This window comes from Silene latifolia, chromosome 11 (assembly GCF_048544455.1).
Source record: "Silene latifolia isolate original U9 population chromosome 11, ASM4854445v1, whole genome shotgun sequence".
In the NCBI taxonomy this organism is placed as follows: domain Eukaryota; kingdom Viridiplantae; phylum Streptophyta; class Magnoliopsida; order Caryophyllales; family Caryophyllaceae; genus Silene; species Silene latifolia.
Genome location: NC_133536.1, coordinates 51,950,327 through 52,022,415, shown reverse-complemented (window position 1 = coordinate 52,022,415; position 72,089 = coordinate 51,950,327). Strand labels below are relative to the sequence as shown.

Here is a 72,089-nt window from a genome sequence, read left to right as displayed (position 1 = left end):
AGCTCTTAGGAATATCCTGACTGCTTGTGGGGCTAGTAGCCTTATGCCTTGCTTTACCGGCATACCTGCCCCCACCTCAAGCAACATGTTGATTAATGATGTTCAATATGTCACCTTGAAGATCTTTCTCCATGTTTTAACTTGTTTGCTTTGTGAGAGGAAGGATGTGAGTAAGTTAAAATCATATGAGGTGATGTTGCTTATGGCGTACCTTAACCCCACCTGATCCCAGAGAGTCACCTTCAGTGCCTCGGACATAGTGTGTGCCAGGTTGGCCTTGATGGCCTCTTCTGACGCTCGTTTTCTGAGCTGTGGAGCGATTGCCACTCGGTTGGCAGAGAGGCTTACCACCTTTGAGGCCTCCTCGACCTATACACCCTTGACTCCAGCGGTCCCTATCTTGGACCGTGAGTACTTTCTCGACCTCAAATGGTTGAGGACTTTGGAGGATGGTGGGTTGGCATGGAGGGTTTGGGGGATGAGTTGGATGAGGATACCTGCTCCCGAGCACCTTTCCGAGACCGAGCCTTTATCGGCGGCAGTAGTGGCGGCCGATTCTGATGATGAGGATGAGGAGGTTCCTGAGAGGCAGATGTATCTCATTGACCCGGATATCTTGGAGGTGATGCCTGAGCCGACGAAAGGGGATCGTGTTAGACCAGAGGATGCCCAGCCTAGAGTGGGGAGAGGACCACGACGAGTGAGGGAGAGGGCGGCTGAGACCCAGCCGGAGCAGCCTGTGCCTCCACAGTACCAGTACCCCGGTTATCCTCCCTTCTATTGCTCTGAGATGAGAGTGAGCGAACTCATGGAGAGGGTGTATACTACCTTGACACTCCGGAACCTCTATGAGATGGCATATGTGCAGGGCATCGAGACCGAGGCAGCGCAAGCCGTGTGGTGGAGGGGCGTTGGAGACGACAGTGGAGTTTTCCAATCTTTTGGCATGGAGAGGTCTACTTGGGGAGCGCCTCAGTCATACCCCCACGGTTGCTTAGTCCCATGGCGTGTGGGAGCAGATGCTGGCATTGGTGGAGTCGCAGGTCAGGACGCAGCTGGAGCAGGCACATTTGGTGGTGATGGTGGTGATGAGGTGATGGATGAGCAGGATGTGGAGTGATGATACTCCTTTTCTTTTCATTTCGTTTCATGGACTTGTCATCGGTAGTACTTATTTGGTTGGTACTTTTTAGACTTTGGTATGTATGTTGGCCATAAGGCCGTATTTTGAGTACTTTTTAGACTGTTTATGCAGGATTTTGGGGTCGGGAGAGCGTCCCGACTCGTGTTCATATGATTGTTTGGTCTTAACATGGCGTTTTAGGGGGAATCTGGACCTGTGGCTACTTGATCGAGGGCCCCTTACTCGATCGAGTAACTGCAGGGGTGATATTGGGGTAGTGTTCTAATCGTAGCCTACTCGATCGAGTAGCTGATAAACTCGATCGAGTAAGCCCAGCTCGATCGAGTAGCACTGTTAGAGCTACTTTTCGTTTTAAAATTATGTTGAATCATCATATCTTTAAATGTGGTTATATTATTTTTCGTTGTGGGTGTCTTATATCATTGTTTAGCTTCAACGGTGGTTATATTATTGCGTGTGGTGGTACGATTTATACAATTTTCAACGCAATGTATATAAATTAAGATGATAAAGCATATTGTTTCGAGTTACGTGAGGTTCAATGGAGGGAGATGGAGGGATGAGATGAACCCACCAAAAGTCATTATACAAGCAAATTAACACACTTTACTAATCCACCATAATTAACCACTAATTTACTATATATTTGTTTTCTACCCACCTATTTCTCTCTCATCTCACACATTTCACTCTTCTCTTCTCTCAAAAAAAAAACCCAAAAAATCCAAATAAATAAAAAACCCAAAAAATCCAAATAAATAAAAAAAACCCAAAAAATCCAAATAAATCAAAAAATCCAAATAAATCAAAAAACCAAATAAATCATTCATTTCTCTCTTCCTCATTCACCACCACCCACCACTATCCCAACCGACACCACCCACATCCACCGCCACCTCCACCACCGTCGTAATTATATAAACTCGTTTTTTTTTTTTTTTTTCGATTTCGTGTTTTAAATCTCGTTTTTTTTTTTTTGTGAGATACTTTTTTTCATCTAAGACAATAATGGACTAAAGTTATACAAAAATGAACCAAAGTTATACAAAAATAGACCAAAGTTATACAAAAAAAGACTAAAGTTATACAAAAATTGGACTAAAGTTATACAAAAAATTGGACTAAAGTTATACAAAAAATGAACCAAAGTTATACAAAAATGAACCAAAGTTATACAAAAATGGATCAGAGTTATACAAAAAAGCACCAGAGTTATACAAAAATGCACCAAAGTTATACAAAAATGGACTAAAGTTATACAAAAATGAACCAAAGTTATACAAAAATGAACCAAAGTTATACAAAAATAGACCAAAGTTATACAAAAAAAGACTAAAGTTATAAAAAAAAATGCACCAAAGTTATACAAAAAATGGACTAAAGTTATACAAAAATGAACCAAAGTTATACAAAAATGAACCAGAGTTATACAAAAATGAACCAAAGTTATACAAAAATGAACCAAAGTTATACAAAAATGGACTAAAGTTATACAAAAATGGACTAACTTTTGTATAACTCTGGTGCATTTTTGTATAACTCTGGTGCATTTTTGTATAACTCTGGTCCATTTTTGTATAACTTTGGTTCATTTTTGTATAACTTTGGTTCATTTTTTGTATAACTTTAGTCCAATTTTTTGTATAACTCTGGTGCATTTTTGTATAACTCTGGTCCATTTTTGTATAACTTTGGTTCATTTTTGTATAACTTTGGTTCATTTTTTGTATAACTTTAGTCCAATTTTTTGTATAACTCTGGTGCATTTTTGTATAACTCTGGTCCATTTTTGTATAACTTTGGTTCATTTTTGTATAACTTTGGTTCATTTTTGTATAACTCTGGTTCATTTTTGTATAACTCTGGTGCATTTTTGTATAACTCTGGTCCATTTTTGTATAACTTTGGTTCATTTTTGTATAACTTTAGTCCAATTTTTTGTATAACTTTAGTCCATTGTTGTATGACTTTAGTCCAATTTTTGTATAACTTTGGTGCATTTTTGTATAACTCTGGTCGTTTTTTGAATAACTTTGGTTCATTTTTGTATAATTTTGGTTCATTTTTGTATAACTTTAGTCCAATTTTTGTATAACTTTGGTTCATTTTTGTATAACTCTGGTACATTGTTGTATAACTCTGGTTCATTTTTGTATAACTTTAGTCCAATTTTTTGTATAACTTTAGTCCAATTTTTTGTATAACTTTAGTCCAATTTTTGTATAACTTTAGTCTTTTTTTGTATAACTTTGGTAAAAAAATGTATAACTTTAGTCATAAAATGTATAACTTTAGTCGTAAATAGTAAAAAAATCAAACAATAAATATGAAAAATATGAAAAAAAAAAAATTAATAACAAAAACCAAAAAAACTCATAATAACAAAAACAAAAAACCAAATAACAATAATAAAACCAAAAAACCAACAACCCAACCAAACCCGAAATGTAAAATAAACCAAATAACAATAAAAAAAAACCAAATTTAAATATCGTGTGTATAACTCTAATGTTTTAAGTGTATAACTTTAGCCATAAATAGTATAACTTTAATGTTTTAAGTGTATAACCAACAAAGAAATTAATAACCAACAAAAATTAAAAACCAAATAACAATTACAAAATAAAGTAAATATGACAAAAACACAAAAAAACCAATAGATCTAAAAAAAACACCACCACACAAAATTAATACCAAATCTCAAATAATAATAAAAATAACTAAACTAAAAAAAATAAAAACCAAATAACAATAATAACAATAATAAAAATAACTAAACATAATAACAAGACGAATTTACAAGACGAAGTTTGAAAAAATAAGTACTAAGACGAGATTAAAACAAACATATAATAAGACAATGATTTCCATAAACAAATTTTTTTAAAAAAAAAAAAAAAAAAAAAAAAAAAAAAAAAAAAAAAAAGACGAAACAACAGGGAAGGGAGAAAGGTGATGCACTGCATCTTTTAAAAAAAAAAATTGACACCAACAACAACACTAACAACCGCCACAACGGAGCTACAACAATAACAACCACAACAACATTGACACCAACCGCCACAAACACCACCACCAGCCGCAACAACCAACAACAATTGAAATAAGGAAAAAAAAATTGAAAAAAAAAAAAAAAGTAGATCCGAACGGTTGGTGACGGAGGGACGGTTCGAGAGGAGGAGTGGCGGTAGTGCGGCCGGGGAGGGTGCGGTGGCGGTTGTCTTGGTGGAGGGAAGAAGATGAATGAAGTTGTTCTTTTTTTTTTTTTTTTTTTTTGGTTTGTTTAGATTTTGATTTATTTAGGTTTTTGGTTTTTTTTTTTTGAGAGAATGAGAGAGAAAGAGTGAATGTGAGAAATGAGAGAGGATGAGTGAATGAGGAAGTGAGTTGGGAGATTAGAATGGTGGTAGAGTTATACACAATTAGGTAGAGTTATACACAATTAGGGAGGGAGATTAGGGAGGTTCATTTGTGACCCTTGAATGAGATGTAATCTCATCCCTCCATCCCTTCCATCCAAAGGCCCTTATAAGGACTTAGGGACTCAATGGATGTAAGGACCTTATAAGAACCACTCTCTCTCTCTCTCTCTCTCTCTCTCTCTCTCTCTATATATATATATATATATATATATATATATATATATATATATATATATATATATATATATATATCATGTGAGTCATGTTTACGTAATGTCAAGAAAGTGTCGTGGCTGTCGTAAGTCGAACATGCATGTTGGTTAATTTGTACAACTCTCAGTGATATTTATATAATTTTGTATTCTATATAAAGCCGTCTTAGAAAAGTAGTTTACAATGAGGGTAATTTTGTTGCATAATTGGAGTGATCATATAATAAAGTAATAGATGACTGGGCTGTTAGTTGGTAATGGTATATCTTGTGGGGTGATACACGCTTTCAGTGGTTTTACGTTTGTTTGAGTCAAGTTGTGTAATGTCAAAAGTATATTGTGTCATCATGAGTCAAGGTTTGCTTGTGGGTCGTAAGTAATGTCAATGTGGTATTACATGTATCGGTCTATGGGACAGGAAAGTTATTTGATGGTGAACATCGGGGACGAAGTTCCTTTTAAGAGGGGAAGAGTAATGTCGCAAAGGTAAAATGACGCAATTATAACAATGTTATAGTATTTTCATGACATTTTAAAGTATGTTGAATGATTTTTTGGATACTTTTATAGTAGTTATTGTGTAATTGAGTAGTAGTTTATAATTGTTAAATAAGATAGCATGTCGTAATACTTCATTTTCAGTTAATTATTCGTTATGTTGTCATGAGAGTTGGATGTTATTAGCAGTAGTGGAGTTGCTATTAGTAGAATTGTGTTGTGTGGATAAAGTAATAGAGTGGAATGAATAATGTATGTTATGAATCAATGGAAGGACCGTTGCTTTGTATGTTTTGTAGTTGGTAATCGGTAACAAATAATGGATGAAAGTATAGTATGATAGTTGTGTTGGTGTGCGTTTGAATAACATTATGTAGTAAGTGCAGGTGATAGTCGAGTTAGTCATTCCCGTGGTTAGTATGTGTTCAGTGATTCAATAGGAAGTTGGTCCTTCGCTGAGAGTCGTGTTGTGTGTTGCGTGCTAAGGTGGATGATGATGATGTCTGATGAGCATACATAGTGGGATGATGTTTCTAAACGAGTATGTTGATCTGTGTCGGGTAAGCAGTGGTGTTGACCTTGGATCCTTTGTCCTGTGTCGGGGAGGAGGATGAGTCGAACTTCGGGGACAAAGTTTTTTTTAAGGGGGAAAGACTGTAATACCCGTCCTTTTAGGGACTCGTTGACCGACGTCGACTGACCTTAGACACTGATCTTGACCTTGGGAAACCTTACGGGTTATATCTTGTAACGAAGTGAGCTGTGTTTTGCGTGGGACTCGATCTAGCTGAGGCTACTCGATAGAGTAGCTTAGGAGCTAGATCGAGTAGGTTTCACTCGATCGAGTAAGTTAGTTACTCGATCAAGTAACGGGTTTGAAGCGGGGAATTATAAATCATGTTTCGTGAAAGCCCAAATCATTTCCGCACTTCATTTCCTAAACCTAGATGCTGTCACTCTCCTTCTCCTTCACCATAGCCCTTGCCTTGAGAATGCTTACACCATGGGAAGGGGATGCATGAGTCGGGTAGCGGTCTTAACGCTGGGTTGCTATTCTTAGGTATGTTATCGTCATCATCATCATCGTCGTTGTTTTCAGTTAGGATTGTAGCGATAGTGATAGATGGTTGTATTGTTTGTATAGGTGTGTCTCTTGGTTGATTGGTGTATTGTGATCGGAAGTGGAATCGCTGCGGTGCGCTAAAGGTAGGTTTGCCTACTCAGTACTGTTGGTTGTCTAGATTGTCTTTTGATGTGGTTTGGTTGTTGTAGTGTCGGTGTGGTTGATTGATTGTGGTAATTGGTTGGTGTTGTGTTGTTTCGTTTATCATTCTTGTGGTGCAGCTGATTGTGATTGTTTGTCTATGGTTCTCGAGGTGCGTCCTCGGCTGTGTGGAGTCACTTGTGGGAGTGGCTTCACACCCGTAGTTCGCCCTCCGTGGAACCCGCCACGGGAGGGGATGTGCACATTAATGGACATGGGTTTATCGCTCGGTATGATGAGCGGGGCTTAGGTGGGAATGGCTGCGGTCCCCCACTAGCAGGGCTGGTCCAGTCGACAGCCGGTGACGGAGATTGATTGGAGGAGATGTGGTGTGTGTGTGTGTGTGTGTGTGTGTGTGCGCTGTTGTACCTGTTTTGGTGTTTGTGTTTGTGTGTCTGTTTCCTCAGCTGCTGACCTTGTATGGTTTTGTTTTGTTGTTTGTTTTTGTTGTGTCTGCCGTGATCCACTATGGTGAGCAGTCAGTCTTAGAAGGTGTTGTTTGGATGATAGCTGGGTGCTTGGAGAGACGAGTCTATCACGAGTCATGACATAAGTAGTTCACATAGTAGATAGTGGTTTTGAGTTGTTCCTTTTGTACCATCTGTTATTTGTAATCACTTGTAATATAACTTAATTGTTCTTTGATCGACATTTGATTATTACTGTCCTCGGGCAACCGGGATGGTAACGCCCTTATATGCTGTGGAAGGTCTTGTTAAGGCTCCTTGGTATATGGGGGTGTTACAATATATATTACTGAAACTTTGGTTATGAAACAATTAAATTAAGAATGATCCGTTAATTATAATTATAATCTGTTGTAGATTATATTAAAATGAACCATTTTATTTACTTTTTTATTTGGGAAAATGTAAGTAGTATATTAATCATAAACCAAACAATTAATTAACTAGGGAGATAGCCCTTAGTTAATTACACCACTATATAATTGTTCTAACCACATTTTGACTCTACTATTACTTCCTATCACATTGCGAATCCTCAAATTCATTACAATCCCATTCTGTACCTGTTTTACCAGTACAGTGGGTAACAACATAATACTCTCAACTCGACACCTATTCCTTGCATGCCATATTTCACACATCAGTTGTACCAGACTTGCAGCACTCACTTGTCTGACCAGCAGAGACCGATTCCTATAACTGAGCCACCACTCTATCACTCCTTGCACTGGAATAGGGATCTGTATCCAATTCTCAAAGAGGGATAGGCACTGTCTGCTGTAGTCACATAAGAAGAACAAATGATCACGACACTCCTCTGCTTGCCCACACAACCAGCAGCAGTTGTGCTGCAGGAACCCCATCTTCATCATCCTATCCTGAGTAAGCAAATGGTGTTGAACAACTAGCCACATGACGAAACCATGCTTAGGAGCCATGATCCTATTATTAGTCCAAGGATACCATGACACATCCACTGTGTCCTTCTCCAACCATTGATAACCCATTCTAACAGTATAATTTCCATCTGTACTCCTCCACTGCTCATCATACAGTAAAGGTTTGAGACTATTCTTAACTCCACAGATTCTTCGCCAAGCCCAGCTTGCTCCACTAGAAGGCTCATAGTGCTGTCATACTTGATTTTTCATACAAATGGCATGAATCCACTTCACCCAAAGGTGATCAGTCTTCTGTTCAATCCACCAGACATACTTCCCAAGGGAAGCTATGTTCCACTACTGTAAGTTTTTTAAACCCAGTCTTCCCTTCTTCTTGGGCTTGCACACTTGACTCCAAGCCACCAGTGCAGGGCTCCCCTTGTAATCTGTACCATACCACAGAAACTTCCTACATATAGCATCAATTTTATCCAACACAGTTTTGGGCAATATAAAAATGCGAACCCAGTAATTATGTAAAGTGCTTAGCAAAGCTTTAACAAGGACAACTCTCCCTGCATAGGACAGTTTCCTGGCCCCCGGCTTAGCAATTCTTTCAGTAATTTTGTCAACCAAACATTGGCAGTCCAACACTCCCAGACTTTTAGGAATAATATTCACCCCAAGATACCTGAAAGGTAAGACTCCTCTCCGCATACCAGTGGCATGAGCAATTGCATGAACTATGGAATCAGGTATCCCATTGCAATAAAAATTTGATTTTCCAGTACTCATCTTTAAACCATAGGCATCAGAGAACATTTAAAAAGCCCTAATCATTATATTAACTGACTGAATGTCACCTCTTCTAAACATCAGAAGATCGTCAGCAAACAAGAGGTGGGTGAGATTAAGCTTGGAACAAAGAGAGTGATGCTTGAACCCCTCAAATTGATGCAAGAGTCGCATCAGTCTACTCAGATACTCCAGACAGATAGTAAATAACAGAGGGGCGAGAGGATCCCCCTATCTAAGTCCTCTCCTGCCCTTAAAGAATCCAAAAACTTCTCCATTCAATGCAAGGGGATAAGAAGGAGAACCATTTTATTTACTTGTGATTGTGAATTACTAGTCAATTGTTATATATAATTGTATTAATATATGTAATGATATTTAATTGTTAAATATGCATTAATATTAATGATAACATGTTACATGTTACATGTCACACATTATATGACAAATTGACAAATGACAAAAATAAAATGGATTCCATTTTATATCAATGGACCGAAATATTGGGTGATTAAGGTGATGGTTAAATGTTTTTTAAATTGTTTAAAAAAACATGATGATAACCTACTCTTACAAGTCTAATACCTAAAGATTATGGGTAAGACAAAAAGAGAAAAGTTGAAGGACATGCATTGGCCTTCCCTCTCTCCTCTACCCGGTTTTCCTCTTCTTCTTTTGAGGATTTTTGTTCTTAATTTTTGTCATTCCACTCACTATAAAATATATGATATTCCTCCTTCTCTCTAAAACAAGTTTTTAGAAAATAATTGTTCAAAATCAAATTACTTAGATTACTATAGTAGTAATAGAAATAATAATAAGATTATTTTAAGGTCTCTAATTATATATATCTAGTTAATATATTAATTATATTTAAGGGGTTGTCTTAGTGCAATTGAGAGGAGGTTCTCACATGATTGAGACAACGGGATCATCCATTTATTTTAAGCTCAAGAACAAGTAAGAAAGTTGTTCTTACTTGTGCCCTTATATCTGATTTCCATATTGTAAGGAATTTTATTCTTACTTCTAATTTTCTTTATGTTATGCATGCATAAGATCAACATCTAATTTTAAAGAGTAAATTAGATTAATAACTAAAAGAGTTTAATTAGAGGGTATAGTATCCTTTCAGTTTTATTCGGCCTTCCTAGGCTCAACCCAACCCATTCGACCAATACTCCCGTCTGGACGGTCCAAATTCTTATCTGGGCCTAAGGATAGATAGCGATTGACGTCAACCATACCATGGTACATACTCTTGTTTGTATCAAGGGCTTTCACTACTCGAGGAAATGGACTAGGAACCGACCTTATTCTTGTTTCGCACAGATCTCTCCACAGACTAGGGTTTGATTGCTTTGTATGGCAAGCCACCTTTTAAGCCAAAACCCTTTAAATGCACTCAGCATACCGTTATAATGCCTATATGAATATTTGTATCATATACGTGATCACCATTTTGTAAACAAAACCATGACGATATTTTGTAAAATAAAATCCTTTTCAAAATGTAAATATTTTCAAAAGTGGCCTAAAATAGCGCACACTACAAAAAAACGCGGAAAACTGACGGTATATGTGACGGAATTTGAAGTCCGTCAGATATTTAACAAAACTGACGGACTTGTGACGGAAAATCAGTCAAAAGCTCATTAGTGACGGAATATCCGTCACACGACGTCAGATAATACTAGCGCGTAAAAAATCCAAAGGCGCCATTTATATCTGACGGAAAAGCCGTCAATAATTATGCCACTACTGACGGATGATCCGTCACAAGGAACCAATACTTACGGTAATTCCGTCAATACATTTCCCTCAATTATTGCCCAACTAACAATAATTGAGATAAAACTCCTGACGGAAATACCGTCAGGACTTCGTTTTTTTGGACACATTTGACGGAATTTCCGTCACATAAGTCAAACAGAAATTTGACCTATTTGACGGAAATTCCGCCAGATGTCTCCAAAAAAGTGGAGTCCTGACGGTATTTCCGTCAGGAGTCTTTTAAATACCGCGACAGCCATCCTCATTCTCATCATCATTATTTTCCCCCAAATCAATTTTTAGTACTCTATTCTCCCCAAATCCGCCGACCACCACCACACCACCACTCTCTCGTGCCGCCGACCACCACCACCCCAGGTTTGTCATTTATATCTTGTTTTTCCTTTTCCTTTTCCTTTTCCTTTTCCTTTTTCCTTTTCTTGTCTTTATTTATATTATTTGTATAGGTTAACGCCACGCCGCCGCCTCCATCCACCACTGCCGGTCACCCTTCCTTTTTACTTATTAGTAAAATTAATTAGTTATTTTTAATCTCTTTTTAATTAATTTTTTTGTTTAATTAGTTTAATTATCTTAATTAGTATTAGTTAGTGTTGATGCATGTTGAATTAGGATAGAGGCCATTTTGTTGTAGTTTTTTGTGAATTGTTAAATTTTGTGTAGTAGTTAGTAGTAGCTTAATTAGCTTAATTAGTAATAGTTAGTAGTAGTTTTGTGAATTGTTAAATTTTGTGTAATGTTAATGTTTTTAAAATGATAATTTGAATTAATGTTAATTAGATTAGATATTTAAAATAAAAAATTAGTCATGTTACTTAGTTTTTGTTAATTGACATTATTAAGAAAGTAGTCATTGTTGTATGTTTTGTTTTTAATATTATTGAAATTAATGTCCATATTGACTTAGTACCCGTTCAAAAATTACTCATTAAGAGTAATTTTTGAATAGTCCCCGCTTTTGGGATCGTCTTTGTATGCTTCAAGTCACTTAGGTAGTAAACATGTATTTGTGATTTGTTAATGAGGAAAGAGCTCGTTGACAATTCCTTTAATGTTCTCTGAATGCATATGTGGAGTAATTATTTATTCTACATTGTGTATTTGGAGAACTAAGGGAAATTGTCTTTAATTTTTCCCCATTAATAAATTACAAGTGTGTGTTTGCTAGTGACTTGAAACGTACATTGATGGGTTTAGGTTGGAGTGATAAGGACCCAATTCAAAAAAAAAAAAAAAAAAAAAAAAAGACTACTTGTTGACAATAGTTATTTGTTGGTGATAATGTTTATTGAGTATTATTTTTGGTTGTTATTGTGTTTTTATGACATATATACAAACAAATTGAATTGTAGATATATATAAAAATGAAAAGATTAGAACGGCAATGGATGTATGAAAGATTAGACGAAAAAAAGAAACCGAAGCGTGAATTTGCAAAGGGGGTGAAAGACTTTATTAACTTCGTGGGACAAAGTAGTATGTATAAGAATTTTGGTGAAATAAGATGTCCGTGTAAGAAATGCAATAACAAAGCTTTTAAAGGGAAAAAAGTAGTTGAAGATCATCTTTGGTCGAATGGTTTTGCCGATAATTACTATGTATGGACGTATCACGGTGAGGAAATGCCTACCGAAGGAAGTTCAAGTAGTATCGTAGTTAGTGAAAATCCTTACCGTGAGCTCGTGGAAAATGCATTACGTGATAATGTTGAACAAATATTGGAGGAGCAACTGAATCCCGACGACCTTAGCGATGAAGAAGTGCGTTATGAAACCCCAAACCCCCAAGTTTTTTCCTTCTATAAAATGCTAGAAAAAGCCGAACAACCAGTGTATGAGGGAAGTAATATGAGTTTGTTGCAAGCGGCAGCTAGGTTGGTAACACTCAAATGTGAGAATAACATATCTCTTAGATGCGCGAATGGGTTTGTGTCGTTCTTAGGTGACATTATTCCAAAGAATAATGACATGGCGCGCAATTTTAATGAGATTAAGAATGTGCTTAAGGGACTCCAACTACCCCACCAGAAGATTGATGCATTTCCTACTGGATGCATGCTTTTTTGGGAGGAAAATGCTAATCTTGAGGAATGTACAAAGTGTCATGCATCTCGGTATAAAAGTACAAAAAATTCAAGTGGGAGGCGAATTCCTTGTACACCGTTAACTTATTTCCCGATTGCGCCAAGGTTACAATGATTATATGCAACCAAGCAGATAGCAAGTGAGATGAGTTGGCATCATAGAAACTCTCGATTAAGAGAAAGGGGGACAATGGCACACCCAAGTGATGGAGAAGCGTGGAAACATTTTGATAGAGAGCATCCAGAATTTGCAAGTGAGCCTCGTAATGTTCGGCTTGGTTTGTGTACAGATGGATTTAATCCTTATGGGCAATTTGGGAGGAATTACTCATGTTGGCCTGTGATTGTCACTCCATACAACTTACCTCCTTGGTTTGATTCGAAAGATAATAGGGAGCGTTAGTGGGGGAAGTCGCCGTAACCAGGAGAACGATGTGATTGATAATGATGATGACAATGTTCAGACATTTAATCCGGAAACGGATAATATGCAGATAATTCTATCCCAAAACAAACCAGATGGTAAATGGTAAGTGTTCTAAAACTTATTTTTAGCTTTATGAAATATATATCATTCAAATCATTTTATTTAAATTTTCAATATATGTTTGTTTTAATTTTCAGGTGGAATGACAAGTGCATAAAAAAATATGTCAGTTGGTCGTTCACAAATAACATTACAGATGAAGAGTACTTCACCAAATGGAGTGAGGCGAGCCAAGCGCAGCGTTTGAAGATGTGGAATTGGTTTAGGGTAATTTAAAAGTTACCTATTATTTACTTTACGTTAATAATTTTTATTTTATTTTTATTAATTAAAGTCATCTTCTATTACTAATTAAATACTTGTTTTTGAAATTGAAACATGTGAAGTCCGTCGATAAAGAGTATAACCCTTATCCCGATTGGCAAAAGGAGGTCACGAGGCGGATTACCAAGCTTATTAATGGACTCAAGTATCTAAAGAACAAACCCGAGTGGGTACCGCTCTCTTGGTGGGTGAATCTGAAGGAAGGAGAAGAAAAAGACCCTGAATTTGCCAAAAGTTCTAAGACAAATAAGGCAAATAGAATGTCGGGTGCTAAGGACGGGAAAGCACTAGGCACTCATACTCTAGGCCGTAAGAGTTGCTCTGATGCTTTCAAGGAATTGGTAAGTATTATACTCCCACCAAATTTATTATTTTTCACAAATTGGTTACAAGTATTATTGATTGCCGAATATAATCAATTTACGTTTTTATGCTACTTTCAGGGTGAGTCGGCCACACCATACAAGTTGTTTACAAAGACCAAGAAAAACAAGAAGGGGGAGTGGGTTAATCCTCGAGCCGCTAAGACCGACGTAAGTTAATATTTATTTTATTTCTCTAATTCATAATGTTAATAGTTATTATATTTTCCTCATTTTTAAATATAACATCATTTTTTCCTTATTTGTTTTTCTTTTAGGCCATTTATCAAGAAGAGATGAGTCAACCAACGCCCCCCGGAGAGGCTCCAGACGAGTACCGTTCGTTCTACAAAGCGGTCGATGGTTTTGACAATCGTGGAAGATTTTTCGGGAGCGGTGATGTAGCGGCCGAACAATGGTTTGAACGTCCGTGTAACAAAGGTACTCGTCGATCATTCTCTTACACTCCTACCCAGTATACTCAATTTGCCACCCAACTAAACAATGAGAGAACCGCACGACAAAGTCTTGAGAAAACAGTCCGTCTCCAAGCTCAGGAAATGGCAGAAATAAAACAAGCAATGGCTCAAATGCGCGTATCTCAACCCCCTCCCTCGTGCTCCTTTTTCCCACGCCCTTTCCGTAGAGAAGACAATGAGGATGGCGGGCATGGCTTTGGTAATGACTTTATTGAGCCTCTAGGTAATTATTAGTACCGTTGTCTATGTTTTTATATTGGTAGTTTAGTTAAGGCTACCTTAGGACACTTATGTTTATGGATTTTAGTAGTTTAGTTGGTATGTAAAAGACATTATTTTATGAGACATGTAAAACTTTGACCTTTAGCTTTTATGTAATAACTTCGGTCTTCCAATCGTGTTTGGTTTTCTTTCGTTGCTTTCGTTGTCTACTCTTAATTCCCGCTCATGCGGTCGACATGATAATGGATTCCCGCTTGGCGGTCGACGGTCGTATTTGGTTTTTGCAGGTTTAGTGCGTAAAAACAATGCAAAATCCGCATTGTGGCTGGGCAGCAAGCTGCTGTTTTCAGCTACTGCCCAAGTAAGTCCTGACGGAAATACCGTCACATAAGTCAACAAAATGTTGACTAATAGTGACGGAATAACCGTCAGAAGTATGGTAATCCTGACGGAATAACCGTCATAGATGTCAAACAACTTGTTGACTATTGTGACGGAATTTCCGTCAGTATTGGCCCTATACTGACGGATTTTCCGTCAGGATTGGTCAACATTTCGTTGACTTGCCTAGTCACCCTAAAAGTGTGATTATGAAGGAATAACCGTCAGTAGTGCTAATTCCTGACGGAAATACCGTCAGAAACTGTTTTCTGTGACTATTTGTAGTGACGCTTTAATCCTGACGGAATAACCGTCAGGAATGGCCATTCCTGACGGTAAACAGGCCGTAGTGACGGTTTTTTTCCGTCAGTTTTCCGCGTTTATTTTGTAGTGGCAAATTGAGTCGAAACTCTGTCCAAATGTCCAGTCAAAATTCGGGCCTCAAAACCCATTTTAAAACCTCACTTCGAGTCAGCACTCCTACAACTACACTACAGTTGCTTAGGATAAATATTTCAAAACTTGTCATTTTCAAACCTCACTTGACATAGTGGAACACGCCCACTTCACGAGTCAAGTCTTCTTTTTGAGTAAGCGTGCTAAAATGGTCGATCATGTTTTGATTCTTCGTCGATCTCTTATCCCCAGTTTCCAAGATGCTGGGAACTAGTCACGCAAGCGTTAATGGAAATCCCGGAAACGGTAATGATGTAATCCTAGCTGCGCTCGTCCGTCTCCAAACAAGCCAAGACCAAGCTTATGCTCGCCTCAATGCTATTGAATGCCGAATTGTTGCTGTAGAAACTAGACTTCCTCCTGCAGAGAATGATATTCCCGACATGAACGTGCATGATAACCTTCCACCCTTTGTTGGACAACCAGAAGTCAACCCCCCACTAGGTCCTACTGAAGCTGAAAAGCGACTCCAATACTTAGAGCAGCAACTAATGTACCTTAAGGGAGATGACATCTACAGGGAGAATAATTGCAAGTATGAGGCGATAAATGTTCAACTACCAACCAACTTCAACATGACTGACATCCCGAAGTTCAAGGGGCATGAAAACCCTTTGAACCACATTCGTGCCTTCAAAGATTACATGTCTATCAAAGGCATTAAACCAGAGATGTTCTTAAGGATCTATCCTTCATCTCTCGATACTATTTCTAAGCAATGGTTTTACTCTTTGGAGCACAAGAAAATTGCTACCTAGGACGATGCCGCAATTGAGTTCACTAAAGAATACGCGGATACTGCTGAAATCCAAGTCAATATGCGCACTCTAGAGGTTCTTACCCAAAATGTGAAAGAAGGCTTTATCGACTTCCTAACTAGGTGGAGAAAGACTAGCATACAACTTGTTGAACGCCCAGACAAAGCCACTCTTGTGGAAAAGTTCGTGGATAATTTGAGACCTGTTTATGCAAACCATTTGAGGTACCAAAACATAAAGTCTTTCAAAGAATTGACTGTGCTAGGAACGAGAATTGAAGACGACATCCGTAAGGGGCTCTTGTCCAAAACGGTAGGTCGCGGATATCAAGGTTCAACGAGCCGTTCTTATAGCTCCACTAGCAAGAAAGATGACGTTAACCTTGTCGAATCATATGCTAAGAAGAATAACCCACGGAGGAAATTTACCTATGTTGGTGAATCATATTCCACTGCACTGAAAAGGCTCATGAAACAAGGTAAGCTCCAACCCATAGGACCTACACTTGACCCAGAGAAGAAGTCTAAATTCTAGGATGAGAATGCATACTACGAATATCATAGAGGCAAGGGACATGATACAGATAAATGCTTCAAATTTAAACATTTCATTCAGGATATGATTGAGGATGGTCGCTTACCCATACCTCCCGCAAGCAAGCCTAACAATACTCAGAATCCTCTTAGAGTTCTTATGATCACGAATGAAGAATCCATCTTGGATTGTTCACACCTTATTTCTCCAGTCGAGGATGAGATTCATGCACTAGAAGTTGAGGGGAGTTATTCTACCATTTCTCCTACCATTGCTGATTTTATCTAAGTAGGCAAGTTTCAGAACTGGAAGTTGTAGTGGCATCCCTACGTAATCCAAGCACTACACCTAAGGGGAACGTGCCATTGGCTACAATTCTATCTCAAGAATCTACAATGTAAGAGGTAATCGCAGTAGTTGACAATCTAGTCGAGCAAATAATCAATCTAGAAGCTGAAATCATCAGGTTGAGAGAGGTCAGTGTCGTCAACGGAATATATGCAGACGACGATGAAGACGAATACCTCACAGAACACTATCTAGTCAAGATTAGTGAGGATATAGTCAAGGCTAGCAAATATCAAGATATAGACCACCTTACTCGCTTAGGATGCCCATATCAAAATGTCTCTTAAAACGGTCCTACTGTTAATGGTCCAGTTACTAACACCAATGTCATCACACCAAATGATGGCGAAGATACATCTGCTGACCATTTATTAAAACAACTGCAGAAGACAAAGTCTGATCTTTCAGTCCGGCAATTAGTTGCGAGTTCATTTCCCTATCGTCAAGCTTTACTACAAGCATTGGCTAAACTGAACGTAGCGCACAACTCTACGCCTGATGACGTAGTCAACCTAGTCTTCCAAGACTCAGTTAAACTAAGTAACCCAGTTACTTTTTCAGATGAGGATTTGCCTTCTTTCGGTGCCATTCATAACCTCGCTCTATACATTAAAGTCACATGCTTAAAGAAGAACGTACCAATGATATTAGTGGTTGATGGCTCCGCAGTCAACGTCATACCACTAAAGACAGCATACAAGTTGGGCATGAAAGAATCAGATTGGACTCCTACCAATCAAGGTGCTCGAGCATATGATGGAACACGACGTAAAGTAGTAGGGCTACTAACCTTACTATAGCCACAGGACCAATCGAGCGAAAGGTTAATTTTCAGATAGTGGACATCGAGGCATCCTTCAATATATTTCTGGGAAGGCCTTGGATTCACGCTTCCAAAGCGGTAACATCCACCTTGCACCAGAAGATCAAAATTCCTCTAGATGGCAAAGTAGTGACGATCACTTCGTCACCTATCAACGCTGTTATAGAGAAAATGTCAAGCAACTAAGTAGTCACTGACCCAGTATACGAGCTTTGAGGATTTCAGACCATAAATCTGGTAGAGAACGAGCTGGCACCTCTTTACTTCAACCCATACTCCAATTTAGTGGTCAACCACATAATTAAGTCCCAGGGATACTTCCCAGGAATGACATTAAACCCTGCCAAGAAGAATACCTTTGCACCTTACAAAGAAGAAAACTCTCAAAGGATACCATTAGGTTTGGGATACAAGCCCACGAAAGCAGAAGCCTCAGAAATGCTTACTCAGTTCCAAAACCTTAAGGACAAAGGAATCCAGATGCGATCCTATCTCCCTACCCTAAATGGATACATCGTCAGGGAGGGCAGTCAGGAATACTTTCACGGGTTTCCCGAACCTTGGCGAGACACGACTAGCTTGAATCGAGGTCTTCCACGATTGCTATTTCATCCCTTCAGAAACGGTTCCTACCGTCAAAACACGTCAAATACCTTGTTCAGACGAGCAAGCCGTTAGCCTTCTATTTGGAGAAGACCGATTCGTCAGAGCAGCGCAGGATGAGATCATTACCATGATACTTCAAGATGACCATTTCAACCCAACAACGCTAATTACCGACACCAGTTCGAATAAGCGGAAAGGATGGAGAAAATCGATCAAGTGGACTAACAACCAAGGAAATCTCTTCAAGGTCACTACCGGAGAAGGAGAGATTTTCAAAGGAGAACCCGAAGACAACAAATTCGAGTCAGAGTCGGAGTCAGAGTCGAAATCAGAGTCTGAGTCTAGAGAAGTCGCTAGAGAGTCTTCTTCTGTCGTCACTCCCCATCCCTTTGTTTCTCCTAGCATAGCATCGCATAGTAACCACAGCTTGGAAAATGTCCCAGCAGCTGTCCCTTTACCGCCACTGATTAATGAACAGACGGCTTCTATGTCTTATCTCTTTTCAAAATTTAATATGAATAAATCAAATTCTACTTACTCCTTGTGTTTTCCTGAATGCAATTCTATTTACGATGATAATGAGGATGATCCTGACCCAGACTCAGTCAAATTACCTCCTTATACAGTTAAAGAAATACTACAAGAGAAGGAAGGGGCGCCAGTAATAGAGAACACTGAAGAACCCATCAACGTAGGAACCGAATTAGAACCCCAAGAACTTAGGATAGGGACTACCCTAAACCCAACTGAAAGGGCCAATTTCATCGACATCCTACACGAGTTCAAGGACGTTTTCGCTTGGTCTTACAAGGACATGCCAGGGATCGACAGGGATATTGCAGAACATCGAATTCCAATCAAACCAGGTTTCAAACCTGTAAACCAGAAGCTTCATCGGATGAGGACCGAGTGGGCTCTTAAAATCAAAGAAGAAGTCGATAAGCAATTCTAAGCTGGGTTCATCAAAGTTTCCGAGTATTCAGACTGGGTGGCTAACATAGTCCCCGTACCCAAAAAGGATGGCCGAATCCGAGTTTGTGTTGATTTCAGAGACTTGAACAAAGCGAGTCCAAAAGACGACTTCCCTCTACCACACATCGATATATTGGTAGATAATAAAGCAGATCACGCGTTATTATCCTTCATGGACGGGTATGCAGGGTATAATCAGATCAAAATGCCCATAGAAGATATGCATAAGACAGCCTTCGTTACTCAGTGGGGCACATATTGGTTTACAGTTATGCCATTCGGGCTAATCAATGCGGGAGCTACATATCAACGCACTGCGACCACATTGCTACATAACATGATGTATAAAGAAGTAGAAGTGTACGTGGATGATATGATTGTCAAATCCAAAGATAGGAAGGGACACATCGATAACCTTCGTAAATTCTTCCTAAGACTGCGCAAGTACAACATGAGGCTCAATCCTCAGAAATGTGCATTCGGAGTAACGTCAGGCAAGCTTCTGGTATATGTCGTTAGCCAGAGGAGGATAGAAATTGATCCATCCAAGATCAAAGCTTTAATCGAAATACCACAACCCCAAACAGAGAAGGAGGTTAGAGGACTTCTAGGCAAAGTGCAATATATAAGCCGATTCATATCGAAGCTCACTATGATCTGCGAACCTATTTTCAAAAAGCTCAAGAAACCAGATCATACCATATGGGATGATGACTGTCAAAAGGCGTTTGACAAGATTAAGGAGATACTGGCTAAGCCACCAGTGCTAATGCCTCCCCCAACGAGATCAACCTCTTGGTTTCTATCTCACAGTCACCGAAACAGCCATGGGGGCTATTCTCGCACAGACTGTTGGGAAAGAAGAAAGGGCTATCTACTACCTTAGTAATAAGTTATTAGAATACGAGTGTAAGTACACACCTCTCGAAAAGACATGCCTCGCTCTAGTGTGGGCGACAAAGAAGCTACGCCACTACATACTTAGCTACTCTGCCAAGGTGTATTCTAAAATGGATCCCGTCAAATACCTCTTCGAGAAACCCGTTCTCAACGGACGTATGGCATGGTGGACCTTAATGCTCTCAGAGTTTGATCCCAAGTACGTACCATTAAAGGTCATAAAGGGGCACACCATTGCCGAGTTCTTTGCAGATAATCCTATCAGCAATACCCAAACAATAGACACGAGGTCATTCCCGGACGAGGACATCCTACAGACCAGTGCAGACTCTTGGGATCTTTATTTTGATGGGGCATCAAATTTAAGAGGGTTTGGAATAGGAGTATTGCTCATTTCTCCTGAAGGCGAGCATACACCACTTTCTGTCAAACTCGACTTCGAGGTGACAAATAACGCAGCAGAGTATGAAGCTTGCCTCATTGGTCTACAGGCAGTAGTAACTTTAGGCATTAAGAATCTTCGAGTTCACGGAGACTCATCCTTGATCATTAACCAAGTTACAGGATCTTGGAAGATCCGAAGTGAAAGTCTAGCACCCTATCAGGCTAGGATAGATTAAGTCGCCCAATTCTTCGATCAGGTCACTTATCTACACCTACCTCGTGAAGAGAATCAAATTGCAGACGCTCTTGCGAAACTTACATCTTTGATTAATATGCCAGACAACATGGTTGAAATGCCTTTATGCATCAAATGGTGGTCAGAACCAGCCTATGTACACCTCCTTATAGATGAAAAAGAAAGTCCAGAGGAACCTTGGTTCCAAACCATTCTAAACTTCAAACTTAATGGTACATACCGACCAGATATGGATAAGAGGAGACAACGCACAATACGCCTACTAGCCTCTCAATACCTCCTCATGCAAGGAGAGTTGTACAAAAAAACACCTCTTGGTGTCGTCTTGCATTGCCTTGATCATTCACAGGCACAGAAAGTGATGGAAGAAGCTCACGATGGAGAATGCGGTCCTCACATGAGTGGACTCATGATGGCAAAGAAAATCACGCGTCTAGGATATTACTGGACGACAATGGTGTCAGATTGTACTAAATACGTCAGACAGTGCCACAATTGCCTGATCTTCAGGAATGTACAACAGGTCCCTCCCTCAATGCTTTACACCATGACATCTCCTTGACCATTTTCTTCTTGGAGAATAGACATCATTGGGAAGATTACGCCAGCTGGAACAGGAGGTCACTGTTTCATTTTTGTAGCTGTCGACTATTTTACCCAATGGGTCGAAGCAGCATCCTACACTACTCTTGCAGCTAAACATGTGGCCAAGTTCATACAAACCAATATCATCTGTCGATATGGTTGCCCACATGAGATCATCAGTGACAACGGGTCACATTTCCAGGCCGAAGCGGCACAATTGCTAGCCAAATACAAAATCAAGCACCACCATTCCTCGCCTTATAGACCCCAAACTAACGGTGCAGTGGAGGCAGCTAACAAAAATGTCGTCATAATCCTCAAGAAAACGACATTATCGATATTGGCCTAGCAAAATACCTTTTGCGCTATGGGGGTATCACACATCCGTTAGGACACCCACTGGGGCTACTCCTTTCTTTCTAACTTACGGCATGGAAGCTGTGCAACCAGTTGAATTAGAAATCCCATCCCTACGCATTTTGCTCAAAAGTCAAATCCCAGAAGCTGAATGGAATAGGGATCCATATGAGGAACTCATCCTCTTGGATGAGCGAAGGTTGCGCGCATTACATAATGTGTAGACATATCAGGCACGTATCAAACGAGCCTTTAATAAACGGGTTAAGCCCAGGAATATCAAAGAAGGGGATCTGGTACTTAAATCAGTCAAAGCTCTCCTACCTGTCGATCCACGAGGAAAGTTTAAACCTAACTGGGTCGGACCTTTCTTAGTCAAGTCTATACTCTCGGGGGTGTGGTTAGGATTACAGACCTAGATGGGAATGAATTTGCTAATTCTACCAACCTAGACCAATTGAAACGATACTACCCTTAGCATAGGACAAAAAACGCGCCTCGCGTAACCCACGTGCCGCTCATGCGACACGAAATAAAAATGGCCCTAAGCCCGCAGAAAGAACGTTTATGTCACTATGCTCTTACATTTTGACATTTCGACATCCTCATATCATCAAATAAATTGAATTGTACTTCTCTTAGGAGTAAGTAAAGCACATGCTTATTTTTCTAAAGTTCATTACAAGCTCTTGCTTCGAACAATTATTCTTTTACATTTACTCGAACTACGCACAGGGTTTGATTTCATTTTTTCTAATGAATACGTAGGCAATTATTCACAGGATACAACCCAGTATTTTAAAATGTAAATAGAAGGACATTTGCAATTGTATTTGAAATTCGACAAGAATAATAAAAAGAAAATCACAACAGTTTCTTAACTAATAAATCTTGTATTCATTGTTCCATAAATTATAATAATACGCCAAATACATATAAAAAGAAAATGTTGAAAAAATGCTAGGCTAGGATTCTAAATACGTCATTTTTCCATGCTAGCATCAAGAGGAGAAGAGCTCATAATAAGGTGTACCAGGTGAAAGATGTAAGGGGAAAAATCTGCACCCAGGTTGATGACATTAAAGCTGCTTTTGTGGAGTACTATGAATCTCTTCTGGGCTCTTCAAATCCAGTTGAGCATGTCAAGGTTAAAGTGATGAGGCAAGGACCTTGTTTGAATAATTCCCAAGGTCTGAGCTTAATGGCTCCTGTTACTGTTGCAGAGATCAAGGAAGCTATGTTTGCTATCCCTGGTACAAAGGCACCTGGCCCTGATGGCTTCAGCAGCCAATTCTTTAAGGACAGTTGGAGCATTGTGGGCCAGGAGGTGATTGAGGCCATTCAGTCAGTGTTCAAGAGTGGGCAGTTACTTAAGCAATGTAACAATACTATCATAACTTTGGTTCCTAAGGTTGCTATGCCTGATACTGTGATGCAGTTCAGGCCTATAGCGTGCTGCAACACACTCTACAAATGCTTGTCTAAAGTTATCTGCAATAGAATGAGTAATATTCTGCCTGATATCATCAACCCTTCTCAGAGTGCATTCATCAAGGGTAGAGATATTGTAGGGAACATATTAATTTGCCAGGATTTGATACGTCTTTACAAAAGAAAAGCATGTTCACCTAGAATGCTGATGAAATTGGATATGCATAAAGCATATGATTCCATAGAGTGGACTTTTGTGGAAGAAGTGTTAAGAGCTTTGAGGTTCCCTGATAAGATGGTGCAAATTATTATGCAATGCATTAGTACTCCTTCTTATTCCATTGCTCTAAATGGAGAAGTATTTGGTTTTTTTAAGGGACAAAGGGGCCTTCGACAGGGGGATCCCCTTTCCCCTCTCATTTTCACCCTTTGTCTTGAGTATCTCAGTAGAATACTTCAAACAATACAGAAACATCCTAGGTTCAGATTCCACCCATTATGTAAGAGGATTGGGGTATCTCATCTATGTTTTGCTGATGATTTGATTCTGTTTTGCAAAGGAGACCGAGCTTCAATAGAGCTAATGGTGAATGCTTTCCATTTTTTCTCCAAAGCTTCAGGATTACAGCTGAATAGAGGTAAATCCAACTTTTATTATAATGGTGTAGATGAAGGTCTGGTCCAAGAAGTTGAGAGAACTACGGGCATGTGTAGAGGTAAAGTTCCTTTTAGGTATCTTGGGGTTAGTGTCTCCCCCAAGAGGTTATCTATCTTGGATTGCAGTTGCCTTGTAGACAAAGTTGTTGACAGAATTCGGGGTCTGGGATCAAAACAGCTTTCTTATGCTGGGAGGGTGGTACTTATACAATCTGTACTTAGTACACTTCACAGCTATTGGGCACGAATTTTTATCCTGCCCAAAATGGTGATCAAGCAGATTGAAGCCATTTGTAGAGACTTTCTCTGGCATGGCAAGGAGACTGGGAGTAGGCCTGCCATGGTGGCTTGGGCAAAGGTTTGCAGAGATGAGAAACATGGAGGTTTAGGTATCAAAAACCTTCAACTATGGAATTGTGCTGCCATAGCTAAGTATGTATGGTGGATTGAGAAGAAAGAAGATCATTTGTGGGTAAAATGGGTCCATGCAATTTATATCAAGGGTGATATTTGGAAAAATTATGAACCTCCTCTTAATTCCAGCTGGGCTTGGCGAAAGATCTGTCAAATTAAAACTCTGATGAAGGATTGCATTTGGTCTCAGAATGTTCAGTATTCTATTAATTTTGGTTACAGATGGCTGCTGCCAGATACTGACTCTGTTGATTGGTATTCATGGCACCTGAACAGATGGGTGCTACCTAAGCATCGTTTTATCTGTTGGTTGATTGTTCAACAGAGGCTTCTCACTCAGGACAGACTGATGGCTATGGGGATTGCTCAACAAAATGTCTGCTTTCTTTGTGGAATTTCGCCTGAGGATCACAAGCATCTTTTCTTTGAGTGTGTCTACAGTTCTACCTGCTGCAGGATGGTTTCTGACTGGTGCTCCGTTCAGATACCACTGGCAAACTGTATACAATGGTGGATAGGTTTGAGGTCTAGGACTCTTACTCAGAAGAAGGTAATTGGAATCATTGTCTCATCACTGATGTATCATATCTGGATGGGCCGTAACAAGAGCAGGGTGGACTTGTTTCTGTTACGTCCTGAGAAACTGGTAGAGCAGGTGAAAAGTGATGTTGTTCATAGGTTAAAAAATTGTCGGATTAAGTGTCAAAATGGTCGTATACTAGCATGGTTGAATGTAATTAGGAGTCATTAAGGAACAAAGGTCCTTTGGACTTTGCCTTAGAAGCTGTTTGTATGGAGATTATGATTATTAATGATAAGACTTACATTTTCCCAAAAAAAAAAAAAAAGGATTCTAAAAACCCCGCCATTTCTTACAACTCAAATTAATAATAATAATAATAATAATAATAATAATAATAATAATAATAATAATAATAATAATAATAATAATAATAATAATAATAATAATAATAATAATAATAATAATAATAATAATAATAATAATAATAATAATAATAATAATAATAATAATAATAATAATAATAATAATAATAATAATAATAATAATAATAATAATAATAATAATAATAATAATAATAATAAATGACTAAGGCTATTCTTCCATTTTCCCTTTGCCTTTGTCACCCTTTTCATATTTCTTATCTCGACCACGGGCAGGGCGTTCTTGCGTTGTCTCCGACCTAATCACCAACGGTCATTCTCGTGGTCCAGCCTTTCCATTTCGATCCATCACCATCTCTACGGCAGGAGCAGCTCTCGGCTTCTTCGACGGACGAGTAACTAGGAATTCGACCTCTTCATCCTCTTCAGTCAAGTACTTTTGGTTCTCCCTTGCTACTTCACGGATCTTGTAATCCACAGGCTCGTGCTTCCTCAGCTTCTCACGTTCTTCAGGAGTACCAGCCTTCCTCCACTGCAAATATGAATCAGATACCCATAAGAAGCCAATAGGAACTGGTATGAACCACATGTTCCTCTGGGCCCACCGTATTACCCAATCTCGACAAGACTCCGAATTTGAAAGGATTCTATAACCCTCTAATTAAACTTATTTAATTATAGATCTAGTTGCATGCATAACATAAGATGAAATAAGGAAGAATTAGATTCCTCACAATGTAGGTAAGGCACGAAAAGGGCACAAGTGAGGACTCCTTCCTCCACTTGTTCTTGAGCTACAAGGTACATGGATGATCTTCCAAAATCCCAAAGTAGGAATTATCCTCTTAGTTGCACCAAGATTATCCCTTAATACTAATTAAATCACTAACTAGGTAATATAATTAGTATCCTTATATTAAATCTAATAACAATGATATTACTACTATAGAAATGTAGAAAGATTTATTAGATTTTACTTGAACAATTTCTTTTAGATCTAAAACTATTTTAGAGAGAAAAATGGAGAAGGCGAGTAAGTAGTGAAAAAATAAGATGAATCAATGAATGAATAAGAAAACCAATTTTCTTATTTTTATTAGGGTGTGCCGGTTTTGGGGGCCTTCCAAGAGCCAATGCATGTCCCTTAATTTGTCTTATCAATGCACACTAGATTAGTGGTCTAGGATTAGGGTATTATCATTATGTTTTAACAATTAAAATAATTAACCACGTAACCCTAATCACCCTACCCCAAAACCGGCACCCTTAAAGAAAAGGCAAGTCCATTTTAACTTTGTATTTTGTCAAATGTGTCATGGTAGGTAATGTGTCACATACCATGCCCTAGTGAATCATAATGCATATTTAACTAATTAAATATCATTTTGTATCAAATAATTATATTTGACAAATTAACTAGTAATTCATAATTACAAGTGTATAAAATGGGTCATGTTAATATAATTCACAACATTTTGTAATTATATTTAACTAATTATTCTCATCTCTATTGTTTCATAAACATTAATGTATTTTAGTAATATAACATTTAATGACTAAAATTAAATCTTATTTAATCATATTACAATAAGATATAAAGCTCCCACTCAACATTTAAATTGTTCAATTATAAGGAAGTAATTAATCTGTATCGATATACAATTAATTAAATTATCTATTAAGGGAATCGTCCTTTAGGTGTGACCTTAAGGGATCAACTGATCACCACCGTCAAACGATAGTAATGTCAAACTCTAGTCAGCCAATCATTACCGATTAATGTTGATCATTTGACATATATAAATGAATCATCCTTATACGTAATCTTATCATGAGTTTTAATAATGTGATCGCACTATTGTTGAGGACACATACTCCAACAATCTCCCACTTGTCCGAGACAAGTGTGCGTCACCAATTCTCTTGTCCTATTACAATCTGCCACTCAATGCAAGGTGTCTTGCAGGTCGTGCTTGCATGTGATCGCATCAGGAGTGGTTTCCTCGATATGGAGAGTAACTGTCTGACCCTAATTATCTACCGTAAATACCTTCCGAGCGTGGCCACGCATTTTTCAGTACACTGCTCCTCGAGTGGCCTGAGATTTTTAAATAACCCTGACAAGGGGGTGGACAATTCCTATCGCACTATTCCCTTTGTATAATCACAGCTCATCATGACCTAAAAGATGCCCATTTGACCTCATTTACAAACGTCGTAGAGCATAACTTAAAGTCACTCAGAAACTGTGCCAACTCGGGTGAACAGTCTCTAGTCAAAGAATTGACACAAAAGAATACCATAGTAGCTCTCGCCACGACCAGGCAATACAAATTACCAGAACTCTATAAGCGGTCATTTCCCGACAGAGTGCCCTTTACAGTTTGCCTATGTGATTGACTAGTCATCTCTTATGACCCCATGGCACTCGAACTTGCCATCAATCGACTCACACTCTAGTCACTTAGATACGTCACCTCATATAAGTAATTAGGGGTAATTACTATGTTAATCAAGTTCAAATAGGGTTCAATATTGTCTCAACAACCTATTTGGATAAAACAAAGTAATAAATAAAAAAATTTAAAATAAAACTCGAACGATAAATGCGATTATCATATATGAACATTCAATAAAATATTATTACTTCATATCTCATAATCTAATACAAATTAGGATGCGTTAAGACCCATGGAAACTACATGTTGGTCATGCGCAGTCTACGGTAGAGTCTTGGTTAGAGGATCAGCAATATTATCATCTGTCCCAACCTTACAAAACGCTATTTCCTTCCTGTCAATATAATCCCTAATCATATGAAATTTTCTGGGTACATGTCTAGACTTGTTGTTATACTTGGGTTCTTTAGCTTGAAAGATGACCGCTCTGTTATCACAATAAAGTGTGATAGGATCTTTGGCGGAAAGGACTACCCTTAGTCCCTCTAAGAATTGCCTTATCCATACAGCTTCTTTGGCAGGTTCAGATGCTATAATGTACCCAGCCTCCGTTGTAGAATCCGCAACGACTGGCTCTTTGAAACTTCTCCAGCTAACGGCACCACCATTGATCATGAAAATGAAGCCAGCCTGGGACTTCAAGTCATCCCTATCAGTTTGGAAGCTTGAGTCGGTGTAACCCTTCACACTTAGCTCGGTATCACCTCCAAACACCAAGAATGAATCCTTAGTCCTTCTCGTGTACTTAAGGATATTCTTGACGACTACCTAGTGACTTTCACCTGGATTGACTTGATATCTCCTTGTCATCCTCAAAGCATACGAAACATCGGGACGAGTGCATATCATAGCATACATGATTGATCTAACAGCGGAAGCATAAGGGATCAATTTCATGCGTTCAACATCTTCAGGTTCAGTGGGTGACTGAGACTTGCTCAAGGTAATTCCCCTTCCCATTGGAATAAAACACCTTTTAGATTTTTCCATGTTGAAACGTCGAAGAATATTATCAACATAAGATTCTTGACTTAATGCCAATATCCTTTTAGATCTATCTCTATAGATTCGGATACCTAATATGCGTTGTGCTTCTCATAAATCTTTCATCTGGAAATGATTTCCCAACCACCCCTTGACAGAGGTAAGCATTGGCACATCATTTCCAATGAGTCGTATGTCATCTACATACAAGATAAGGAAGACGACATTGCTCCCACTGAATTTCATGTATAAACACGGTTCCTGGGCACTTCGAGTGAAACCATTCTCTTTTATAACATGATTAAAACGATGATTCCAACTTCTTGATGCTTGCTTAAGACCATAGATGGATCGCTTAAGCTTGCATACCTTGTTAGGATTTTTCGGATTTACAAAACCCTCTGGTTGTGTCATGTACATTTCCTCCTCTAAATACCCATTTAGGAAGGCGGTCTTGACATCCACTTGCCATATTTCATAGTCATGAAATGCGGCAATCGCTAACATCATCCGAATAGATCTAAGCATGGCCACAGAGACAAAAGTTTCATCATAGTGTAAACCATGAATTTGGGTGAAATCTTTTGCCACTAACCTTGGTAGACATCATCATGCCATTCCTTACCTTAAAGATCCATTTGCATTGAAGTGGTTTTACATCTTCAGGCAAATCAACCAAGTCCCAAACTTGATTTTCATGCACATAATTTATTTCGGATTGCATGACTTCTTGCCAGAAAGTTGAATTTGGACTAGAGAGTGCGGTTTTGTAGGTCGCAGGTTCGTCACTTTCTAAAAGTAACACGTCTAAGTTGCCATCTCCCTCGATAATACCTATGTATCTACCAGGTTGGCGACTGACTCTACCTGACCTCCTAGGTTCGGAAAGAACAACGTCTGTGTTAGACGAGGAAAGAACATCTTCTTGCGTCCTCTCTTCAGTTTGTGGCTCTTGAACTTCATCAAGTTCAAACTTTCTCCCACTCTGTCTTCTAGAAATAAACTCATTTTCTAAGAAGACAGCCTCACGAGCCACAAACACTTTGTTCTCGTGACGGATGTAGAAGTAAAAGCCATATGTTTCCTATGGATAACCTACAAATGTACACCTTTGAGACCTTGGGGCTAGCTTATTGTCGGTCTTAACCTTGACATGAGCATCAAAACCCCAAATCTTAAGGTAAGACAAATTAGGGACCTTCCCTTTCCACATCTCATATGGAGTCTTCTCGGTTGCTTTAGTCGAGCTACGATTGAGTGAGTGAATGGCCGATTGAAGAGCAAATCCCCAAAAAGAGTCTGGTAAATCAGATTAACTCATCATAGATCTAACCATATCAAGTAAGGTTCGATTTCTCCTTTCGGCAACACCATTTAGTTGTGGCGTACCAGGTGGAGTGAGTTGTGACACAATGCCGCATCCCTTTAAGTGTGAATCAAATTCATTACTAAGATATTCACCACCACAATCGGATCGTAGTGCTTTAATCTTCTTGTTCAATTGGTTCTCTACTTTGTTTTGAAATTCCTTGAATTTATCAAAAAATTTACTTTTGTACTTGATTAAGTAGACATACCCATATCTACTTAAGTCATCGGTAAAGGTGACGAAGTAGTCATAATTTCCTCTAGCGGTGATAGTCATAGGTCCACATACATCGGTATGTATTAGACCCATTAAATCACTTACTCGTGTGCCTTTGCCACTAAAGGGATCACGAGTCATTTTGCCAAGGAGACAACATTCGCATATCCCATAGGATTCATAATCAGATGGTTTGATAATTCCAGTCGATAGTAGTCTTTTAACGCGTTTCTCGTTTATGTGACCTAATCGACAATGCCAAATATAAGATTCATTTAGATCACTTGTTTTGAGTCTTTTTGATTGTATGTTATAGATATCTTTGCTTGTGTTTGAAGTTTCAAGAACATAAATGCCATTAATTGAAGTGCCTTGGCCTATGGCCAAGTCATTTCTAGAAATTACACAACAATTGTTCTTAATAGCAAAAGAAAAACCTTCCATGTCTAACATGGCAACGGAAATGATGTTCTTAGATAAAGAAGGTACAAAATAACAATTATGCAAGTACAACTCAAATCCATTAGCTAACAAGTACATAAGTCCCTCTTGAAGTGGTGGCTACCCTAGCTCCATTTCCTAGTCGGAGATCCACATCACCCTTGTTTAACTTTTCCACATTTCTAAGCCTCTATACTATAAATGATTACAAAGGTGAGAACCACAACCGGTATCCAATACCCATGTTGAGATAGAAGTAAGATTTATATCGATAACAAAGATTTCGGAAGAAATATTACCAAGGTCAATGTCAAGTCCATCATTGATATCTCCCAAAAATATGGGGCAATTCCTCACCCAATGGCCCATGCCATGACAATGAAGGCATATATTATTGGTAGTCCCACTAGCCATTATATCCCTATGGTTCGAATTTGAGCTCTTACATTCTTCCTCTTTTTGAACTTTCTCTTCTTTATTGCAAGCTTTTTGCTAAAACTCCCACTAGGTTCATCATTTCTCCTTGTTTGCAAAGACAAGGATCTCATGGTTTTAGTGAGGTTGTCTTCACAAGACTTATCCACTAAGTTGCTAGGTTTTATGGGAGCTGAGGAAGTGGTAATAAAGTTAAGGATTCCATCGGAACCAATGCCAAAATGAATTTCTCTAGTCGTATCAAGGTTGTGTAGTGAGCATATTTTGTCGAAGGATTCGTGACATCATTCAATGGTGATCGGTGTTAAAGAACTAGATGTGTCCATAGCGGTATATCAAGATAACTACAAAACGGAGATGAAGGAAATAATTAACATTTATCGTTTTACTTGCAAACATTTTAACAAGGCTTAATATTATGCATTTATATAATGATCTCGCACCTAAATTATATAAATGATTCTGAGATCCATCTTTACACAAACATGGACACGGGAAACCAATATATCCCATACTTGCATAAATTTGGTGAATTAATTCTTTAATTGATTCTACTTTAGTACTCTCGGTGGATGAATTTCATAAATTCCATCTCTAGCCCCGGAACATAAGACTAGTCTTTATATCCCATTGATTCCAACCAAATTTCGCGTGTAATAACGTTTTATTACCCCACTTACCCAATGAAAAATTAAAGTACTACGGAAAACCGAATCTACCCCAAATGTCAAAGGGATTCGTGAGTCCTACTATTTGGTAAGGCTAATCTCAATTTTAAATATGTGAGAGGTCTCGTCGATTTATTATTTATCATCTTTAAATGAACTAAGTCGATGAATACTTGATAAATATAATTGACAATAGTCGATAAGACGATAAAATATGCATGTGAAGTTATGGCGATTTGGCAATGCATGCAAACATATAAAGCAAGCAAATAAAGAAAAGTAAATTTCCTAGTATGGCCTTTCCTTAAATAGAAAATCTTATATTCTATTACAAATTCGGAAACCAACTCCTTTGATCCCTTGAATCTTCATGTGACACGCCTCCCAAGGACAAACACCGTCTTGATCGGAACTCCTTTCCGAATGGCACCGTCTTTTGGAAACTCCGGAATTACAAATAACAATAATTAAATGTACATTGCACTTCCTATTATACATTTGTAAAATAAAATCTAATAAAATAAAATAAAAGTGATACAAGATCACATTAAATTACAACCGAATCAATTTTCCCTTACATTACGGGTAATATCGATTAAAACTAAGGCCATACTAAGATAAAAATACATAATTCAAAATTATATAAATAAAATATGACATTCATCAATGAAATATGCAGCATTATAATATGTAACTAACATGCCAAAAACATGTGCTAAATCGCCATATTTAAACTTATATCGTAAATATAATCCGGTTTTATGGATATCCGCGATCTTTAACTTATAAAAATCGCAAAATAATACTAAAATTAAATTTTAGTCCAAGTTAATTACCCTAACCTTTTAGGACTCAAAAATTAGTCATCACTCAATTTTTGACAATAATTCAACTTGATTTAACATTTATGCTCATAATTGACCTTAAAATCATAACTTTTATGAAATAAATCCAAATTAAATTACAATAATTTCAAAATTTGAATTTGAAATTTTTCCATGACACTCGAAATGTCAAAAATCAAGGTTAAAATTTTCGAATTTATTTCGAGAAAAATATAGTTGCGATTTATCGGTTTTATCAAATAAAACATCTAAAGCATATGAAAATTAATCTAATCAATGTTTCAACTTTATATCTGATATGTAGGATATAAATGCAACCTAAAATAATTTTCTCATGCCATATAATTCGTTTTATTTATTTTTGCTAAAATAGTCACTATTTGTGTCATTTTTACACTAAAAATTCATAAATCATGCAAAATGAATTGTGTTCATCTCAAATTTTACATACAATGAGTAAAATGTGCATGTGACAATATATAAAATTTTCATGGCCTGTTTCAAAGTTTAACTATTTTTAACCATTTTACCTCCATTTATTCCATTTTTATCACATAACAATTATAAATCATGCAAAATAAATCAAATTTATACGAAATTTTACATACAATAAGTAAAATATGCATGTGAAATCATATAAAAATTTCAAGGCCAGAAACTATGTCTACCTATTTTTAGCATTTTAAATACCATTTTACTCATTAAAATGTAATAAAATCACTGTAAATCATTAAAATGAGCAATAAAATACCATAAATCATCAAAATGACCTAAATACATTTTTGGACCAGAATATATAATATGCAAAAAGATTTCGTGACATTATTTAATAAATCACAAATTTTAAGTTTTATTTAAGTTACTATAACTCGAAAAAAACTATAAATCGATTATGCATGTAACATCCTAATGCTCTGATACCACTTGAAAGGATTCTATAACCCTCTAATTAGACTTATTTAATTATAGATCTAGTTGCATGCATAACATAAGATGAAATAAGGAAGAATTAGGTTCCTCACAATGTAGGTAAGGCACGAAAAGGGCAAAAGTGAGGACTCCTTCCTCCACTTATTCTTGAGCGATAATGTATATGGATGATCTTCCAAAATCCCAAAATAGAGATTCTCCTCTTAGTTGCACCAAGACTATCCCTTAATACTAATTAAATCACTAACTAGGTAATATAATTAGTATCCTTATATTAAATCTAATAAAAATGATATTACTACTATAGTAATATAGAAAGATTTGTTAGATTTTACTTGAATAATTTCTTTTAGATCTAAAACTATTTTAGAGAGAAAATGGAGAAGGAGAGTAAATAGTGAAAAAAATAAGATGAATGAATGAATGAATAAGAAAACCAATTTTCTTATTTTTGTTTAGGGTGTGCCGGTTTTGGGGGCCTTCTAAGAGCCAATGTATGTCCCTTAATATGTCTTATCATTGCACACTGGGTTAGTGGTCTAGGATTAGGGTATTATCAATATGTTTTAACAATTAAAATAATTAACCACATAACCCTAATCACCCTACCCCAAACCGGCACCCTTAAAGAAAAGGCATGTCCATTTTAACTTTGTATTTTGTCAAATTTGTCATGGTAGCTAATGTGTCACATACCATGCCCTAGTGAATCATAATGCATATTTAACTAAATAAATATCATTTTGTATCAAATAGTTACATTTGACAAATTAACTAGTAATTAATAATTACAAGTGTATAAAATGGGTCATGTTAATATAATTCACAACATTTTGTGATTATATTTAACTAATTATTCTCATCTCTATTGTTTCATAAACATTAATGTATTTTAGTAATATAACATTTAATTACTAAAATTAAATCTTATTTAATCATATTACAATAAGATATAAAGCTCTCACTCAAAATATAAATTGTTCAATTATAAGGAATTAATTAATCTGTATCGATATACAATTAAATAAATTATCTATTAAGGGAATCGTCCTTTAGGTGTGACCTTAAGGGATCAACTGATCACCACCGTTAAACGACAGTAATGCCAAACTCTAGTCAGCCAATCATTACTGATTAATGTTGATCAGTTGAGATATATAAATGAATCATCCATATACGTATTCTTACCATGAGTTTCAATAATGTGATCGCACTAATGTTGAGGACACATACTCTAACAGAAGTATGTGCCAAGGCCGTTTGGGGAACGGTATCAAGCTTCGGAATTTTATGCTAAAGGCCCTCTTGCCTCATCAATCTCTCCGGAAAGATGCAAACCATGAATTCCAAGCCAGGGACACAAACTGACCATGTCGGATCCAAAGATGAGACTCCAGCGACTGACCTGAGATGCCACCATGGCACAATCCATCGAATCAACGGACCACCCTCGCTCTTCAACTTGTTTTCCCAGTAGTTGCATAACCGAGTGAAGTCCACCATGTATAGCCTAGTTCTCATTGCAATTGATCGAGCATGATATCCTGACATATTAACTGGGGGCTCGATCAACCGCAACCGTTCCATCAGCCAAACCTGCAAAAAGGGACAGGAATTAATATCCATATGTCGACCAAAAAAAAACGAAACACAATAAAAAGAATGTTACGAAATATCTAGAGATATTATATGGATGTCCATATATTACCGTATCTTTATGAGATATTCTATTACCATATTACATATGTACTCTTGTACTATATATACCCTTCATATGAATAAAGCTGAATACCTTTCTGCTCTCTACATTCTCTCATAACTCTCTATTATTCATAACAATAGGGTTTTCCTAGTAGAGGTTTTAACGAGGCATTTTCTCGGATGATGGACATCCAAGGGGGAGTGTTATGAAATATCTAGAGATATTATATGGATGTTCATATATTACCGTATCTTTATGAGATATTCTATTACCATATTACAGAGGTACTCTTGTACTATATATACCCTTCATATGAATAAAGTTGAATACCTTTCTGCTCTCTATATTCTCTCATAACTCTCTATTATTCATAACACGTGATCAGCACGAATCTCTAACCCTACATTTATTATTTCTCTACATTGTGTATGGTATCTTAATTTTCTTTTCATTCTTCCACAAAGTGTTTTCTGTTTGACAATTGCATCTCTGTTGTCCGTAACTACTAACTACGTATAAAAAAAAAAAGAAAAAAAATAACGTAGAAACCATGCTTAACTATCTGTCCATGATTACACTGCTTTTCAAACTAACAATTGCACTTTTAATCAATTTAATGATTGGCTGAAAAACCATGCTTAACTACGTATAAAAGTTACCATGATTACACTACTTTACAAACTAATTTTGTCTTCTTTCGGTATAATGTTATATTATCGCATGTTTGTTTATTACACGTTCATCATAATTTATATAATATCATTGTATTGTTCTAACTTTATCTTATTTCTTGATAGTTAATTATGTCGAATTTGACCAAACTTGATTTTGCGGCCTTCGATATCTCTGGAAGTAATTATTCTGAATGGGTGTTAGATGCCGAGATGTATCTTAAGTCTTATGCCCTTGGCGAGGCTATTAAAGTTGGGAATACAGCATCCGAACAAAATAAGGCCAAGGCCATAATTTTTCTCCGTCGTCACCTTCATGAGGGACTCAAATATGAATATTTGACTGTGAAAGATCCTTTGATCTTATGGAAAAATCTGAAAGAAAGGTATGACCATCTTACAACAGTAATTCTTCCTAAAGCAAAATTTGACTGGATCCACCTAAGGTTACAGGATTTCAAATCCATTATTGAGTATAATTCAGCCATGCACAGAATCGCTTCACAGTTAACTTTGTGTGGAGAAAAGATATATGATGCAGATATGTTGGAAAAAACATATCAGACTTTTCATAGTTCACAATTGCTACTTTCACAGCAATATCGTCAGAGAGGATTTAAAAAATACTCTGAACTAGTTTCATACTTATTGGTGGCTGAGCAAAGTAATCAAATCCTGTTAAAAAACCACCAATCCCATCCTACTAGCACTGATCCATTCCCAGAAGTGAATGCGACAGTTTCTGGTCAATTCCCTATAGTGAATGCGACAAATAAATATTCGGGTCACACTAGAGGTAGTGGCCTTGGACGTGGACGCGGACGAGGACGAAACAATTTTTGTGGTGGTAGAGGTGGAAAATTTAAAAGATCGTATTCTCACCAAAAGGGGGAACCAAAAGATCGTCCACATTATAAGATAAAGAAAACTGGTGAAAATCTATGTCACCGTTGTGGTAGTACAGGATATTGGATTAATACTTGTCGTACGCCGCAACATCTTGTTGATCTTTACAAGCAGTCTCAGAAAAATACTAAAGGGAAGAATATTGAAGCAAATTTTGCTGCTGAGCATGAAAATTTTGAGACGAATTATGCTGATGGTGATAACAATCTACTTTTCGTATCTGGCAAATTTATGGATTTGGACATCTCAGATTTCATGACCTTTGATCCTAATGGAGAAATTGGCCCTTTGATTGGCGAGGGAGGTGTCCCGAAATTGGACTAAATTTATTTGTATTACTTAAGTTATTTATTTTTCGTTCAATTCAACTACTATTCATTCTTTGCTTTCGGATATTATAAAGTGTGTTTGTTAAGTTTACTTTATAGACATTACTAATAATTTTATTTATAATAAATGAATTCTCAATTTAATTACAAAGTCTGCTTTACGTACACAATTTGTTCACATATTTACGTACACATGTTTCCGAATGATGTTAATTGATTACGTACATACTATTTTTTAATCACAGTGATATTAATTACGTACCCACGAACCATTTTTCTTCCTGTTAATCTAACAGCATAAGTAATATCTTGATTAACAAGTGGCATTACGTACCTACCTACTATTTATTTTTCCTCCTGTATAATTATTTTAAACATATTTAATACACATGTTTAGTGTTTTTATTAACCTTTTAATATATGAATATATGGAGCAATTTTACATTATTTTACGTATGTAACTTATTACATATAATTTATCTTATGAAGATTATGGGAGCTACACATGGAGATGTATGCCTTGCAGATAGTGCGACTACGCACACAATTCTTAAAAATAAGAAATATTTTACTTGTCTTAAAGAGGAAAAGACAAATGTTTGTACAATTGCTGGTAGTACAAAATTAATTAAGGGCTCCGGAAGAGCTAATATTTTGTTGCCTAATGGAACAAATATTGAAATAGAGAAGACTTTGTACTCTCCTAAGTCAAAAAGAAATTTGCTAAGTTTTAATGATATCCGCAGAAATGGTATTCATATTGAGACAGCAAATGAGAATGGGGTTGAATACCTATATATCAAACGTTCAAATTTGAATAAGAAAAGTGTGTTGGAAAAACTACAAGCGTTATCTTTTGGCATTATATGAAAATTTGTGCAGTTGAATCTCATGCACTAGTAAACCAAAAGTTTACAAATAAAAACAACTTTATTGTTTGGCATGACCGGTTTGGCCATCCTGGATCATTAATGATGCGACAAATCATTGAAAATTCACGTGGACATTTATTAGAGAATCAGAAAATTCTTCAAACTAGTGAATTTTCATGTGTCGCTTGTTCACAAGGCAAATTAATTATTAGGCCATCACCTACAAAGATAGGGAATGAATCCCTTACATTTCTGGAAAAGATACAAGGTGATATTTATGGACCTATACATCCACCAAATGGACCATTTCGATACTTTATGGTATTAATTGATGCATCAACTGGATGGTCACATGTGTCCTTATTGTCAACTCGCAACCTGGCGTTTGCGAGATTACTAGCTCAATTGATAAGATTAAGAGCTCACTATCCAGATTATCCCATTAAGACTATTCGTTTTGACAACGCTGGTGAATTTAGTTCACAAACTTTTGATGATTATTGTATGTCTATTGGGATAAGTGTTGAACATCCTATAGCACATGTTCATACTCAAAATGGCCTTGCTGAGTCATTAACAAAACGCATTCAATTAATTGCGAGACCAATGCTTATGAGGTCTAAATTGCCTATTTCGGCATTGGGGCATGCTGTTTTACATGCAGCAGCACTAATTCGCATCAGACCAACGAGTTATCATAAATCATCTCCCCTAAATTTGGTTTCTGGTCACGAACCAAACGTTTCTCACCTAAGAATTTTTGGCTGTGGTGTATATGTTCCAATTAGTCCACCACAACGTACAAAGATGGGACCCCAAAGAAGGTTGGGAATATATGTTGGGTTCGAATCTCCATCAATTATTAAATTTTTAGAGCCGTCTACAAGAGATTTATTTACGGCCCGTTTTGCTAATTGACATTTTGATGAATCACTTTTCCCAACATTAGGGGGAGAAAATAAACAACTGGTAAAAGAGATAAGTTGGCATGAATTATCATTATCTCATTTAGATCCTCGAACTAAAGAATGTGAACTTGAAGTTCAAAGGATAATTCATTTACAACGGTTAGCAAACCAACTGCCAAATGTCTTCACTGATCCAAAAGGAGTGATAAAATCTCATATACCAGCTGTAAATACTCCAGCTAAAATTAATGTCCCTGAAGGACTTTCAATTGCAAATGAGTCTAAAGCACGCATGAAGCATGGTAGACCTATTGGTTCCAAAGATAAAAATCCTCGAAAAAAAAAAGGAGCAAAAGTTGATAATGGCAATGTTGAGGATAAGATAGCTTTTGAAAAGCCCCTTGAAAAGCTTGGAGACATGACTGATAATATTAATCTAGAAGAGATTCAGGTACCTGAAAATAAAGATTGTGAAGAGATCTCGATATATTATGTCATGTCTATAAAAACATGGAACCGAAACAAAGTCGACGTCGATGATGATGTTTTTGCATTCAATGTAGCGCTTGATATCATGCATGAAAATGAGGATCATGAACCAAAGTCTGTTGATCAGTGCAGAAGTAGAATTGATTGGCCTAAATGGAAAGATGCTATTGACGCAGAATTAAAATCACTGGCTAAACGAGAAGTATTTGGGCCAGTAATTCGCACACCCAGTGGAGTAAAGCCAGTAGGCTACAAATGGGTGTTTGTGCGAAAAAGAAATGAAAAAGACGAGATAGTCAGATATAAGGCTCGTTTAGTTGCACAAGGTTTTTCACAAAGACCTGGTATTGATTATGAAGAGACATATTCTTCTATAATGGATGCAACTACTTTTCGATATCTGATTAGTCTGGCTACCAGGGAAGGACTTGATTTACGTCTTATGGACGTTGTCACAGCTTATTTGTATGGCTTGCTTGATAATGAAATATACATGAAACTCCCTGAAGGTTTTAAGCTTCCCGACACATTAAAATCAAGTCCAAGAGAGCAATATTCAATCAAGCTAAACAAATCTTTTTATGGTTTGAAACAATCCGGGCGTATGTGGTATAACCGTCTTAGTGAATATTTGTTAAAAGAAGGTTATAAAAATGAACCTATTTGTCCATGTCTATTCATAAAGAGGTCAAAATCCGGATTTGTGATTATTGCTGTTTATGTTGATGATCTTAATATTGTTGGAACTTTTGAAGAAATTACAAAAGACGTCGAATGTTTGAAGAAAGAATTTGAGATGAAAGATTTAGGAAAGACAAAATTTTGTCTTGGTCTGTAAATTGAACATCTTGACAATGGAATTTTGTTACATCAAGGGACCTATATTGATAAAGTGCTAAAATAGTTTAAAATGGATAAAGCACATTCGTTGAATACTCCTATGGTTGTAAGAACACTAGATGTGAAGAACGACTCGTTTTGACCTCGTGAAGAAAATGAGAAAGTCCTTGGTCCTGAAGTACCGTACTTGAGTGCAATTGGAGCTTTGATGTATCTTGCTAGTCATACACGACCCGACATATCTTTTTCAGTAAATCTTTTAGCAAGATATTGTTCTTCTCCAACTCAAAGGCATTGGAATGGAGTCAAACATTTACTCCGTTATCTTCGAGGTACGTCTGATATGGGTTTATATTATTCTAATAAATGCAAAACAGAGTTAGTTGGTTTTGCATATGCAGGTTATATTTCTGACCCACATAATGGCCGCTCGCAAACTCCCTATGTGTTTACATGTGGTAATACTCCTATCTCATGGCGCTCTGTGAAGCAAACTATAGCCGCCACTTCTTCAAATCATGCTGAGTTGTTAGCAATTCATGAAGCTAGTCGAGAATGTGTATGGTTGAGATCAATTATTCATCATGTTGAAGGATCATGCGATCTATCTCCAAGAAATAAGTCACAACTATTTTACATAAAGATAATACTGCGTGCATCGCTCAACTCAAGGCAGGATTCATCAAGGGTGATAGAACGAAGCACATTTTGCCGAAATTCTTTTTTACTCATGATCTTCAAAAAGATGGTGTCATTAGTATTCAACAAATCTGCTCTAGTGAAAATCTCGCAGACATTTTTACCAAGGCACTTCCGAGCAAGACATTTGAGAAGGTAATCTATCAACTTGGGCTACGTCGTCTTAAGGATGTCAAGCGATGTTTTAATGAGGGGGAGTAAATACGCGTTGCACTCTTTTTCCCTTAGCCATGGTTTTGTCCCACTGGGTTTTCCAGGCAAGGTTTTTAACGAGGCAACACTTTGTGCGTATTACGGAGATTATTGTACTCTTTTTTCTTTATTAGATTTTTGTCCCATAGGGTTTTTCTAGTAGAGGTTTTAACGAGGCATTTTCTCCGATGATGGACATCTAAAGGGGAGTGTTACGAAATATCTAGAGATATTATATGGATGTCCATATATAATCGTATCTTTATGAGATATTCAATTACCATATTACAGATGTACTCTTGTACTATATATACCCTTCATATGAATAAAGTTGAATACCTTTCTGCTCTCTATATTCTCTCATAACTCTCTATTATTCATAACAAAGAAGAAGAAAACGAAAAAAAAAAAAAAACGGTCGAAAAAAAAAGAAGTAGGTTCTTACCTGCAGGATGACGGGACTCCCCAAATAAGGAAACACGTGGTTGGCCTTTCTATTATTCAAACCAAGAATGGTCTCCCCTAAGCAAAGGCATGCTGGGCTCTTGCGCAGCTCCATTTGTTCCACTAGGCTCAGAAAACGAGGATCACCTCTCCTATCCTCAAAAACATGCCCTCGGAGGACATAGCAATGAAGTAGACAAAACTCGAAGGCCCTGCGCCTCGCAACATAGGAAATAGTAGGGTACTCCCTATTTATAAACCGATCGATAAAGTCAAACATACGGACACCTTTCGAGGTCACAAGACAGCCTCCCTCAGCCTTGGTCAACCCAAGCAAGTCCCTAAATTTACTTTTACATCCTTGAGCGCTAGGGGGTGGTACATTTTCTGGATCCCATCCTCCAACGGCAGCTATTTCTTCAGGAAAAGGACAAATTTCGCCTCCCGGAAAGGCAAATACGTGGAAATTTGGGTCCCAATACTCAAGACAAGCATCCAAGAAGGGTTTCACCACTTTCACTAATTTGAGACTCAAGATCGATCCTAAATTGAAATCACCCATGTCGTATTTCTCAATGATTGTAAACTCATTCATCCATTCCTTAAGACGGTTTTCAAAGGCATCCATAATTTTGGAAATTTTTTGAGAGGATATGTGAGTTTTAATGTAATAGACGGAAGAAGAAGAAGAAGAAGGAATTGTGTGAATAAAAACTCACCCAAAGTCTCTTATTATACTATTCGTTGTTTCCTAAATTTTGTCGAGGACTGCCAAACAGGAGAAATGACGAAGCATCTGCTGCGCCTCTTCGAAGAGTCGCAGCTCTTGCTGCGCCTCTTCGAAGAGTCGCAGCTCTTGCTGCGCCTCTTCCTCAGGTCCTTTTCCGTATGCTCAGCCATGGATCTTTCCTATTTTCCTTTTGGCTATGATTTCCTATTCCTATAGGATCTTAATTTGGTAATTTCGACAAAATTACCAAGTTTTATGTTTCCTAATCCTTTTCGAGTTCGCTTTTCGAGACAAATTCGACATTTTCGCCAAACACGCATACTTGCCCATTTTTATTTCTTTTTTTTAGGGTAATCATTTCACTCCTCTTTATTAATACATTTCACACTTATACATTTGTTTTTAATTTTTTTTAGGGGGTATCCCTCCCTACTGTCCGGTCATTTTGCTCATTTCGGGGCATTTTTGCGCATTTCTGATCATTTTCGTCATTTTTAGACATTTTTGTCATTTTCGCTCATTTTCGGGCACTTTTTTTACTTTGTCATTTTCGCTCATTTTCGGGCACTTTTTACTCTTTTTTTTTCATTGTGCGCCAATTTAGGCCACCTATATGCTGTATCTTTTACGTGTAAATTCTATGTAAATTTCGGCAGCATGACGGCACAAACCGTCACCTACCAAACCTGTTTTTTTTAAGCTAACCTGCAGGAACAGCAAACACCCAGCAGTAAAGGCACTTAGGCCATTATGTATACAACCAAAGACAGTATATACATCAAATTGGGGGCTCTCGCCCGAAACAGAGTCCGGAAAAGTCCAAAATGTACAAGACATATACAAGACAACAACAAAAAAGGGCAGTTAGTCCTAGTGGCCCCTCAACTCAACTATCGTCGCCTCGAGGGCGGCGATCTCAGCGCCCCTGACCTCAAGCTCCCTCAACAGACGAGACGTCTCCTTCCGGGACTGCGCCAACTCGTGCTCTAGGTCACGCTCTCTCTGCATACAAATGAAGAAATGCCTCATTTCAATCATTTTGGTAAGGTGAAAAAACAGTTTGTTGCAACGAAATTTGAAATGTCATAAAATAAATAAAATAGGGAATGAGAGGTTCATACATATCATCCCCGGCCACCTACGAGTGCCTCGATGTCCGTAGCCCGCATCCGGTTGGCCACCCTCCACAACGCCACGTACCGGGGCAGTGCCACCTGCATTCGAATACAAATAAGGTTCAAAAAGGAACAAAAGTATTCCAATGCAATAAATTAATAAGGACGGCTAAAGCTGGGGGCTTCCCCTCCTCACGACGTGCTGCCACTCGTCCAGACCAGCGTCGGTCACCTCCTCGCCCAAATCGCGGAGCTCTGAGATCGTCGTCATGCCCGCCGCGTCAGTGTACTCCAACACCTCGGGGTAAGCTGGGGACTCGACGCCTGCCACCTCAATATCCTACAAAGTTCGAACGACTCTTTATTTGATGATAATTCATCAAATCAATTCAAAAATGATTAAAATGGTAAAAGGCTTACCACGATTGGCCAGTACGCTAACCTCTGACGAACGAACTCAGAGTACTCCTCGCCAGGAAAAAGGAGGGCGTCACCACCCACGTCGGTCAAGTCAGCCTCTCTCTAGGCCTCAGAAGGCTCCCTAAACATCATTCGTGGAGGATCGATGGGAACCGTAAAGGTGTCACGAGAGCATTGCCGAGTCAAACGCTCGCCCAAGTATCACACAGGTCCCATGGGCGTCCTCAGCAACAGCCGACTCGAGCTCCTAAGACGAAGGACCTCAGCCACGAAAGCTGGAGCCTCAGGGTAGCTCTCCCAAGGTCTAGGCACCCAATTAAATGAGAAAACGAGGGGTCATTCCTATGATCGGCTCTAAACGGGAAAGGGGTCATTCCTATGATCGCTTCTAAATAAAAGACAGAAAAAGAAAAGTAATCAAATAAGGAGCGAAGGCACTTACGTTGTCCAACTTCAGGGCATTCACCCCCTCCGACAAACGTCGTAAAAAGAGCGATGGCTATTCCTACGACACACCACCCAGTCCCTCACCACAGGGTACGCCATCGCTCAGGCTCCGTCCTCTTGGGCACGAAGCTGGGAAAGTAAGAGTACACCCACGCCTGCTGACAAGATAATGATTATTTTCTGTAGCAATAAAGAAATGAAGGAATAATGATCTTTCATAATTCAAAGGTAAGGTTCATACCTCCAACAGGAACCCAGGACCAACAGTGGCAGGAGAAGTCCCATCTTCATCAGCTCCGGATGTACCATGGCCCTCATGTAATAAGTGAGGACCGCAAAGCCAGAAGTAACCATGTCCCAACGACCTAGGCTACTCAGGTCAGCGAGAAAAGGAAGAAGCTTCGTCGATAGCCTCTCCCCCTTGTCTTAAATCGAAGACAAGAACCACCACAACCACAGATGAGCCCTCTGCTCAGCAGTACAAGGAGGAGGAGACACCTTCCTCCCATCCATCGTCACCATCACCAGGGTCCTACCTGCGAAGTAGTCCCTGACGTAAGAACTCAGTACCAACCCAGGAACGGTGACAGCACCTGCCGTCAGGTTCCAGCCGATCAGCCTCCTCGCCTCGGCCGAGTCTACTCTCATGGCCGTCGACGGCCACACTGAAGTCTCATCTCCACACGGCAGACCCGAGATCATGTCGTAGTCCTCCAAAGTGACCCCGACCTCTCCAAACGGCATATGGAAAGTCGAGGTCGTGTCCTAGTACCGATCAAGGAAAGCTCGAATCAGGATAAGGTTAGCCCGAATCTTCCTTTCCCTAATCGCCCTCCAAGCTCCCACCAAATATCCGAAGGCTCCCAACTCGATGATGGCCTTCTCCTCCTCCGACAGTCTCCCGAAGGCATCCATCATCGTCGTGTAACCAGAAAATGACCTCATGTTTCGGGCTTCCTGTATCATTTCAAAGCAAAAGCTATCTTTAGCATAAGACAAATGAGAAATAAAACAACAGACGAATAGGAAAGGTAATGAAAATGACAAGCTCGAAATTTACCAAACTCCTCGCCGTCGTGTAAGACAGGTGGCTCTATGCCGCAAAAATGAGATGCCTACCATCCCATTTCTCGGCCCACTCAGGTGCACCAACGAGCTGGCGACCACCTCGCCCCACGTTGGCCCTCCTCGGGACCTCCTCAACCTCCTCCTCGATCTCCTCCTACCTCTCTCCCCCTACGAGAGCACGAGAAGGATTGAAGAACACGTCCATGGGGTCCCTCCCCGACGTAGAAGGCACGTCACCTGCAAAATCAAGATAAACAAGGCCATGACAAGCCTCTTTGAGGTCGTTTTAAGCATTTTCAAGCATTAAAAGTATTTTTCTCGTCATCTTTGGCCATTTCTTTCAAAACCAGACCATATATGTGGAAGGTTGGGGCAATTCAAGTCTAAGTTCAAGCCTAGTTACGGGTTTGAGTTAAAATTTCGACGGCATTTCGCTATAATAGCGATTATGCCCTAAAAAGTGTTCTAAAAGAGTTGTCACAAATCGAAAATTCGACATGATAGCAAGTTTACCCATTACACAAAGGTTCTAAAACACCAAATTTCATAAAAAATGGACAATCCTAAGGTCATTTTAAAGGCGATTTTCGAAACAGCTGAGAAACCGTCTCATTTTTCACCCAAATGCTAATGCTTGGCAAAAATGCAAAAAGAATACGTGGTTATGTTGCTAATATTTCCAATTACCCATTTCTAATGTCAATTTTATCAAGCAAATTCATTTGAGGCAAAGCCCCAATTTTTCGACATAAATGGGGAAGAACCCTAATTTTTTCGACTCAAATTCAAGCACAAACACGAATTTAAAGCAAGAATAAGATACATACCTCGATTAGTCATGATTTATGGCACGAATTGATCAAGTTTGACGAGTTTTGGTTGGAATTTGAGAGAATTTGAGAAGAAATTGTGTTTTGTAATTATGAAATAGAACACGGTTATTCGGGTTTTTACCCAGACAGGGACAAGCCCAAGAAAAGACGCAGCACTAGCTGCGCCCCTTCCAAATGCCGCAGCTCCTACTGCGCCTATTCCCTAGCGACATTTCAGCTCAAATTTTTAAAGTTCCTTATAAGTTTGTTATTTGTGGGGCCAAGTTTTGTGCGCCTCTTCTCCGACATCTTATAACATACATTTGGTTCTTTTTAGGCATTCTTTTCGTCCAGACCCGTATTTTTCTAAACGGATTGCAAAGCCGACACAGTATTTTTGTTTCCCAGCAGGGATCCTCTTAACCCAGTTCACGGACTCATCAGTTATTTATCCGAATTTCGCTTGCAACAACCGAGCGGATTTTCGCAGCGGTGCTTAGGACGCGCCACTATCATTCAAGCCTCTTCATTTTCCTCGACGGTTTTAAGACACACCTTTGTCAATACATTTATATCCCCAGCGAGAGTTCATTATAGCCAATGTACTTCTCAAGAAGCGGAGTTTGTTTGAAAGCATATGCAAGCAGATCTCTTAAGAATGACTCAATCCAGACAGAGTCGTCTATATTTCCCCCGGCGATATTTTGCAGTGTTGCTCATGACGATCAAGATGTTCCTAGTCGTTGATATATGCTTCTCCAACGATATTTTGCATTGTTGCTGTTGACAATCAAGACATTATATGTTTCTCCAAGCGAGATTTCGTTGCAATTCACAGCCTACGAATTTCTAAGAAGCAGAGTTCGCTTGAAGACCGATGCAAGTAGATTCTCCAGCAGTTCTCCCGGCGTCCTGCGAACTATATCAAATCCTTCAGACCTTTCAGACAATCATTTATCTTTCAGATAACCCTTCAGATCTTTCAGGTAATCCTTTAGCCTTCAGACTTCAAGTTGCTTTCAGACCCAAATTTTCGCCAAAACGCCCTCGGTCCCGTTTCACCCTGGCATATTCTCAGGTACGATTTCTTCTTATGGCTGGCGAGCTTCCTTACGTAGTCTAATGGACTTTAAAAAACCCTCCCCGATAGACGACAGACTCTAAAATGTTCCCGACGACAGGTCCTTGGTTCAGTCCATTTGAATCGCCTTGCGTTGCCATAGCCGTCAGGTTGTAATCTTCGATTGACCTGAGGGTTATACTTTGACTTTCGCCTTGTCCAAGCCTCATTCAAAGTGGGGGCTCTGTAGATACCTCATTTCTACACCTTCCGCCAACCACCTAGTGATGATTGGGCCGCGTGTTTGGTACGTAGAACGATTTATGGCAGTCTGTAAGTTTATCGTCAGGTGATAGCTCAAACACTTGTGTCTACCCCTTGGTCATCATCTACGCATCGATACGGTCGTTTTGAAAGTAATTAGAGTTCATTTGGAGTCCGAGTAAAAAACCGCTTCATTTTCTAAGAAACCGTTTAAAATGCCGAGTCGGAATGTTCTAGATATTTATTCCTAAATTAAATTTTATATCTTTTGGTAAAATATATCCCATATATCATACTTTTCGGAATAAGGAAGTAGAGATCTACCGCAATTCCATCATAGAAACGCGGAAATCTTTCGTCCGTAAGAAGAAACCTGTGGGGAAATGACGCAGCAGGTGCTGCGCCTCTTGGAAGGACCGCAGCAGCTGTTGTACCTCTTCTCAGCCCTCTTTGACTGTTTACGGAATATTTCTGTGATTTCTTTCCAAAGTTTGTGTCATTCCAAAACTCTTCACATTTTTTAGTATAAATAGAGACCTTCGGTCTCCAAATTTTTCACGCGAGTGTCCGCCCTTCTCTTCTCTCTTTTCATTCTAGACCTTGCTCTAAGCTTTTTACGTCTACGTGCTTGATCAATCGACCACGTAAGCTCAGATCATTCTGAGTATCAGTCACACTTCATGACCGACCAATTTGACCACTACACATCAATCAATTAATCTAAAATCCTCCAACGAGGGCACTTTCTACATATATTCGAGTCGAGCAATCACTAACGTTAACTTAGTCAATCTCGTTTCGTCAAACATGTAAGTCTGAGGGTGTAAATCCCATCTTTATTTATTGTATTTTATTTTTGCAACAATTAATGTAAGGTTTACGTCAAAAGTATATTTAAAACCGACTTAAAAAAACCTTTTTATAAAACTGTCTTTGCGTAACAGCAGATACCTAACGTCGAGAAAAAACGCAGCAGCAGCTATGCCTCTTCAAAGGGTCGCAGCATCTGATGCGCCTCTTCCAGAGGCTGCCGCTGCTCCTGCTCTTCTTCTTCTTCCTCGGGTTTTCTGTTGTTTCGTTCTTTTTGTCTTATTTTTCTTATTTTCTTTCGTTCTTTAGTACATAAACCATGTTTTAATAATTCCTATTCGATAATAACGTTTTATTTTCGACTTAAATCCCTTATAACTCGATATTTACGGGTTTTCGTCATCAAATCAAACCCGGATTTTAGAAACTCGATTTGTCCATATCAAGTTTCTGGGATTCGTCTTTTGTACATAATTTCCTTTATTTATTTTTATTTATTTTCAGTTTATCAAATTCTGTTCGACTTTCAAGTTCGTTCCTTTTGTATTTCCGACATCATAAATAAATCTAACTCGTTCTAATTCGTTTTCATCTGTGTTTATCATTTTTATGACGATTCCAGATGTAATTAACATGCTAAATCACTTTCACTTGAGTTTAATATCGATAATTGATCCTAAATACATCAACGAACATTAACAAATAGCGGTTCTGACTTCACAGCCAGAGCTCAACTCAAGAACAGACACAGGAATAGTTGCGCCTCTTCCAAGGGACGCAGCAGGTACTGCGCCTGTTCTGAGATGATTTCTGTCCCTGAACTTCTTTTCTCGCTTTGACGTAGCCTTTAATTACGTGTTTAATTAACTAATAATCGTAATATCACCCTTAATCTGACCCATTTTATTACTTTAACTTCTAACCTTTATTTTCCTTTCTTTTTATCTTCAAAATTCCGTCTTAAGTGTACTTTTGACGTAAATCGTTTAACCATTGTAATCAATTGTAATTTCAATTATCGTTATTTATTTATCACATTTATTTATGTATGACTTATTTCACTTCTCTTTCACATGCAATGAATTCTAAATCCCAATTCGACATTAATAATTGCTAAATTATTTGTTCACCGATATAGTTTAATTCACATGCAAGGATTAATCTGTGGATGTTGCATTGCATGCATATAATCGACGACATATCAAATATAAATAACTTCCCTAATCATTAGTAGAGGCCGCTATCGAGGCGGGTGGGATTAGGTGTTCAGTAAAAGGACTTCCTAATACGTACCCTTACCCCTTACTACAGTTCTCTATGAACATCCGTGTTCATTGGCATCCGCGAGAGTCATTCTAGACATAGAATGTTAAGGGTAACGAGTTCTCAGTGTTCATGTCACTACTTTGTGTCTTGACATGACAGGATGGTATTCAAACGGTTCCAATTTTCCATAAAAATTGGTGGCGACTCCACAAATGCAGGCATATTCAAGCTTTCACCGGTTTTAATGCCTCACAAATCGGTAACGGCCCATGACGTACTTTGGCTATCCAAGGTTCCGTGGGAGAAGTGTCGACGCCTCAAACATAAACAACGCGCGGGTGGCCCATGTCCACTCATAAACACCCTCCGATCCCGACACCACCAACCACCACGGTCATCACCCAACCTGCCTACCTCCTCCCTACACCACGGCTCATCCAAACACCCACTGGCCACCCGTCAAACCACCACCAGCAGCCCAGAAACACGTGACCTAACTCCCTTCTCTACTCGACATCAACAACCAAACCACCAGCCTCCACCGTGTATAAATCCCAGCACCACGACTACCTCAACCACCATTACCACCACCGTTGGCTCCACTGTCCCACGATGATTCCAGGGGTGGTCCCCTTTCCCCGGAGCAGTTACCAAAGCAACCGCACTGCCCGTCTTAAAACAGCCACTATAATCCCCTGCTTTCCCCTGTTTATCGCCACCACCGTCACCAACTACCACCTGCCACCACTCTGACACCTCTCCCAAGGTCAAATCAACCACCCCAACACAACCCTACCATTCCCAGGTCACGACATCCCCAATTGGTGGGTCAAATATGGTCGAAATTCCTTTGCTTCCAAACCCGCTTAACCTAACCTACCACCTTTAACCGACCCAAAAACCACCCCAGAACGGTCAACGATGGTCAATGAAGGGTCAAGTCAGAGTCACGGTGGTCCAAGGTCGTCCTAGGTCAAAGTCACGAGTCCTATGGTCGCTCTTATGGTGATGAACGGTGGTTGTGAATGTCACGGTTACAAGCTATAATAAAATTTAATTAAGTTTAAGACGTTCTTACCTTTTATCGTTTAATTGCCTCTTCCGTCTCCAAAAGCTCCTTCTTCTATTTTATGAATTACTTTTCAGAATTATCATGGTATTTATAGTCTTAAAATTAGGGAGTATATGAAGCCTAATTAGGAAACTATTACTATTACCTTATTCTAATTATTATAGGAATTACCATATTATTATTATTATTACCATTACAAATTATATTATTATTATTATTACATATTATATTAGCCTTCCCATAAGTTGAATTACTATATATTTCCTTTACTAATTTTATTATAACACTAATATTATTTAGGATTATTAATATTATAACTATTATTACCTTTACCTATTATTGTTCTCCTCATTAATATTATTATTAAATTCCGAAACAATTCCCGACCATGCTCATACTAGGCCAAATATAATCGGCCCACTTATCTTATTCACACGGCCCAAGGCCTTATTACTAGTCAAGCCCAATTCCCGACTTGCTTATTTACTTTATTATTCAATTAACGTCTTATTTGCAATTATTATTAGAAATGCCTTTAAACAATTATTTAAATTACATAAATTATTCTCATAAATTATTATCAAAATAAGGGGTATTACAGTCTTCCCCCCTTAAAATGAACTTCGTCTCGAAGTTCGCCCACAACTACTACCACAACACTTATAAACATCCACATAACTAAACACCATCCAACTTATGATAACACAATTATCCATTTACGATTATCAACTACGCCAATCTTATCACAAGATATCACAATAATAACCTAAAACATTTGTAGTATCACATTCCTTCCCCCTAAAAATAAACTTCGTCCTCGAAGTTCGGAATAACAAATAATAGGAACAACCAACCATTGTTGTAACGCCACAAAACAAGAAACACACATTGTAATATAAGACAACTATTATTTCCAACACAACACCAATTAATGGTTAAATGAATAACAAAATTTTTGATTTACTTCTAAATAACAAAACCACATCATATAGGATATTCGAACTAATCTTTATTTAAGCTTCAACTACCTTACTTAACTATTGGCGAATACATTGCCAGGATAAATAATAATCTATAACAAAAGGTACGCATAACTGTTTAGTTAATCTTTTCTTAATTTATATCACCCTCCGAAGTCTATCCCCAAAACGAGCCCAATTGTGCCTTCTAGGTTTAGGGTTAGATGCCTTCATTTGTCCAAGATATGTGACGTCTTCTTCCAACTCGTAATCTGAGGCTCACTGCTGATGAGGCTGAAGTCTATCATTATCATCATCAAAAGGTCCAGTCCACATAATGTTTACTTCCTCCTCCTCATCATTGCTAATCTCTATCACTTCCCAGGTTTCACTCTTCCTCTCTCCAAGGAAAATACACGACTCTACCTCCCCATCATTAATCCCAGTGGTATGGATAACTTGTTCGGGTTCAAGGTTGGTGCTATGGTGATCCGCCCAACATACATACACTAAGTATTTCAATTTTTCTGAAACGGCTTCATATGTGAGATGTGGAGGATATATAGATCCATAATAATAACTAAAGTTCTCATCCATTTTGTAGTTATCGTACTCAGTCATGTAATTTGCTCTTACTTCACCTATAGGTCCAGAGAAAGGTAGAGTGGTAACCAAAGTGTAGGCTCTAAGATGGGTGTCAGCTATGTACTTCGGATTCCATAGAGCTCCATAAACATCCATATGGGATTGCAAGACTTTGCAATGCTTGTTCAAATCTGAATCTGGGAACATGAATAGGTCTTCTGGGCGAGTACTATGGTAAGGATACATCCTAAGGAATATAAGGGAACAAGTTAGATTACGGAATTCATATGCTAATGTTGTGCTATATGGGTATGCATATGGTTACTAGATGTATGCTTAGTATGCATGGAAATGCTATAGGTATGCCAACTATTAGTTTAGTATAACGGTCACTTAAGCTAATGAGGTACTATCCACCCTTCCTTCATAATTGATGTAAATTTATTATTTGTTCATTTAATTCTTACCAATGACATCTAACTTAAACATGGATGCAATTATTGTGAACATATATATAGGCTTAGGGCAACACATTCCGCATATCACTAGACATGTCATCCTACTTCACATAATTTACAACATCAAAATATCAATGTGCAAAAAATAAGAAACAAAACTTACATTTTTCAAGGCTAAGAAAACATGTTACAAATTCCAAAAATCATTAATAAATAATAACATTATTACTTCTTAAGCACTTATATTTTTTAGAAAATACAGATAGTTATCAATTCATGAGAGAAAGAATCAAGTCAAAAACTCATAAGGTCAATTTATAATGCATTTTACAAATTATTTGGTCGAAATAGAAATTTTACAGCAACTTGTCAGAAACTTAGGTCAATTTGTAAAAATCACTATAAAATGTCAAAATAATTTCTTACAACGTGGCTTATTGATTTAGAAACATATATGAATCTTTTAAACAGTGGAGTTGGAATCACACCTAAACAATAAGTAAGTTTTAAATGGCAGTTTTTACAAAAACATGGAACAAAAACATCACTGTACAGGAATATTCTGACCACTGTCCACTAAAATATTTATTTTCCCTAAACCGTATATTATTTAAGCATGAGACCAGTGGCATATCAAAGCTAACGCATAAGGCTATCATACATAAAAATTTCGTGCAAGGATATTAAACAGGCAATAAATGGAAGCCAAAGCAATCAAGGGTAAAATTACGAGAATTCAACCAAATCACATTCTTTACAATTCCACACAATTTCCATAATACTTCACATGTTAATCATAATTACGCCTCCCACATACATGCCAACATACTTTTCTCATATCCATATGATTATATCAATGGTTAAAATCATATCACATTCCGATCACCTTAAAATCAAGGTTACGTCCCCGGAACCGTAGTCATCAATGAAAACAATATTCAAACAAGGCAAACAAAACTTCCAAGACAAATAAACGATATTCATTTTAAATTACCCCACGATGTAATAGATCTCAAGGTAACCGGTTTAAACTGAAAGGGCCAGATCAAGGACGTCTCACTAACCTAACAAGGGGCTCCTAAACAGTTTCTACACGGGTTCATTTTATTAGACACATCCTAAGTTCATTATTGTTCATTGGTTAGGCCTGAGGATCGTTTTCTCTAATACCAGGCCACTTTGTAACACCCTCATTTATTCAAGAGCTTTTAGCTAGACATTCCCAAATAAATAGGACTATTACCATCTCGGTTTCCTGGGGTAGTGAATAACAAAGTACAACAAACCAAAGTACTTTAAATTAAAACTTTAGTGATTACCTGTTTATTACAACTTAACCAACTAAGACTTAATATAAAATAAGATGCAACTCACAGCGGAAATAAATAAAGTGACTAATAATCTATGTGGTCTCTAGGTAGACTGGCCAAGTCCTCACGCATCCCATAACTCATAAGTCAACTAATCTCTAGTACCTGTCAAATCTGCTCCCCATTATGGTTCATCACAGGTGTTCACGAATACACAGTCAACCACGAGCTTGAGTAAGAATAAACTAAACAACAATAATAATCCAACCAAAATAGACATCCTTCAAGTTCCCATCACTTCATTCCTACAACTCACTTACTTTAGTGGCAGTATCACAACCCCCTGAACACCGTGCTATGCTCAACTGGCAGTAGTACTTACGTACCATGCTCACCTGGCAGTAGTAATTACTTACTATGCACAACTATCTCTGGCAGTAGTAATTACTTACTATGCACATCTGGCAGTAACGAATACTAGCTATGCACAACTGTCAGTACGTAACACTCTCCGTGTTATGCTCAACTGAATAATCAACTCTCTATACCAAATATAACCAACAACAAATACTCAATAACAATCCCGTTATACAGCTCAGCCAACATCTTAGCAAACACAAATATTCCATCCCAATAATAAATCACAATAACAACATTAATCTCATCAACCGTAACAATTAAATATTCATTCACATAACAATAAAAATCGAGTTGAGTAGGAAATTCCTACCTAGCAAGCAATTCCAATTAAGTAGCTCAAGCAAATAATTAAAGCAATCTAAACCCGACTATAATTTCTTCACAAATCGTCACCTAACATAAATATTATAATTTTCCATCAATTATTAATTACTACTTTCCATTATTATTTATAAATTATATTCATTATTCAAATTAATTATTTATTATTATTAAAGGTTTACGATACTTAAAAACCCGATTCAACTACAAACCCGAGTCACCCAAATCAAACCCGTCACAAAACACACCACAACACTCTCCTCATACACGGTTTCAAAACCGTATCCAACCACCCTCATAAACACCCTCCAATTCAGACACCACCAACCACCACGGTCATCACCCAACCTACCTACCTCCTCCCTACACCACGACTCATCCAAACACCCACTGACCACCCGTGAAACCACCACCAGCAGCCTAGAAACACGTTCCCTAACTCCCTTCTCTACTCAACATCAACAACCAAACCACCACCCTCCACCGTGTATAAAACCCAGCAACACAACTACCTCAACCACCATTACCACCTCTGGCCACCACCGTTGGCTCCACTGTCCCGGAGCAGTCACCAATGCAACCGTAGTATTATTCTCAATAAAAAAACAAGCTATATATACAAAACCAAATGTAAAGTACAAAAATTATATCTTAAAGACCGTGTAAAAGGAAAATGGAAAGAAATAATAAAAAAAAATGAGAGTTAGTGTAATTGAGAAATATTTTCTTAGATACAAACGAACGTCTCAGTATTGATCCTCGTATTTCGTATTTATTAATGTAACCAACAAATATAATTTTTTTTAATACAATGCTTCTACGTATAATAAATATTAATAATAAGGATATTTTTTGTTCGTTTTAGTGTTATTTACGAAACTATTTGACGAATTAGCGTTGGTTTCAAAATATTTACACTATATGAATCCACGCTAGCGTTTTATATTTTTTTGCATTTTTTTTAAAAGCCGTTGTCTCATATTTAAAAGTGATGAAAAATTTACTCAACTTGATGCTAACAAGCCGTTCACGGTTTCAGATTTTTCTATTTGCTTCTTTCATACTGATATTGATATTGATGCCACCATCTTAATATGTTCATAGAGAATGCATTGGTGGTGTTTCTAGCAGATCAATATTTAGACAACGTGAATTTATTGAAAAATACATATTTACCATAAATACATAACCAACGAATTATAAGCTGTTCCAATCAATAATGAAACTATATAAAAAAATTTAAAGGATAGAAAATATCTGTTACTATATTTACAAAAAAAAATGTATTCAAAACTAAAGATAAAATAACGGCATTTTGGTATTGACAGTGTGAATAAACTCGCTAATTTTGTTTTACGTAAGACGTGAAATTTTCTTACGTTTGCTTTGTTTTTATGAAGATAAAGGATGAGGGTATTTTGGTCCACTATGTAACACCCCGCGCCTTTCTTATATTTTAAATAATCTTTTAAGTAATTTTTATTAAATAATTATTATTTAAAACTTATTTTTTTATATAATATCGCCGTAGTCGTATAACGGAGATAATAGTGTAGATTCTAATAATAATATTCTCTGTCTTGAATTATAGTAGGTTTGAGACGGAAATTCTAGTAGAAACCGACTCATTTTGAGTTATTGGGCTTATCATGACTCATGGGCCTTTTCCTTCTCTCTTCTCTACACCAAACCCCAACTAAACCCTCACAATTACATCCTCCTCACTCCTAATTTTTGAAATTTCCCAACAAATACACCACCATTGTTGAACCATCTCCACTAACTCTAAAATCACCATATCTCACTCAATTCTTCACCAATCTTGTTCCTTTTCGCGCCATTCTCTTCCTTTTCTCATTTCCCTTCTTTCTAAGTAAGAAAGTCACCATCTTCTCTCTTATTTCAAAATTTTCATCTTACAAGAACATGGGTTCTTGACTTAATATCTTGATTTTTGTGTTTAGGGGAGAATTTGGACAACCCGGAGGAGGATAGCTACTGTTGGAGCTTGTGTCCTCCACAAATTAGTGTGATAACATTTGTAAATCTCTTACAGGTTCACAAGGGTATACTTCGTATTTTAATCAGTTGATTAACGATTACCTAATAACGGTTGGCTTGCTAGAAAGTTTGACGTTATTATCATATAGATGGCGGTAATCAACTGGTCCCTAAAGGTCACACCTTAGGATGTATTTGAGAGATGTGGTTATAGAAATATGATCACATTGATGCCTTATATGACTAAACAGTTAGTCAATGTGTTGATGAGACAATTATTTAATGAAGATTAAATAATATTATTTGAGACGAATTAACTGTCAATTCGTAAATTGAATATAATAAGTTATATTTAATTAAATGTATGTAATGTTAGCTTGGACGAATTAATCTGTTAATTTGTAATTAAATGTAATCGGTTATATTTAATATCAACAAGATGAATGTGTCATAGTGGTAATAGTGAGGATACTCAAACCAAGAGGGCATGGGTTCGATCCTCACTAGATGACAATTTACACATTTTATACATTTTTGGAATAACCGAAAATAAGAAGAAAATTATCATCTTATTTTCGGATATGGGCCGAGAAAAATAAAAAAAAAAAGAAAATCCTACCCTAATCCATTCCTATACACGGTTTATAAGGGAGTGGGGAGAGGATTTTCTAACCTAATTTTTCCTAAGCCATTCTTGCCTCCCTCTCATCAGAAAAAACACAAAAACCTAAAATTATTTAGTTAATTTTTGGATCGATTCTAGCATTATCAAAGGGCATATCTCATATCGTCTTGGGTGCAACTCATAGGTGAATATCTACTTTGATATTGTTCTTAGGCCGTATTTGCTAGGACCGAAGGTTATTTCTAAATCCTATATAATTTTGTTTATGCAATTTAAATTTTATGACTAGTTTTATCATTATAATTCGTTATAGTCCTTATATTTAAAGGGATGCATACAGATAAATCCCACAAGTGGTATCAGAGCCAAGGCCACGAATTTTAATTTTGATGATTTTCATAAAATTGGATGTAAACTTTTAGGGTTTCAAAAAAAATAGGGCACGGCTGAAATTGTTTTTGTTAATGCCGAATAAAAAAAATTTTTGCAACCGGTGTTTGTTCCTTTTTGATGCGAGATTTCCATTTTTATTTTTCATAATGTTGTTTTAATCAGTTAAAATTATCATATGAAGAATTGGTAAATGTTTGATTTAATGCAGATTAAGTTAAAACATAAATGGAATCGTCATGTTTGATTTAATGCAGATTAAGTTAAAATTAAAAAGGGCATTAGGATTCTATTTTTAAAAACCGTGAAAATTTATGTTTTTTTGTTTCGGTTACTATTCACAGTAGCCAGAATATAAAAAAAAAAAATTGTTATGGTTTTTATAGAAAAACCGCAAGAAGAAAGAAATAAAAACGGGCTGTTTTTTTGTTGTTTTGTCTATTCAGCCGAGCAAGATATAAATTTTTTTTTTTCATTTCTGTTACTGTTCACGGGCTGGACAGATTATTAAAAAAAAAAATTTTTTTTTTTACGGTTTAAGCTGTAAAACCGAGATAGTTTTTTTTATTTATTTTGGTTGTTTCGTTTTTTTTACCAAGATAAATTTTAAAGAAATTTTTGTTTTGTTTTGGCAAATTAATTATTGTGAAGCGGTTCATAATTAAAAGATACCTAATTATTTTAAAGCGAGTTTAAAATTTTGATTTGATTGAATTCATATTACAAGTTTAATATGAATTAAGATTGAAATTAATGTGATTAATTGAGGAATTGTCACTTAATTTGATTTAAATAGGTGGTTTGGATAAAATTAATCAACATAATTAAGGAATTGTGTCATGTATGTTTAATTTGTTTTTAGTTGATGCATTTTTTTAGTTGAATGAATCGATTGAATGGTTTAATTTACCTATTTTTGCAATCGGTTGTAAATTGTAATACTTAGTGTGGCCTTAGTCAAATTATATTTTCGTAATGAAGGAAACATGATTTTTTATGTAATTATGAGATCTCGAATCTCCTTTATTTTTCTTTAGTTTTGGGTTTTGAAATTAGAATGTAATAAATAGGTTTATTATGTAAATTTTATTTATTGTATTTTTCAAAAGAAGACTAAAGATGGAGATTGGAGCTCACTCCCGCTACATGGATCAAGATGGAACATCAAGACAAGCTTCTCGGGTCCAAGGATGGATTCCAAACTTGTATTTAATGTTCATTTTGATAGGATAGGCCACACTAGTACTTTTATTGTTTTACGTTTTCATTCATATTGCTCTTCATTCACATGATAGTTTATGCATCATATTCCGCCTAAAACCAAACCACCTACTACTAAAATGCATAAAAATTGACTCATATAGGTTGTATGTTAGTTTTCATGGACATACTGATGTCACTTTTTATTAAGCCACCACCTTAGTTTATTCATTCTCGCATGCTAGATATTAGTTCACTTAAAATGAATTAAAATAAAGTTGATGGGATCTTCCTCTAAAACGGAAATTGAGATTAGTCTTTATAAGGGCAAACAACTATGAATCCCTTCTTCGTCGGTAGGCATAATATGACCCCTTCTACGTTAGGTAACTAGTTGTGTTGACTTAGTTTATCTCAACATTATAGTCCGAAGAGTTTCTCGTGATTATGATGGACTAAAAGATAGAATTTACAGAAATTTATCGACCAAGAATTCTAACGGTAGAATTAGCTAAAAGGTTAGCTTATCAATTTACAAAGAATTGAGTCTTGGGATCATTTATATAATTCTTGAGGGAGGTCAATTGTATAAATGCTTGAGTCTTCACGTTATGACATTAGTTCATTAGACTTAAAATCAAAACGATGCACATGCTTATTATTTTTATTCTTCTTTCGCAGTGTAGAACACGATTATTTTTGATAATACTGTTACAACAAATGGCTGGAAATAACGAAATCCCAATGCCTAGTGCCACACTTGATCGCGCGTCCTGGCTTAAAATTTTTATGGACCAAATGAATCAGTTCACACGTCTGAAAAATGACGGGTCCAACTTTGCGGATGAGAGGCGGACTACGGAATCTTGCCATTGCGACGGTAAGCTCGGTACTTAATCGAGCCAATACCGGTAAACCCAGGCCCCAATGCAGGAGTCAACGAGTCACTCGCTTATAGTGACTTCGTTATGGAAGCGGGTGCGATAAAGAACGTACTCATCTTTGCAATGGAAACCAATTTGCAGACACTCTTCATTGCCCAAGGTGCAAACAAGATTTTCACCACGCTCACTAAGGAGTTCTCAAAAGCACCGAGAATCGTTACATATGAGCATACCTGTCGCTTCTTTGATGCGAAACTCCAGAAGAGCCAACTGGTTAGCCCACACATTCTTCACATGATTGAGAATGTCGAGAAGCTGGAGGCACTGAATTGTAAAATCAGTGAGAGCATTGTCATTGACCGAATGCTTCATTCTCTTCACGATGGTTTTGCCCTTTTCAGGGCGAACTACTACATGAATGACTTGAAAAAGAGTCCTCATGAGCTACACTCCCTTCTCGTACAGACCGAGAAGGATATGAAATTAAGTGGGAGCATGAAGCAGGATGTTCTCATGATTTCAAACAAGGGTAAAGGTAAGGGCAAGGCTCATGGCGACCTAGCTGTAGGTAAGCCCAAGTTTAAAAAGCCAAGAAACGGTAAGAGTGTGCCTGGTGAGACTAGTGGCTCACATGGCAAGGCAAAGAGCAAGGGCGGTGACATAGAGTGCCACCATTGTCACAAGACTGGACATTGGAGGAGGAACTGTCCCGTCTATCGTGAGGACATCAAAGCAGGCCGCGTCGTCCCTGTTGGTATGTCGTCTTATATTCATATGATTGAGATTAACCATGCAAGTTTCGGAACTTGGGTACTTGATACTGGTTGTGGTTCTCATCTGTGTAATCATTTGCAGGGCCTAAAGAACATCATACCTCTCGAAAAAGGTGATGTGGACCTGCGAGTTGGGAATGGAGCACGAGTTCTTCTTTGTCTCGAAGGGAACATATGTAATCCAACTCCCTAGTGGTTTTGAGTTATTTTTAAATAACTGTTACTATGTACCCAGTTTGTCTAAGAACATTATTTCTGTTTCCGTACTTGCTAAAGACGGTTTTGCATTTTCAATAAAAGATAATAGCTGTATTTTCTCTTTCAATGAAATGATTTATGGCAAAGCAGTTTCCATGAATGGAATTTACATCTTAGACCAAACCACGAAAGTATTACACGTGAATAATAATACAATAAAGGTTGGTGACAAAGATCAAACCTATCTATGGCGTTGTCGAATGGGACACATAAATGAGAAACGCGTGAAGAAACTCGTCGATAATGGGACTATTCCCGCATTCGATTTTTCTACATATGGCACGTGTGAATCATGTCTCATTGGCAAGATGACTCGAATTTCCTTCAAAGGTGTAGGAATGCGCGCTAGTGACCTATTAGGACTCATACATACTGATGTTTGTGGACCTATGTCAATTACCGCTAGAGATGGCTATAGATATTTTATCACTTTCACGGACGATTTGAGTAGATACGGATTTGTCTACTTAATGAAGCATAAAAGTGAGTCCTTTGAGAAATTCAAGGAATACCGAACAGTCTGAGAACCAACTGGGTAGAAAGGTTAAAGCACTCCGTTCAGATCGGGGTGGCGAATATCTTTCAAATGAGTTTGATCAACACCTTAAAGACTTTGGAATCGTTCTACAGTTAACTCCAGCTGGAACACCTCAATTAAATGGTGTGTCCGAATGGAGAAATCGAACCTTACTTGATATGGTTCGATCCATGATGAGTCACACGGTAGTGCGTGATTCATTATGGGGTTTTGCTCTTTTGTCAGCTGCTCTTATACTTAACCGAAGTCCGTCTAAAGTCATGCGACAAGACTCCATATGAAATGTGGAAGGGAACGGTCCCTAACTTGTCCTTTATTCGGGTTTCGGGCTGCGAGGCTTATGTCAAGTGGAGACACGAGGATAAGCTCGGCCCGCGATCGGTCAAGACATACTTTATAGGTTATCCAAAAGGAACATTTGGTCATTACTTCTATTCGCCTACCGAACATCGAGTTTTTGTTGCGGCTAGTGCGACGTTCTTAGAGAAAGAATTTCTCGAGAACAAGACGAGTGATAGAACCTTCGAGTCATTTCGGAGATTCTAGAACCAACAACCGAGGAACGGATGGAGGAAGTTGTTCCTCCAACTGATGATACGGTTAATATTCCTGAGGAACCTAGGAGGTCGGGTAGAGTCTCTCATCCTCCGGACAGATACATTGGTATGGTCGAGGAGAATGACGTTTTACTCCTAGAGAGTAATGAACCTGTTACCTATAAAGGTGTTATGACCTGTTCCGACTCAAAGCTATGGCTCGAAGCCATGCAATCCGAGATGGACTCCATGTATGAGAATGACGTCAGGGATCTAGTTGATTTACCTAATAAGGTAAAACCTCTACAGTGCAAATGGCTTTACAAAATAAAGCGTTCTATAGACGCGCAACCAGATACCTATAAGGCACGACTAGTGGCAAAAGGTTTCACTCAAGTGCACGGATTGCATTATGATGAAAATTTTGCACCTGTAGTCATGCTACGTTCCATTCGGATAATCTTAGCGATTGCCGCTTTTCATTATTATGAAATTTGGCAAATGGATGTGAAAACCGCCTTCTTAAATGGGTTATTTGGAGGAAGAGTTGTACATGGTGCAACCCGAAGGTTTCATAGATCCTGAACATCCTAAGAAAGTATGCAAGCTTAAGCGTTCCATTTATGGACTTAAGCAAGCTTCTCGGAGTTGGGATCATCGTTTCGACCAGGTGATAAAAGAGTATGATTTCATTCGATCGGTCGAAGAACCATGCTTATATATCAAGTCGAGTGGGAGCAAGATTGTATTCTTGATATTGTATGTCGATGACATACTCTTGATTGGGAATGACATTCCTTTCCTATCTTCGGTTAAAGAATGGTTGAAGAACCATTTCCAGATGAAAGATCTGGGTGAAGCACAGCGCATTTTGGGAATCCGTATCTACCGAGATAGATCACGACGGACGTTATCACTTAGTCAGGAGTCTTATTTGGATAAGATTCTTGAGAAGTTCAGCATGACCAACTCCAAGAAGGGGAACCTTCCAATGACGACTGGGATGCAGTTGAGCAAGTCTCAGTCACCCACGACGCCTTAAGGGATTGAGCGCATGAGTCGTGTTCCTTATGCATCTGCAATAGGATCGATCATGTATGTCATGATATGCACACGTCCAGACGTGGCATATGCAATGAGTATGACGAGTCGGTACCAAAAGACTCCAGGTGAAACACACTGGATAGCTGTTAAAAACATCCTCAAGTACCTACGGAGGACTAAGGATTGGGTATTGACTTATGGAGGAGATACTAAGCTATGCGCAACCGGTTACGCAGATGCTAGCTTCATAACGGATCGAGATGATTCAAAATCTCATTCCGGGTTCGTCTTCACTCTTAATGGTGCTGCGGTCAGCTGGAAAAGTTCCAAACAGAGTGTTGTAGCATATTCTACTACTGAATCCGAGTACTATGCCGCTTCGGAGGCAGCAAAGGAAGCGATATGGATGCGTCAATTCTTACAAGGACTTACGGTAGTTCCTAGTTCGAATGACCCAATCACCATCTATTGTGACAATAGAGGTGCCATCTTCCAGGCTAAGGAGCCAAAGTCTAGCAACAAATCTAGACATGTACATCGGAAAGCTCACCTGATCCGTGATTACGTGGAGCAAGAGGAGATAGTGATAGACAAGATTACGACGGATGATAACATCGCGGATCCTCTCACTAAACCGTTGAATTATGATAAGCATGTAGGGCACGTTATTTCCATGGGAATTAAACGTGTTCATGAGTTGTAGTACTTGATTATGGATTTGATACATTATCTTTTTCATATACTATTTATAACTTCATCGTTTTATTATAATATTTTGTTTTTCATGTGGATTGTCTCGACAACATTGAACGCCACAAAGTGAATCAATTACATTATATTTGTTTTGGTCCGTAATCGCCAATGTGAGCTGATAACTCCGGCTATTATATTGTGCAGTCGATTGATGGTGGGTTCAACGAGCCATAAGTCAAACGGTTGGCTGATCGATCACAGATGCGAGATTATAACGATACCTCGTAGGACAACTTTTTGTGACAACGTAATGGAGTCCTAAATGTTTAAAAACATTCGGTGCCAGGTCGTGGATAGGACATCCATTGTGTTCCTAGAGTCGATTCTTTTGACTATCGATTGTCTCTTGAAATTAAGGCGCTTTTGGGTGACTTTGGTTTCTTTCTCACGATCTGCCGTAATCGAGGCTAAGTAGATTTTTTCTGGGTCATTTCATACGTGCTTACTTACGCATGATTCGAGTTGAGGAAAATATCCAACCCTTATCAGGTATAGTTATTTCTCAGGGCCACTCGAGGAGTTGTAACTGAAATGCATGGCCATGCTCGGATGTTGATTCGTTTATCAGTTAAGTTACTCTCTAGTCGGGGAAACCACTCTTGATGATGATCGTTTTTAAAATACGACCTTTGTGAATACGGATTTGCAAATTGTTTTACATTGAGTGGGAGAAATTTTAGGATATGAGAATCGGTTATCGCACATACACTTGTGAGGACAAGTGGGAGTTTGTTGGAGCTTGTGTCCTCCACAAATTAGTGTGATAACATTTGTAAATCTCTTACAGGTTCACAAGGGTATACTTCGTATTTTAATCAGTTGATTAACGATTACCTAATAACGGTTGGCCTGCTAGAAAATTTGACGTTATTATCATACAGATGGCGGTGATCAACTGGTCCCTAAAGGTCACACCTATAGGATGTATTTGAGAGATGTGGTTATAGAAATATGATCACATTGATGCCTTATATAACTAAACAGTTAGTCAATGTGTTGATGAGACAATTATTTAATGAAGATTAAATAATATTATTTAAGACGAATTAACTGTCAATTCGTAAATTGAATATAATAAGTTATATTTAATTAAATGTATGTAATGTTAGCTTGGACGAATTAATCTGTTAATTTGTAATTAAATGTAATCGGTTATATTTAATATCAACAAGATGAATGTGTCATAGTGGTAATAGTGAGGGTACTCAAACCAAGAGGTCATGGGTTCGATCCTCACTAGATGACAATTTACACATTTTATACATTTTTGGAATAACCGAAAATAAGAAGAAAATTATCATCTTATTTTCGGATATGGGCCGAGAAAAATAAAAATAAAAATAAAAAAATCCTACCCTAATCCATTCCTATACACGGTTTATAGGGGAGTGGGGAGAGGATTTTCTAACCTAATTTTTCCTAAGCCATTCTTGCCTCCCTCTCATCAGAAAAATCACAAAAACCTAAAATTATTTAGTTAATTTTTGGATCGATTCTAGCATTATCAAAGGGCATATCTCATATCGTCTTGGGTGCAACTGATAGGCGAATATCTACTTTGATATTGTTCTTAGGCCGTATTTGCTAGGACCGAAGGTTATTTCTAAATCCTATATAATTTTGTTTATGCAATTTAAATTTTATGACTAGTTTCATCATTATAATTCGTTATAGTCCTTATACTTAAAGGGATGCATATAGATAAATCCCACAGCTACATCATTGACGACTCAATAGAAGATTGAAGTGAAAAAAGGTAACGGTGATGGGTTACTCGACATTATGTCAATTTGGGTGTTTATATATGTTATAGTTTGTTCACATGTGTGTTAAAATTAGATTTTTTACATGTTTTTACTTATTGTTGTTGAATGAGTTTTGTGTGGAATCTCTCTTTGTGGTTTGAAGAAGTTTCTAGTCTTTTGTATACATGGATGAATTAGTAAAGAATCCGTCTTATTCATGCTTAATAATTGTGCTTAATTATGTCATGAAGTTGTTAGTTTGGAATTGTTTGAATGTGAATCGAACCTTGTGTTTTAATCCCTCTTTTATGCTTTGATTTCACTCTTAATACTTGTATAAAGTAACTTGGGTAATATATGGTGCAATTGGGATGGTAATGGCATGATAAAAAAATGATTTGGGGATGAAGATGAATTTGTTGTGTCGTGCAAATCAGTGATTTGCGCAGGCTGCGCATCTCGGCGCAGGCTGCGCCACAGCCTTGACCAGTTTTCGTAAAATGACCATAACTTCTTCGTTACTTGTTTGTTTGAGGCGTATAACCTACCGCTAGAACCGTAAGAGGATAAGCTATCACCTCCAACTGGTTTCACCTCATTATCATGTATAGAACTCAATTTATAACCGTTTGAAGTTGATCCTTGTTGTGGTCGAGTACTAAACTTGTTGTTATAGATTGGGTTTTATGTTTCTTATTGGGTATGCATCTTAAACTTGTTTCTAATGCTTTTGTATGGTGTATTGACACTCTTTTATCATGGGAGCATCTGATATTTATTATAAACTTATACTTATACATGCTTCACATGGATTGTTTACGTTATGTTTGTGCAATCATTATTACTCGTATTTGTAATCCAAGTGTGACGATTTACATTGTGTGACGACTTGACATTCCTTATTTACCTCTTTCGGACCATTGGTTACGGTTAGGTACCATGTTTCCGGATTGGGCTATTTTTCCATCCGCCTCTTCGAACCGGGGGTCACGGTTAGGTGACAAGGTTCCGATTTGGGGTTACTCGACTTTCGGGCACGGTTAGGTGTACCATGTTTCGAGTCTTGGATGCGGATGGGTCACCGCATGTCGAATCGGGTGTCGTCGATCCCGAGAGTCTGGCCAGGTTTAGACTAGGACCGTATTATGATCGTCGTCCTACCAGGAGGTTGGAGTCTACGTTGGGAGTCTTGTTTGTCCATACTTTGTAATTTTGTCTTACATTTGAGTCGAGTTAATATGTGACCGTTTGACCTAATTATTCTTCTCTCATTTGGGCATAACTACACTTATTGCATTTTGTCTACTAATCATGATTCTCTTGTTACCGTAAGTATTTATTCTTATGCTTGTTTGTTTAATTAAATTCCTAATTACTTGTATTTTGACATATTGTGGCTGGGAGAACCCTGAGTTACTCCCCACTGACTGTGGCTTTCATATTTATTATGAATGACAGGTTGGTGATGAAGCTTAAGTGGGGAAGACCGTGTGAGCTAGCGAGTTCTTACCTTGGACCCTATTTAGCTATCACTTTAATAGACTCACCTACTTTTAGACTCATGTTCATTCGTGGGATATCTTTTCCCCAATAAATAGACTTGTGTTGTAAACTTAAACTTAACTATCTAAACTTATTTATCGTGTTGGTGATACCTCACGTTGGACTTCATTAGAAGCCTTAAAAGTTTCAAAAATCTCGTGTTTCCGCCACGATTTACTAGTTGTATTTAGTTACCTCAACGAGGGGTGTCACAGTTGGTATCAAAGCCTATATTGCTCCCGACGCACACACGTGTACCCCAACTTAAAATTTCAACTTGACCTTGAATAATGAATGAGAGATGGGTAGAATTAAGGACCTAAGTTGGTAGCCTTTTTGTGTATGTTTTGTGATAGGTTCTAACTTGTTTGCTCTTGTGCGAAAAGATGGTACGACCAACCAATGTGGAAAATGCTATCATGCAAGCCCTCACTCAAGTGCTTGCTAATCAACAAAATGCTCAAGCCGCTCCCCCTCCAAATGAAGCCAGCCGTCAAGGAAGCTATGCTTGGATTGCAAGTCAACTAGCAAGGAACAAGGCTAGGACCTATGGTGGTGAAGTGGATCCCGTTGCTCTATCGGAGTGGTTTCGTGATATGGAGAAGAAATTCTCTCTCTTTGATGCCCGAGAGTAGGACAAGGTGAGGTTAGCCTCTCACTTTCTTGTGAAGGAAGCCGATAGGTGGTGGACTTTGACCGGTCCTACCGCTACTCAAGACACCAACTTTGATTGGAACCGCTTCAAGTCACTTGTAGAGACTCACTTCTACCCTAAGGAGCTCAAATAAAAAAGATTAAAGGAGTTCATGGACTTCAAGCAAGGGAAGCTATCAATTTAAGCCTACACCGACAAGTTTAATGAACTTGCTCATTATGCCTCCAAGTTCGTGAAAGATGAAGAGGATCGTGTCTACTTCTACAAGAACAAGTTGAATCCTAAGGTGGAAAGCATGGTGAGAAGAAACTCAACTACCTTTGTGGAAGTCTATGATGATGTCATTTGGGCGGAAAGCTCTTTGAAGGCCATTGAAGAAGAAGCCAAGCCCCACTCCTCTTCTCACTCTTACCGTTCTAACTTTCATGGCAAGAGTCCATTTATGCCTTCTACTCCAAACTATGCCAACAAGAGGAGGTTTGTGCCAAGGATACAAGACCATGGAGGACAAGGACCAAGAGTTCAAGAACCTAGAGGACAAGCTCACTCCTCAACCAATGAGCTTGAGAAAGACCGTAAGTGCTACCATTGTAGACAAGCTCTACACCCCGGAATTGGATGCTTGGCAAGCCCTTGACTTGCTTCCATTGTAAGAAGCCCGGACATCGTGTTGCCAATTGCCCCGAAAATAAGAATGCTCCTAATCCAAATTCTAGGCCAAGAGGAACCATCTTTGTCATGAGTCGAGCCGAAGCCGCCGCTCATCCCGATATCATTACGGGTATGTTCTCAATTTTTGATCAACCTTGCCTCATTTTATTTGATATCGGCGCATCTTTATCTTTTATATCTTCCAAGTTTTCGGAAAAACTAGCTCTTGAGCCTACACCTAGTGAGGAAACTTCTATATCCTTACCTTCCGGAGAAATGTTCTCTTGCTCCCTCACTTTCTCCGACATTCCTATTTCTATTTCGGAAACCTTGTTTCCCGCTAACCTACTTCGTTTCCCCCTTGAGGAATTCAATGTAATTTTGGGTATGTATTGGTTGTCAAAGTATGATACAAGATTCGAGTGTCGAGACCAAAAGATTTGCCTCAAGAGTCCGCTAGGCACTCGTGTGTCCTATAGAGGAGTCTGCTCCCAATAAGGTGTGAAATTGATCTCCGCTTTGAAGTTGATGAGCATGAAGAGGAAAGGTTAACAAATCTTTCTATGCGTGGTGACTTCTACCTCCCCTTCCTTACCGAAGATCGAACAAGTGCCCCTGGTTTGTGAATTCGCCGATGTCTTTCCCGAAGAATTGCCCGGAATTCCTCCCGAGCGTGATGTTGAGTTCTCTATCGACCTTGTACCCGGAACCGGTCCGATTGCTAAAGCCACATACCGTATGGCGCCAACCGAGTTGAAGGAGTTGAGGAAGCAACTTGATGAGATGATTGAGAAAGGATTCATTAGACCTAGTGCCTCATCTTGGGGTGCTCCCGTTCTCTTTGTGAAGAAGAAAGATGGATCCATAAGACTTTGCATTGACTACCGCGAGCTTAACCGTGTCACCATCAAGAACAAGTATCCTCTACCAAGAATTGAAGATTTGTTCGATCAACTCAAGGGTGCTTCTACTTTTTCCAAGATTGATTTGAGATCCGGTTATCATCAAATTCCCGTTCGTGAGTCCGATATCCCTAAGACCACCTTTAGCACAAGGTACGGACACTTTGAGTTTAAGGTGATACCCTTTGGTTTAACCAATGCCCCTTCTATCTTCATGGACCAAATGAACCGGACCTTTAGTGAGTTCCTAGACAAGTGTGTTGTGGTCTTCATTGACGATATCCTCATCTATTCCAAGTCCGAAGAAGAGCATGCCGATCACCTTCGTATCATTTTGGAGATCCTCCGTCGCCAAAAGTGGTTTGCCAAATTCTCCAAGTGTGAATTTTGGTTGTCTAAGGTGTATTTTCTAGGCCACGTGATATCTAAGGATGGTGTTATGGTGGACCCTTCAAAGATTGAAGCCGTGATTGAGTGGAAGAGTCCAACCGATGTTGGTGAGATCCGTAGTTTCTTGGGTTTGGCGGGTTATTACCGTCGCTTTGTGAAAGATTTTTCCAAGCTTGCTAGACCGATGACTCAACTTTTGAAGAAAGAGACCAAGTTTGTGTGGACCGAAGCTTGTGATGGTGCATTCTAAGAGTTGAAGAAGAGGTTGACTACCGCTCCCGTGTTGACCTTGCCCGAGGATGGAATTGATTTTGAGGTGTTTTGTGACGCCTCTAAGATGGGTTTGGGTTGTGTTCTTATGCAAAATAGGAGAGTTGTTGCCTATGCTTCGCGAAAATTGAGAGTTCATGAGGTGAACTATCCCACTCATGATTTGGAATTAGCCGCCATTGTTCATGCCTTGAAGATGTGGAGACACTATCTCATCGGAGTTCATTGCCGTATCTACACCGATCATAAGAGTTTGAAGTATATCTTCACCCAAAAATATTTAAATATGAGACAACGAAGATGGTTGGAATTGGTGAATGATTACGACGTAGAGTTGTTGTATCATGAAGGAAAGGCAAATGTGGTTGCCGATGCCCTTAGTAGGAAGTCTACTCATTCCTTGAGTGCCATTCGTGTGCTCCCCGACGACCTTTGTGCCGAGTTTCGTAAGCTAAGTTTGCAAATAATGGAGAGTGGTTTTGATTATCTTGGTGCTATAGTTGCCGAGCCCGTTCTTCACCGTGAGATCCTTGATAGCCTTGTGGACGATGCTACCTTTAAAAGTTTTCAAGCCAAGCTTCTTGAAGGGAAAGCAAAGGATTGTGAGATTGATGCTAGAGGTTACCTTCATTACCGAGGACGAATGTACGTACCCGATGCCGTTGATTTGAGGAAGAGAGTCTTAGATGAAGCTCATCTATCCCCTTATTCGATCCACCCCGGAGGAGACAAGATGTATAAAGATTTGAAGCTTCAGTTTTGGTGGCCTAACATGAAGAATGACATTGTGTCATATGTTGGAAGATGTCTTACTTGTCAACAAGTGAAGATTGAGCATAAGAGACCCGGTGGTTTGCTACAACCGTTGGATGTTCCTTTATGGAAGTAGGAGTCCATTTCCATGGATTTTTTGATGGATTTGCCTAAGACCGTTGGCGGAAAGGATGCCGTATGGGTGGTTGTGGATAGGTTGACCAAGTGTGCTAGGTTCATCCCAATCAAAGAGACGTGGAGTTTAGACCGTCTTGCTAGTGCTTATGTTGAGGAGATCGTTCGTTACCATGGTGTTCCTAAGGAGATCGTGTCGGATAATGACCCGATGTTTTGTTCAAGATTTTGGAAAGCTTTGCAAGATGCTATGGGTAGTAAGTTGTTGATGAGTACCGCTTTTCATGCGGCTACCGATGGACAATCCGAGAGGACGATTCAAACTCTAGAAGACTTGTTGCGTGCTTGTGCCCTTGATTTTCATTCTATTTGAAAGAAGAGCTTACCTTTGGTGGAATTTTCTTACAACAATAGTTATCACGCTTCTATCAAGATGGCCCCTTATGAAGCCCTTTATGGAAGGAAATGTCGTAGTCCGATTTATTGGGATCAACCAAGTGATGTTCGTGATCTAGGACCCGACAAGTTAGCCGAGACGATTGATCAAGTGAAGCTCGTCCGTGAAAGAATGAAAGCCGCCCAAGATCGACAGAAATCTTATGCCGATGTTCGCCGTCGACCCTTGGATTTTGAAGTTGGAGATAAGGTGTTCTTGAAAGTGTCCCCGATGAAAGGAGTAAAGAGGTTTGGAGTCAAAGGGAAGTTGAGTCCAAAGTACATTGGACCTTATGAAGTGATAACAAGGATTGGTGTCGTGGCTTATAGATTTGATTTGCCCCCGAGTTTGGGTAAAGTTCATGATGTTTTCCACGTGTCTCAACTTAGGAAATACATTAGCGACCCTAGTCATGTGTTGCAAAATGAAATTCCCGAGCTTGAGCTTAGTCTTTCTTTCGAGGAGAGACCGATTCGTATCTTGGATAAGAAGGAGAAGAAGTTAAGGAGCAAAGTGGTGCCCTTGGTGAAAGTGTTGTGGAAGTGTGGTGATGTAGAAGAAGAGACTTGGGAGCCGGAGGCTTCCATGCGTGTCAAGTACCCTAGTTTGTTTTCTTAAGGTAATGCCTTTCGCTTCAAGTTTCGAGGGCGAAACTTTTTAAAAGGAGGGATGATTGTAACACCTCACGCCTTTCTTATATTTTAAATAATCTTTTTAAGTAATTTTTATTAAATAATTATTATTTAAAACTTATTTTTTTTATATAATATCGCCGTAGTCGTATAACGGAGATAATAGTGTAGATTCTAATAATAAAATTCTCCGTCTTGAATTATAGTAGGTTTGAGATGGAAATTCTAGTAGAAATCGGCTCATTTTGAGTTATTGGGCTT

The 72,089-nt window shown here is 38.1% G+C and overlaps 1 protein-coding gene across 1 annotated transcript; it reads left to right on the top strand.

The window, feature by feature from the left end:
* The first annotated feature begins 36,051 nt into the window (after positions 1–36,051).
* Positions 36,052–37,149, top strand: LOC141613400 (uncharacterized). Its single transcript, XM_074432134.1, has one exon. It carries the CDS (start codon positions 36,052–36,054, stop codon positions 37,147–37,149), a length of 1,098 nt encoding a protein of 365 aa, XP_074288235.1.
* Positions 37,150–72,089: the final 34,940 nt, after the last annotated feature.

What these genes read in the sequence shown, in the direction of transcription:
- LOC141613400 (XM_074432134.1), top strand. Translation starts at nt 36,052, where the DNA reads ATGTCGAATTTGACCAAACTTGATTTTGCGGCCTTCGATATCTCTGGA.